General features: G+C 41.8%; 1 protein-coding gene and 1 long non-coding RNA gene across 3 annotated transcripts in view; one reads left to right on the top strand and one right to left on the bottom strand.

Moving 5' to 3' along the window:
- The first annotated feature begins 5,281 nt into the window (after positions 1-5,281).
- RAP2A (RAP2A, member of RAS oncogene family) lies at positions 5,282-36,160 on the top strand. The gene is made up of 2 exons (XM_064408417.1): positions 5,282-5,625; positions 32,134-36,160. Exons 1-2 carry the CDS (start codon positions 5,312-5,314, stop codon positions 32,369-32,371), a joined length of 552 nt encoding a protein of 183 aa, XP_064264487.1. The 5' UTR covers positions 5,282-5,311; the 3' UTR covers positions 32,372-36,160.
- An 11,451-nt stretch (positions 36,161-47,611) lies between these two features.
- The window catches only part of LOC135293819 (uncharacterized), a 13,986-nt gene continuing 798 nt past the window's right edge, over positions 47,612-60,799 (bottom strand). Inside the window, exons 2-3 of one of the 2 annotated variants that reach the window (XR_010355913.1) lie at positions 55,712-55,950; positions 47,612-48,911 (exon numbers count right to left, since the gene is read on the bottom strand). This is a non-coding gene — a long non-coding RNA (uncharacterized LOC135293819). The remainder of the gene's footprint in view (positions 48,912-55,711; positions 55,951-60,799) is intronic. The other variant, XR_010355914.1, reaches the window with a different exon arrangement.

Genomic DNA, 60,799 nt, shown 5'->3' with positions numbered 1-60,799 from the left:
TCTGCTGGAATGTAATCTCATTTGTTTTCCCTCACAACACAAAACAGTCTCTTGGGAATCAATAGGTGGGGGGTTAAAGTGTTTTAAGTTGAGGATGTTAACTCAACACTGTGAGTTAACAGAGTTAACTCTGTTCTTCTTTCATGGCTGAGCCCCTGGCAGCTAGGAATTATAAAGCAATTTGTATTTAAAGTCTGGGTTCACTTTCTACAAATTCCATGAGCTGAAATGGCCCAGCACAGGTGTCAGAGGGAGAAAGGCAGTGTGGGGTTGGGCAGATTTGGGGAGCTAACAGATCCAGCTTCCAGGGTCTGCTTTCACCCTTATGGATCACAGGAAGTACAAGAGACCACTTCAGATTTTGACTCTCTGACTCTAAATGTGCTTAAGTGAAGGCTATAAGCAATAAAACTGAGCAGAAAAGAGTTGCCTAAAGAACATTTCCAATCATCTGGTTTAAAATCTCCCCATTCAGCATGCTTGGCTGCTGGGAATCCAAGTGCTAAAGTCTCAGTTTTGCCAAGAATTTCCTAGAGCTTACCTCAGCTTTGTGAATTGTCTTCCCAAAACCAGGTACCAGAACTAAAGCATAACAATACTGATGTCCATCACACTTGCTACACTGGAAGATCAGCCTGATTTACCAGCTTAGGGTGCTGAGCTCAGGATGGCACATGGGAATGAATCCCTGCACATAGGGAAATGTTAGCTCCAGCCAACACAGACAAGTAATGATGACTGCAATTCATCACTGCAGATTTTGACTCTGTCTTACAGGGAGGTCTGTGGAGAGCTGCTATCTCATCTTGGCACCCCTGACTTCAGTGAGGCTACACACAGAGACAAAAGTCATACACTCAGAGCTCACACAAGGCGTCACCACTACAAAACTAAAGCACGCTCACCTTCCAAAACAAGGGCTTAGATTTGCTTAAGAACAAAACAAAACACCCCAAGCAGAGAAGTTAATGAAACCTTGCTTCCATAACATGCTCTTCCAGTATGGTAAATTGAATCCCAAATCCTAGTCCCTCCAGCAGGCTGGAGATGGTGCTGGCTGTCACTGATGGGCAGCTCTTGGGCAACCCCAGCTGCCACCAGACATGACAGGAGGTCCAGCCTCCTTCACCTTTACAGGTACTGGTAGTTCCTGCTCTCACCTAGAGAGCATGAACAAAGGTGTCAAACATTTATAATTTTGCACTTACTAAAAGAATGGGACAACTTTACTGCCAGTGTGAAAGGGAAATTACCAGTCTGATAACCTGGTAAGGTGTTAAAATGCTAAGGACAGGGTAAGCCAAGTCAGCCACCTTTTACTGCAACTAGTTGCATCCTCAATTTGCTAACAACTTTATGGACACTACTAACAAGACAATTTATCTAGGAAGAAATATTAAAGATGAAGCAAAATCTTAATCCTCAACACTTCCTAAATACAGCAATGAGACACAATTAGGAGAAATCCATGTGACGATGGAACTGCATTGACAGCCTGAGTGCAAAGACATGATTGTAAGCAAGGACAGGAAATTGTGTTCTACTAATAAGCATTTAAAAGAACACTTGACCATGGGAAACAAATGTGCACCAGAACAGTCTGCAGCACAGACACAGACAGCTTTATCACACATTTTCTTGCACTTCAGTGCCAGAAGACCATCACCAGCTCTCAGAGGAAGGGAACTACGGATTCCCCCATCTTTCATGCTGCTACATTGTACACTTTGCAACTGATACTGTTAAGAGTGAAGAATTGGCAAACCCTGGCTTTAAAATGGAAATAGATATTAGAGCCATTTTCCTCTTTTAAATACATACCCTAATGCATAATCAGAGGCTACAATACTAGCAAAAAAATTACAAACCAGTGTGTTGGTTGCTGCACAAGATAAAAATTCAATATTTATTGAGAAACTCCAGGCTACCATAAAACAGGGCGGTAAGCCGCAGGCCACTGAAGCTTGAAATAAGACAGCTCGATACAAGACATAAAAAGACTTGAGAAGTGAGCAATAAAACTGAAGTTTCTAAATCCTAGGAAGCCGGCAAAAGCCCAGCTGTACAGCACAGGGGGACTAGATGACTCTCGAGTCTCCTGTGAGAAGCTACAAAGGAAGTCACGCTGGGAAATCATGCTGTGGGCTGAGATATTTGCTTGGCAAGCCTTGCCCAATTCAATCTTTTATGGCAGGAAGTTTCTCTTTCCCTGCAATTTACTACCTTATTTTTTTTTCTCCTGTTCTTCAGTAAAGAAGAACAGAAGTATAAGCAACATGCAATAAAAACAGACTGGCAGTACCTAAATGACCCCATGTTCTCCAACTCACTATAAATAACTACACATAACTGATACTGTATTTGTTTTCAGGGCTGAGCCTCCAGCACTTGTTAGGTGAATTTTCAGTGTTGTTGCTCTTGTCAGATGAATTACAATCAAAAATGAAGTTCAGAAAAACAGCACTGGGCAATGACAAGATGTTCAGCCTCAAAACAGCTATGGGGAGATCCCCAGGAACAGTCACAGCATCCAGCACCTCGTCCTGTTGACCATCCTACATTTCTTTTACATCCTCCATACTCTACATCCACTATCCTTCTGTATTTCCAGTTTCTACATTTATTAAGTAAACATTTTGCTGCCCATCAAATCTAAGAGACTGAACACCTGGTGTAAATGTCCTTGGTGGGAGCATTCCTATCACCTCTTTCTCAACTGTGGCCTTCCCACCCTCCCCATCAGGAAGCAGCAGTTGACAGCTTTTTTTCTGCTGAACACCAGGAGGTTGCTCTGGTCTCAGGATAAGTCAGGGAGGCCCAAAACTCCTCCCTCCAACACTGATCACTTAAATCTGTTTTGTATAGTTACATATAATCTTCCTATTCTGATGCACAACACATTGTAAAGCCTGTTAGATAAGTCCATTTTCACTGTTCTTCATTGAAGACAAAGCCCTCACTGCACTGAGACAGGGCCTAGTTTTCTACCTAGGTTATAATCAGCGTAGATCCGTGTTCTTCCATCAGTGCTGCTCATTAGGTTAAACGCCTATTTGCTTGAGCCTGATTCCACCCTGCCTTACTGGTTACTCATAACCCTCCCCTGCATTTGCTTTTCCTAGGTTAATCAAACAAATATTCCCAGTGCACTCTTGTAGATAAGCTTTGTTTTCATCTCCAGTAACCCTCCCGGAAGTACTTCTGCACAAACTCCTCTTTCCTGGATGTGACTTATCAGAACTGGACACAGTAATGTCTCACCAGTCACCCAGAAGCTTGGCTGTGTGCACACCACTGTCACAGTTTTTTCACAACCACATTAAATTGGCAGCCTGCTTTCATTGTTGACTAATAAATCCAGGTATTTTCCCATTATTCTGCTGGAGGGTTCCTGAATTCACACTACAAATAGTTATTAATCTGTACATTAGTTACAGTTAATTACTCTGTTACTGTTAATTTGTTACAGTTATTTAATCTGTACAATAGTTATTAATCTGTACAGTGTCTTGTATTTTGTGATATGACACATTCTTGTAGGCTCATTTCTAATACTTGAAGGTTTCAAGTCACCAATAGAAATTAGGTCATTCATTGAAACTATTACTCAGTTCTGACCAGGCTCTGCATTATTTACAAATGCATTCTGACAGTCCTGTAAAAAGTTGTCTACTTCTTTGGTACTGATATATTTAAATCACTCAAATACATGTGGTTTCCGGTTTACTTTGGCAGCTTTGGACATGGGAACTGCAAGAAGCTGGCAGATAATCTTCTTTCTCCTCAATGCACCAAAGCTATCGACATCCTACTAAGAAAAATTTGTTTTGAAGCTTTGCAATTAAAACAAAAAAGAATTAAAAACACACAGAAGAAAAGCCAAACAGAATACCCAAGCAAAACACTGCAAAGCTTAAAATACTGCAGTTGGCAAGCATTTAACTGAAAGACCTGGACAGGGACCAACGTGCTCCAAAAAGCCCTTAATACGTCTGCCACTGTTAGGCTTGGAAACATGAAAACAAGCCAAAAGGGAAGCAGAACCGGCCTTGCCTGGAAAGCAGGCCGACACCTTGGGCCTTACTTCACATGAAGCTATGACAATGCAGCGGGAAGAACAGCGCAACAAGAAACACAGCACCAGGACAGGGCTCATTTCCGACAGCCAGAAAGCATTTTCAGAAAGCATCTGAACAGCAGACTAAGGGCTCTGGCTGACCTTCGACCCTCTAATGAAAACAAAGTCTTTACTCCCTGTATCAAACAATTCTAGCCAATTATGACTGAGGGAAAAAAAATAAAAAAGAAGCGTTAAGGAGTCTGTCTTGTAGCAGACAAGCAAGCATACAGGACAGAATCTTTCCGGAGTGATACCAGATCCTGGGAGGATCTGTGAATTCCATCCCATCAATCATCTTCATTTTCTGTACTGTTTTGACCTTTCCCAAACTGCACCACCACTTTTTCTGGCCCCTTCCCTGTATCAGAAGGGGGCGAGAAGGCAGGCACCACTGCCGGCAAACACCTCCGGCCGCCCCCTTGCAGGCACGGCCCAGACCGCAGTGCGTTCAAAGGCATCCAAAGCGCTCCGGATCACTGCCATGGATGTGACGAATCCCGCTGGCTTCTACACGCAGCAGCGGGGCTCCCACGGCCGGAAAGCAGCCAGGTCCGGAGCGGCCCGAACTTACCGCGCCGGAGCCGCCTCCCGCCGCCCGGGAAGCGGAACCGCGGGAGCCCGGCCGCGCTCCCATTGGCTCGTCCCGCCCCTTCCCGCTCGGAGCCGGCCCGGGCGGCGGGGCCGGGGGACGCTGTGTCCCCGGAGCGACGGCACGGCAGGGGACGCGGGGAGGGGAGGGGACGCGGGCGACAGCAGCCGCAAGAGCAGCCGCAAGAGCAGCCACGGTAGCGCCGCCGCCGCCCGCCGGCATCACGCGCGGCCGCCGCGCCCGGGGGCAGGAAGGGGGGCGCGCCACGTGACGGGGCGGTGCCCGCCCGCCTCTTCCTCCTCCTCCTCCTCCTCCCCGCTCTTTCTTCCCCCGTCCCGCCCCGTTGGCTGTTGCCGTGGCGACACGGGAAGGAGGAGGCGGGGCCGCCGCCCCACCCCGGCCGCGCCGCAGCCCGTGAGCGCGGCCCCGCCGCCGGCAGCGCCGCCCAGGAGCCGCCGCGGCGGCCCCGAGCATCCGCCGGGCGGGGAGCGGAGCGGAGGCGGCTGCGGCGGCGGGCACAGGGCGGGGCGGCCGATGGCGGGGGGGTGAGGAGGGGCCGTCGGCAGGTGCGGGTCGGGCGGGCGGTCCGCGCTGGCGGGAGGATGCGCGAGTACAAGGTGGTGGTGCTGGGCTCGGGCGGGGTGGGGAAGTCGGCGCTCACGGTGCAGTTCGTGACCGGCACCTTCATCGAGAAGTACGACCCCACCATCGAGGACTTCTACCGCAAGGAGATCGAGGTGGACGCCTCCCCCTCCGTCCTGGAGATCCTGGACACGGCGGGCACTGAGCAGTTCGCCTCCATGCGGGACCTCTACATCAAGAACGGGCAGGGCTTCATCCTCGTCTACAGCCTGGTCAACCAGCAGAGCTTCCAGGACATCCGACCCATGCGCGACCAGATCATCCGCGTCAAGAGGTGACTTGCCCGGCGGCCGCTCCTCCGGCGGCCGCGCCCGACGCCCACCTGCGGCCCGGCCCGCCCCGCCGGGGCCTGCGGGCCTCCCGCCCCCCTCCGTGCCCTCCTCCCCCGCCCCGGTGCCCGGATCTCCGGCCCGGGGCTGCCCACGCCCGCTCAGGTGCCTGCCCCGCGGCTCCCTTCCCTCGCCCGCCTGCCCCGGGCGGCAGGGCTTTGCCCCCAGCCCGCCGCCCCCTCCGGGCCGCGCCCGCAGCCCCGGGCTCCCCGTGGGCGGGCGCCGGCCGGGGGCGGCGGAGCGGGGGCAGGGGCCGGGGGCTCCGGTGGCTTCCGCCGCTCGCCTCCCCCCAGTTGCGTGTGCGGGGAGTTTGGGGTGCTCCCGTATGGAATACGGTGGAGAATCTGGCCGGAGGCTGGAACCGTGGGGGCGGAAAAGCAGTTGCCCCGGTGGTGCATCGGGTCAGCCAGCCCTCGAGTGCACTTTCTTGGTGGACGTGCTGTGGCCGATGCGCAGGGGAAGCACCTGGATGCTTTCGTGCGGCAGGCGAGAGATCTGCCTGTTCATATAGATACCTGCATAGGTATTTCCATGAACTTCCCACTCTTAAAAGTGCAGGACGCCAGCCTCTTTTCTCGGTGGAAGTGACGGCTGTGAGTGTTAGGCCTCATGTGTGCTGGTGTTTCTCTTAAATTTCCCACGGTCTCGTTGCCAGCCGCTCTGTTAGGAGCGAGCCCACGGTGGTGAAACACCGGTGCCTACTGCCAGTGTGTTTTTATAATCGCTGCGTTGTTTAGATGTGCATCAATCAGTCAGATGTCGGCAGCTGAAACGCAGCCAGTCGCGCTAAAATAAGGGTAGATGCACCATTTGAAATCATAGCAACCGTTTGAACCAGAGCGTAGATGAGAAAATGCCGCTGGCCAGACCATCGCAGACAGAGGTCTGTTACTGCCCGTGGAGAGAAGCTGTAATTATATCGCAGAACTGGTTGTAGCTTTGGCTTGGACGTCTGAAAGGGAAACCCTTGTAAATAACTTAGTTGGACCACATCTGTTGGATTTGCATCTTAATGTAGAGTACAGCATAATAGGTGATGATAATAGTAATGGCTAATCATACGGTCGGGTATGGTCTGTTCACAGAAACTGCCATTCCAGACCAAGGCCTGGGGAAGATGTATTTTGAAATTGGGGAGGAGGGTGAGTAGGGGAAAGGGGAGGGAGGAGGCAAAGCGCTGCTATTTTTAAAGACTTGCAACTTTTTCATAGTGGGTGTTTCTTAATGTGTGTCCTGACTCTCTCAGTGGAGATTTCCAAAGACCAATGTAATGGAGTTATTTTCAATTTATTATAAAAAGTGCATTTTCAATATCCTTCCATTCTTATCATTTGCACATACCTTGCAGAAGAAGGTTTTTTCTTTAAGTAGTTCAGGTAGGCTTCATTAATTAATAAATGCTTTTGGTTTTCTTGTACATAATCGTCACTATAAATTCATTTTGCTTCTGAATTTATATCTGTGGCTTTTGCAGCTTGCTTTGTACCTTGTGCTGGAGCGTCTGCATTCAGACCCCAGCTGACCAGCTGTAGATAGGTGAAGCAGAATAGAAGGCAACTTGTACTTCCATAGTTACATTGACTCAGCACTGCTGAGAGTGGGTCTGAATGCTGCTCTCATTTTTCATCTGCTAGCTCTTTTACTGCAAGACTCCAGCTTTTAGCTTTTGGTTAGATATTTTGTGAGACATATGAGCAACATTGTAATCCTAAATTTCATTTATGCAAAGTAATCTAAATGCAGCTGAAATCCTGAAAATTTTAGCAAGCCCAGATAATTTTAATTGAGTTGTAGTTAAAAGGAATATGATGCATTAAAGGGATGTAGCTTCAGCAAGGGTACCAGATTTTTACTTGTTAACTCGCCTGATTTACATATGTGGGTTGTGGTGGGGGTGTTATGTTTTGGAACTCAGGTTTGCAGGCAGTGTAAGACCTAATGTGCTGTAGACTTAAGCTTGCATCTTTCTTACCAGTTGAACCTGAAAAATGCATATTTACAGATACAATATGCAGCTGTACAAGGACTTCTAAATTATAATTTACAGTTGCAGAAAGGCATTTAATCCATGCTGAGAAACAAATAATCATAGTACTATTTTCTTGGGGGTTTGGATGACAACTGTATGCTTGTATTGATACAAAACCGTGTTCTGAAAAATCTCTGAGCTTTAGTTGTACCGAAAACCAATTGGCCAGGTCTCTTAAGTGGTAGGTATCTGTGCATTTTACATGTTGTCCTTGCTATTTTGTTTTATTTTCGGATGAAAGAATCCCTGTGTTATACCATAATTAGAGAGTAATTTTAATTACACTCCCAAGAAGTAGAAAAGCCAGTTGAAATTCCCTCTTTGGGCTAAGAGATGCACACCTGAGTCTTCTGCTTCCCTGGTCTAACCACCACATACCGGGCCAGCTAAGCTCAGAGAGTCCTGCACCCCACCTGATGAATCTGAGTGACCTTAGAGGCATGAGTGACATGTTCATGAATGAAAGAGAGGAAACGAGTGGACCTCCGCTTAGCTCTGAAGCTTAGTGGTTAGAAGAGATTGAGATCACTCTTGCCACTCTAGTTTCTGTTCTCTTTAAATGGCTATTTAATATTAGCACATAAATAGGCTTAGTCTGAAATCCAGCTCTGCCAGCTTGCGGAGAACTCCCCTAATGGCAAAACTGTGAAGCTGAGCTTCCTTGTGTAGTGTGTGTAGGCCTTGCATCCCTTTCAGTCATGAAGCACGGCTTTATCAAGAGTGGAGGATGTCTCCATGACTTTTAAACAGATAATTAAATTTTTTTCCTGGGAACATTTTTAAATGTAAACAGTATTCCTCTTTTCAAGGTAAAAAAAAATAAAAATTGTTTAGATCTTTCTAAGAGAGAGTCCAGGTGCTTTACCTTGAGAAGGGAGCCCTGCCAGTTCGGGGTGGATAGGTGCACCCCCAGCAGCTCTGCCTAGACAGAGGATGAGGAGGAGGAAGAGGTTTCAGAAGTGCTCACTGTACTCTGGGCCAGAGTTTCCTGCAGCGCAGAGTGCTGCCAGCGTCAGATGAAGGATCACGGTGGTACAAAATCACAGCCGCTGCTCTTCCTCCAGATGCTTCATCTGAAATGCCTTGATCCAGTCCCAGTTTGGGCACTTAGAACTGGTTTCTGGACCCTGCTTTTGCCAAATAGGTCCATTAAGCCTCGTTTCTTGATTCTTGTGTATGCTGAAGGTTTGTACTGCTAGGAAGGTGGAGTGTACATAAGGTAGCTTTGAAGACTACTTACTTTCTGTATTCAAGAAGGATAAAAAGAACCAGCTGCTGCTTTACTGCCTCCTGGTGAGGTAGTACACAAAATATGTCACCTGTGCATTGGTAGGTGCTGCAGCTCTGGGGCCTTCTTCCTTAGATTTACAGGCTTGGCAGCAAAGAACTGACTTGTTTATGCTGCAGACAGAACTCGCCATCGTTTCAGAATGAGCTGTTTTCTGGAGAAACCTTCTATTTGTGAGAGCAGGGCTAAATTGGATGAGTGGGCCCATGCCAACAAAGGTCTGCAGTGAAGGAAGAACAGAAGCTGTCAAAAGAACAGATTGGAAGTGGTATACCCCAGTTAGATGTCAAGATTTAGAAGTAATTAGCGAGAATGAAGATTAGGTAGTGCAAATTTTATTTTTATTTTTGTGGAAAAAGGAGTTGGGTATCTTCTAACACTTTTGTGTTTGTCTGTTGTGTGATTAGAAAGCTCTCTAAAGAGAATCTGTTGGTATTTGCCAAATACTGAATTTTAATTTTTAATATGACTGCCAGTGTTCTTCTATTATGAAGGTATGTTTAAAACTCACTGGGTGAGTTTTAAAGTTCTAGGTGCTTGGTTAGCCTTCAATAGTGTAATTTCTCAATCTGTTCTACAGGTGTTTTTATGGTGTTTTTTTCAGGTGAACCCCATGAAATAGGAAAGTTTTGCTATTTCTATTCAAGCAGAAAACTAGAGCCTAGAAGTAAAAGCAAACTAGAAGTAAAAGCAAACTCAAAGTTAATTCAAGTTCTTCACTTGTAATTTTTCTAGATGTCTGACCTGTGCTTTAGGTACAGGGCTGTTGCGTTCACATTTTAGAGACTAACAGAGCCTACTTACAGTATTTCTCAGAAGTGCTATTTTACTCCAAGTAGTGAAAAAAACTCCATTAATCTAGTGCTTTTTCTCTAGAAGAAAAAGACCAGAACATTTATTTTATTTAGATTGGCTGAGAATGTAGACTAAATTATATAAGTGTCTTGCAATGAAATATCACAGAAATCTATCTTTGAGATGACAGTATTCTTTGTAGTCTCTGTGGTTTATGATCAGGATGAAAATCTGCCTCCCAGTCTAGGAATTCTGTGTAGTATTAAAACATACAAGAAATGTAATCATTGAAATTTATTAATTGTGAAATCAGCATCTTCAGTCAATGATAATTGATGTATTTAGTGACTTAATGGTGATTAAGTCTAGAAAACTATATTTGAAATTACAAATTGCTCAAAAGTTTACTTGAAAATATTGCTTTCCAAATACTTTGAAATTGAAGTATGGTTTTTATTCAAAGAACATAAGACCTCTTTAAACAAGGTCAAATTTTCAGTTTTCTGAAGTTCTGTGTATGTTGCATCCTTATTTTCAGAAAATATTTTTCCTACTTTTGAGAAGTAGTTAGAGGATTCTTCATAAACACTAGTATAACACCTGCAACCACAAACATGGCTTCAACCTTTCAGGAAGAAACACTGCAGTGTTTGGTAGAGCTGAAGTATGGAAAATCCTGTTTCTTCTGAAGCGTGCTGTATGCAAAGCTTGACAAATGTCTATGCATTTTCATAGGTGCTAGCTGTGTAGAGGTGGCAGAAATAAGCACACACTGAAATCCTTAAGTCTTTTTTAGGAAGAGTTCTTTTTTGTGCAATCATCTTAATGTAATGGATTGCTTTGAGTACTCATTTTCAGGTAAAAAAAGGCAGAGTGGGTAAAAAGCATGGCCCCCATTCTCCCCTTGGCCAAGCTGCCAGCCACTCTTGTGCACCCATGAGATGAAATTTGGGACTTCATTGGAAGAACAGATTAACAGATTCTAAATCTCAGCAAACATTTGCACATATTCAAGTACGATAGAAGAACTCTACTGCTCTCCATTTTTCTTTTTTCTTAGTTGAGGGACACCTATGGATAGCTGCTTATCAGGTGGCAACCTCACAGATTTATAGGAACAAAATGTAAATGCTTTAAGCATCTGTAGAGATATAAAGGAGAAGTAAACAGAAGTAGTCAGTCATACTTAATTGACTCTGTATATAATATCAGAACTTTCAGCTGTCTGGCCATCTCTTGTGTTTTATTGGGAAACTCATACATAGACTGTACTCTAGAAAGTGTCTGTAATAGAAAGAGCATAACTCAGATTTGTGCTCTCATGTTTTTAAAGTAACTTTAGAGACCAAAAGAAGCATTGTACAGAGCTTAGATTAATTTTTTTGTGTGTGTGAATCTACCTTTGTTTTAATTTGAAATTAATGAACTAATTCTGTCAGATAAAATTATAGGTTCCTGCAAGTCTTATATAGACAGTCCTCTAAAAAATGTTTCTGACAATGTACAATTTTAAGCTATAAAAGACTATTTTAAAGTTGTTTGGCTTAGTCTTAAAATCACGTATTTCAAGGTTCTCATGCATCTTCAGAACATGTAACCTTTAATGTTTTTCTGTAGTAACTTTTGAATTTAATTACATATTTGCAGAGTTCTCTTGACTCTTCCCCCTCACACTTTCCCACTCTCACATTCTTGATAATCTGAAATACTCATATTACTTTGAATTTCTTTCATTGGAAAATGTGAAAATTGGAGACAATGCTTATAACCAGAGTGTTCTAATGTGTTGGGTTTTTTTGGCTGTTTCCCTGTTCCTTACCACCTCCACGGCCTAGTCCAGATAATTTTATAGGTATTCCTTCCCAACTTTTAATTATTTTTCTCTGTAAGGTAAAATGACATGATAGTTTTCTTATCTGAACACTGAATATAAATATTTTTTATCCCTTCCTGCTTTTAGGTGTTCTTTGGACTTTTATTGAAAAAGCCAGGTAGGCAAGCTCCTTTTGTATGCGTGTTTAGTTTAGATTGTGCTAGTTTAGAGTATAGTGCTTTTTTTTTTTTTTAATGATGCATTCCTTAGCATCATCTTCTGGGTTTGGGTTTTAATTGCTGCTGTAGCTTATGTTGTTGTAGAGATGTGTGGATAATTTTTGGATAGCTACAATTATCGAATAGTAGAACAGTATGTGGCAAGACTTCTTGAATTTGTTTTTGGTTGTGCAATATTGCTTGATTGTGTCTGTGTTGTAAAAATGTCATTTAATGTGTTAAAGACCAAATATTATCATGGCTTTAATTGCTTTCATAATTTAGTTCAGCAATATAGCATTAGTGCTTGGGGTTGAATGTTTTCTATCTTGCACTTCATTAGACTGTTTTGACAAAGAGTTTTTGAATATTTGGAAAATTTTATTTTAAAAAAATTATTTCTCATTAGAATTTCTAGTTTTGCATTTGAATTTCTGTTTTGCTGAGAGGCCAGTAATTCTTTAAATACTGTTTTTTATAGCCAACACAGTTGTCAGTAAGTTTAATATTTTCTTTCAAAATAATTCTTCAGTTGGATAGTGTGTGGATAGAAATAAGTTTTATTCTTTGGTCAAACGTGAAGCATTCTGGGTAACATTATGTTTAGTTAAAGCTCCTATGTTATCAGGCATACTTTTTAGGCCAGAATTTCAAAAATAGACATTCTTTGGCTGTTGAAAGTTTTTAAATTAAAATGTGAAATGTCTGAGTGGGTGGATTGCCCAAAAAAATCATCAAATCCTTCCATTAAATTTCTTTTCTGGTTTTCTTAATAATTGAATGTCAGATTTTTATTTCTTGTACCTAAGAAAAAACCTGGGGTTACTGGTTATTTAATTTCTGGAGCATTAGAAGTGTTGCTCAAACAGTTTTTTTTCCTCCTTGTAAATTGTGTAGGTGGTATGTGATGATAACATTTTGAGAGAGAATAGGGAAGCAATCAGGACTGCAGTGCTAAATTATCCTGGCACGTAGTGACTTGTATAAAGATTTATGTATAAAGATTTTAAGGTAACAAGAACTATAGCTATCTGCTTCTATGGGCTCTCTTATTCATTAGCTTGCTTCTGCTCTTTTTTTGGGGGTTGGATTTGTTTTGTTCTGTTCTGGGTTTGTTTTCCAGAGGTTTCCAATAGAGGACTAGTATTCAGTTTTTGCTGCACTAAGGCAAACACTGTAGTCTAGGTGCAGCTTACAATGGTGAGTGCAACTTGAACACTTTCTTTGTCAATGGGTTGGATGCACTTTGGCAGCTGTGTTGTCTTAAATCCTAGTCTAGACAAGAGAATTAAAGGTGTGTTATGAGCATGTTATCCTTTCTCAACATGAATGTCATGGGGCTCGCTCAGTACAGTTGGGTGCTGTACTCTTCAAAAATGCAGTGGTGACAGTATTTTAATTTTTGTCTTGGTTAGCCCTAGACTGGGTGAAAGATCAGGTGAAGGACAAACAAAATGAATGTTTTTAGGATTGAGTCGTATGTTTTGAAATATGACTTGTGTCTTGTAGATGGAGCTTTAACAATTTTTAAATTATTATCTTCTGCAAAATTCATGGTAATGAGGAAGACATTAAAGCATTTTTAAAATATTAGGATGCAATGCTTAGGGTAGTGGTCTGTGGTAAAATAAAATACAGTTCTTACTTTAAAGAATGGTTTGGGGACTTCCATTATTGTTCTGGTTAACAGGTAGCCACCTTAACTAAAAGATTAATAGTGTTTGAGATTCCCATGCGAGTTTCAATTCAACTACAATTTAATTTAAACTGGAAATGAATTGGATAAGGCACTGAACTTAAGTGCTCTGAATGTTGTGAAGAAGAGCTTTGATCCTGGATTTCTGATTAATTGCAAGAAAGGATGCTTTCAAGAAACAGCCAAATAGGTCACCACTAGCCTATAAGCATGTCTGCTGAATTATGAGCAAGTTTTCATAGGAGAATGTTTGAATTGTTTGCCCTCTTACCCCTAATTTATTTTACAGTAAAGAGTGTAAGCCAGGACTGATCAACCTACTTTATCTGATTAGATCTGGTTGCAGTTTCCAGCACTGCTGTAACATCTTTTAAACTGCTGTGCAAAATCTTACTTGAAACGTTTTATAAAATAATTGAAATGCTTCTGTCTTTTCAAAAAGCTATGAACTTTATAAGACCAATATAGAAATGCATCAATTCTTTCCTCAGGAATTCCTTTACTTTTGAAATTTCCTTACTATGTTTTTAATTTAATTTATAAATTTTATAAACTCCTTGGTTTTGTTAAAACTAAACAATGAATATAAAATGTTGGGGTTTTATACCATTTTCCCCAGAATTTATAAATGAGTGGGGAAAAAAATCTGGTGGGGTTTTTTTTTCACCCACCTCTGTATTTAGTGCTGCAAAATGCTGAACAAGTGTATTTTTTGAACTATGACATCAGTCGTAATTTGTATACTGCTACTTGTAAATACATGTTTTTAGGAAGGTATGTTTTCAGTCTGTGGATGACTTTCCTCTGCCAAAAGAACTTGATGTGTTATGGGTTTTCCTAGTAGTTGTCTTCTATCACCAGGTTCAGAATTTGCCCTTCTGCTGAAATAATTCTGCTGAAGGCCTGTCACACAGTGGTGTCTTGTGGTTTAGTTGTGAGGTTTTTTTAGCTTCAAAAATTCAGGTTGGGGTTTCTTTAATAACTGGGAGGGCAGAAGATGATCATTGAACTATTTCTTCTGGAGGATTTTGTCAGATGCCTTTCATACACCTCTAACCCCACAAAGCAAAAAATCTAAACTGGTCTGAGTGTTTTCAGTCTCCAGTTAAATCCAGGTTCTCCATCTCAGTGCTTAAAGAAGGCATCTGCTCCGTTATAACAGTTTCAGATGCAGTTAGATTCTTGGTAGCTGACATGCATGTCACTCCCTACAATGCCTGGAATAGAGAAGAATGAGTCACCTTCTGCTGGGTTAAGGCTGCTGCAGTCCACTGTCAAAGTCCGAGTGACAATGTGAAGTGAGTTCTCCCATTCCTTTTTTCCATTTGGGTGTGGTGTTAGGTTTGGAGAGTGGGGAGTGGCAGTATTCAGTGTGGTACCACTTAAATCTGTTCAGTCTGCTTGGATTCTTTAACAGATGAGCTCCTCAGGATGCATGGAGGCTTTGGAGGTAGGAGAGCTTGGTTTCGTTATTGTACCAAATGTGCAGGATGCAAGCAGGCACTCCTGGCATCAGTCTTCTGAACATGCAGTGCTCTGGAACAGATGCCTTTTTAAAAATATTTTTCTCTGATGCCAACCTTCTCTTTTTATGCATTTCATTTATAAATAAATGAGACCTAGGCCTTTCAGGAAAAAAACACTAAGCTATTTTGGGTCATTTCCTTAGGAATCTGCTTTGTTCTAAGGTGTATAATACTGTTGCAGCAAACCACTCAAACTACCAAGTTATATATACAGAATCTTTTCTCCTGAGAAACAGGCTTGGCCACGAGTCAAAACACTTAAAAAGAATGGGAGAGAAGTAGAAGTCAGTATGTCATCATGAAGCAACAGCTGACCTTTCCTGAAATATTATGGTCACCTGGACTAGGGGAGTCTTCTGGTGATCATTAACTATATGGGATATCAATTTTGCATTTTTGCAGTGATTTCTTAATCTAAAGAGAATAAGCAGTCCTGAGAAATGACTGGGTACCAGTCCTGGTACCTTTCTTTATCTTGTACATCCGATCCTTTTCTGTGGTTCCCTTGGGATTTGTGAATTTGCCTTGTGTCTGTACTTACCTGCATAGTGGTACATCTTCAACAAAACGATTGAAGAGTGTTTTCTGAACCTGTCTTGCAGATGAGTGGTTAGAACAGTCTTCTGGGAAAGGCAGATGTGAAACTCCTGTGACTAAAGGAGGTGTGTAGTGCAGGTCTGTCACCTCATTGATCAGGGTTGTAATCGCTGTACTATGTTAAATGTGAGAAACAGCATTGACACCACTGGCTTCTATTCCCAGGGCTTTCTGTGGAACTGATCTCTGTTGTGGATTTCTTGAATATCTCACTGTTGTTGTGTTAGTAGCCTCAGTAAGCAATGTTTAGTGAATTAGGCCTCTTGAGGGGCTTGGCTGCTTGTGTAAGCCTGCAGAGACCTTAGGTGTGTGACCCTGTTTTGGTTCCAGTATGTGGCTCAGCTGGGCTTGCACAGCTCTAGGCCTTCAGACAGATACCTTGTTTTGACAAAAACTTTGGGTGGGAGCAGCTTTTCAAGAAATTTACTGGGCAGGGAGACATTTTGTGAAGCAGTCTCCTGGTCATGGGCCTCTAAGCACTTCTGGAGACCCAGTATATTTCTCTACCTCAGTTTTGCTTTCAGACCCAGAAATATTTGCCATCAGAATGAGTAAATCTCTCTACCTCCATTTTCACATCAGTTTCATTCTGTATGTTTTGGGCAGTGAGTTTCTGAATGCCTTTGTATGACTTTTTTAGTATAGAATATGGAGTAGGCCACAGCCTTGATCAAATCATCCACAGCACAGGCTTAACAAGTCTTGTACTTCAGATCCCTTCGTTCTCTAGAAGGAGTTCTATGCACAGCTTATATTGCTGTTTATAAAATTTTATTTGGAGTAGAATCTGCTTAGAAGTCTAACCTTATACAAATCGTTGTCTGAGGGATGACAGCCTCTTTCCTAGAAAGAAACTGGAGAAGATATCAGGATAGCCTGTCAAGAGTCCATAGAGTTTTAGTGTTCACTATCAAACAGGAAGAAACTTGATTAGTTTGCCTTCATTAGCTATCTCTTCTGTCTCTTAGTTTGGTTGTCTGCAGCCTCACTTAATGTCAGAAGCTGCAGATGCTCAGCAGTCTCCTTTCATGCCATCTCTTTCTCCAGTAGCTGGTATAGGTTAGCCATGTGAGAGAATCAATAGCCTTGTGCTCCTTGGTCCTTGATGTTCTAGAAAATTTAAGCATGATGACACATTGTAGAATTTCACTCAATCCAAATATTCCCAAAATTGATTAAAACTGGAGAGATGCCAGGCTGCCTGCTGTGTGTGGCTGTGTTTTGATGGGAGTGGGGTTCAAGAGTCCTCTGCTGCCTTTAAAGATAACATAATGGATCAGCTGGTAATTTTGCCTGGACTGAATGAATGGGTAGCTATCTAATAGTCTTACCTTTAGTCTGGTACCATACAGGATGTAGTTGTCCCATCTGGGATTTTGGAAGCCCTGTTACTTAACAAAGTATCACTGTCTAATTATGTAGTTGTTGCAAATTTCTGAGTCCCTTTTACTATCTAGCAGTTTGTAGTCAAACTTCTTGTAACTCCTTTATTTCTCATACTCTCTTGTAACCAGATCTCTTAGCAACCAAAATCAGAATATTGCTACCTGTCAGATGAGTCTGTTAACAACCCTTGGCACGGAATACTGTTCATATTACCACTCCAAATTCCAGTTTTTACATTGTGGGAATGGTCCTGCTGCCACCAGGCCTTTTGCCCCAGATTCCGCCCTAACCATGTAATTGGAAGACTTTCTCCTCATCTGTGTGAAGGTGGTTTTCAGGAACCACAATGAGCAAGTGCAGTCCTTGGACAGTCTCCTGATGGACTGGAGCTACTATTCGTTTCATCTTTTTGATGTTACACTGTTGGTTACGCCTGTATTTGCCAAGAGCTCAACTGCTGGGCTGCAGTGATGGTTTGTAGACAGGACGTGTGAACATTTAATGGGAAGCAGGGCCCTTTCTCAAGGGAAGGAGGTGACAGGCACTTGCAGATGAAATGAACCCTCCATCACAAGACTAAACTGTATCAGACCTGCTCAAAGGGCCTGTATCTCTCAAAATTGTATCACAAGACACTGAAGATAAACATCTTGGTAGCTTGATGGTGGAAAGGTGGTTTATCCAGACTGCTTTGTCTTAGGTACTTTAATAACTCTTTGAACAAATCAATGCAATTCAGGTTTTACCTACCAAAGTTTACAATGTAACTCTCTTATGGAAAGGAAAACAAAATATGCAGAAAGCTACGATTGGAGTACTTGAACTTAAAATGTCCAAATTGCTCTGGAACATAAGGAAGAGGGAAGGTGGGTGCTATGAATTGCAGGGCTTGCTAATGTGTCCCTAGGCTTGACAGGGACACATTGGAGAAAAAGAAACCACCCTGTGTTTACAAAGTTTTCACCTCTGGATAGATTTGCTGCATTGTAGGCTTTACAGAGGAAAGAAGTATGATTTTTGAAAAAAGAAAATATTTTATTTCCATGGCTTCTCAAAACTTCATCATTCAATATAATTGCTGCAATTTATTGCAGAATATTACCTTTTCTATTTTTTCTCATGAACTGTATTTGGTAAAAAATAAAAAAGAGAAAAACATAATTTTTTTTTAATTAGTCTATTCAAGAAAGAAAACAAATAACCTAAAGGTGTGAAATCACATAACTTGAGGAATGTTGAATTCTTCTCCAGTTGGTTTTTAGTCAGAAATAGTGACTGCCATTGTGGTAGCTTCGTCTGCCAGAGAGGGACAATGGTGAGCTCAGCCTTGGATGAAAGCTGAGAAGTCACACTTTGAAAGTCCATCATTACTCTAAAATTAAGCAATTGTATTGCCTTCCTAGCTGGGATAATTAGTCTAGTAATTGAAGTTTACATTCTTCTCCAAGAAATTATCAAAACGCTTGCTTTGAAAGACTTTGTCAGCAAGAAATGTGGTTAGATTAAAAGGACTGGGAACAGACTAGGCTTCACACCTCTGCACACACCTTCAGATTAATTGGAATGGCCTTTCTGAATAGGACAACTTAATGTGGAAAAAATAATTAATGAACTGTTTTCAGGAAATTCTAGTTACCAATTAGTGATTCAATGAAGAAGGTGTAATGGACTCGGGGATGTGTGCGCAGTACCTTTAAACATAACCTCTTTCTTAAAAGAAAATCTTCTTTTTCAAATATTTCAATATTTTCAAATATTTTCTTACTGTTACTTTACAGGGCTAAGTATACAAATTACCATCCTTTCTCTACCTAAAATGTGACAAATAGACATGTAAATATTGGGGTAATATTTTCTTTCTTAGAATAAGATTAAGTACTTGCTGTTTTTTTTTAATTAAGTTTGCTCAGAAGGAGAGATGTTTAAAATGTGTGTACAACATTCACATACAAATATATGCATATATGCGCACAAGAGATTTTCAGTCTTTTAGCCATATGGGATCAGGACTCAGGATAAAAGGAAAAAAATGAATGAATTCTATCAGGTTCTGCAGTCATCTTCTGTTTTAAAAAAATTAAAATAGGCTTTGTCTACACGTGAAAATTCTTTCACCAAATTGCTTCTGAACAAATTTGTGTAAACTAATGTAAAGCCACATTGTTTGTCTCATACCTAATTTGGGTGATATGAAAATTGGTATCCATGCAGGAATTTACAGCATTTAAGGAAGTTTCTTACGTTTGCCTGGCTTATTTGTGTTTCCCTCTGAAAAAAAAGCTATGTCAGTAAGAAACACGGGCACTGATTTAATTCTGTTTCCCTCTCTCACACACCTGTGCACGGGTTGCTTTTTCTGTCAGCAAGGGAGGCCCGTGCTCTCCGTCGCTGGGTGACACCGGCCAGCGGCCGGCACACGGCCACGGGCAGAATGCCAGCACGGAGCCGCTCCGCTGCCCAAGGGATGCTGCCAGCCGGAGCCCTGGGCTCTGACCCCGGTGCTGCTGATACAGCTTTGGCACGGCCAAGGTGCCCACATCCCCAGAGATGCAGCAGCGTGGTGCTGGTGGAGTCCCAGGGGCCAGCCTTGCTGCTGGGGTTAACAGGTACAAGATAAAACAGTCTGCAGGCTTGACTGGCTGCCACAGAGTGTCTTCGTGGACAATAAAATGCCTGTCAGACAGGTTAGTAAAATTCTTCTGGGAAAGAGAAGCTTTTTATAACCTAGAGTAGACCCAAGGAAATTAACATTTATACAGTAGTTAAAATATAAATAGCTCGACATCTGAGATGATGAGTATATCTGAGTTCCTCGTTCTAGATGGCTTCATTTTGATAATTAATCAAGTATTAGATTTGAGTTATTCATACACACATCTATGTATGTGAGAAAAAGTAAAATGTTTAGATTTTACTGTTTTACCAGGTACCCCCCTGTATTTAATGTCATCTTATAAACAAGTTCTTACTAAGAAATATCTGGATATTCAAATGGATTATATTCACAACACTGATTGAGAATGAAGTGGTCTGTTGTTTTTCTTTAATTGGTACCCATCTTATTGTAGAAAGAATGAAAATATTTCCTAAGAAAATTATTTCTGAAGTTTATGCTCAAGATAGAAGGAAGGTTATCAAGAAATTGTTCTTTATATTTATCTTTATTCCACTTAGAGGTAGTATGTTGGGAGGCAATATTTTGTATTTGAAGATGAACCAGAATTTATTTTAATAAGCACAAACAACTATCAAACTATCAAAAAATCCTGACAATTCTGAAGCTCTTATTTTGGTCTGTTCATCTTTAGATGTGGAAACAGTTTCACTTAACAAGACAATATACACTTTTTGAATACAATTTCTGGAGATAGAAAGTTGAGATATTGAAGATGGAGCTGACTTGTTAAACCTGTGGAGAATAAAACCTTCTCGGGGCTCTATTTATTTATAGTAGGCATATGATAATTAGATAAATTGTTCTGTAAGGTAAAGGCCACCAGCTTTCTGAAGTCATGGCAGAATGGTTTTGCGTACCAAGTTGAAAATAAAATGTTCTGATAGAAACTTGGCAGGAGTGAAGAGGCTTTCAGAGCATCTGCTCATGATACTAGTCAAGGCCTTGGACTTTTACTTTTTGGTAGAGGAGGGTTTGACTATGGTCAAAAGGAACTGAAAAAAGAATGCTATTTCTGCAGTAAAAGAGAAAATGCATTTATACTGTTTTGTCCTGAATTGGTTCACTGGATCAGTGTGGTCAGTTGCTTAAGAGTTTCTGTAAAGTAGGCCATCTTCTGAAAAATATCCAGAGTTCCACTCTAATTGTACCATTGTGAGGAAGATCTGTCTCAGCAGAGCATTTTTTGCAAAGTATTTTTGTGTGCATTGTGGGATGTTTTTATTAGCTTGAAGGACATTAAGCTGTATTCTTCTTTAGTTTCTAGGGCAACGCAAGTCTCTGCTTTGAACTAGACACACAAATTCTTTTCAGGCTATTCAGTATCATAAAAACTCCGGTATCTACCTGCCTTAGCTTCTACTTAGGGACTGATCAAAGAGCAGAAGTTCAGGCCAGGTTGTTTGCCAATTTGACCTGTTATTTTTGTTTTACTTTTTCTTTAGTTTTAGTGACCTGCAGCTAGGTTCATTGCAAACAGTCAAATTCTTTGAAAAGCAAATAAATAAAAGCCTCTATGGAACTGCAGTTTCTATCGGTATGTAATGCTTGATTCTGCAGACTAGATCGTGGCAATCAAATTATCAGAGGTCAGTTTTGTGACCAAGGTTTGCATTTCAGGGGTCAGATCTGGGTAATGCCAAAAGTCAGGAGCACAGACTTTTTGGAGTAAAAGGTTCTTACCTTGAAATGGAAGAGAAACTGTTTCTTTCCCTGCGGTTCTGACTGGACAGGACAACATGATTCTTCCTGAACTCTAATCCTTTGGAAGTGGGTGATGTTACTAAGAAGGTTTTGAATTAATTGTTAAGTCTATTCTTGAAGAATGTTAAAGTGTAATTTTAATGAGCTAGAGAAAATCCTATTAAAATAGTTTAAACAAGTTTTGCAGTGGAATTTTTATTAGTGATTATAAATTGGTTAAAATAATATAAGAGTGTGTTGGCTTTGAAAAGTGAACTAATACTTAGAGAACTATAGTCTTCTGGCCCTTTTAAAATGCATATGCATTTCACTATTTTTTGCTATTTTTACTTTATGTATCCACCAAAAAGTTTTCAATTTTGTAGCTTAAATAAACAAGGATAAAGGGTTTGAAGTTGTCATTAACTTATGCTTGAGCTTTAGCTAATTCTGCAAAATCTGGTTAGTTCATTTTGCCTTCAAAATTCTAAGATACGTGTCTATCTCAAGGCCTGTAACTATGATTATCACTTCCTCTACATAAATGAATGGCTATAAATATTTATATAACTTTGTCATTTGTTTCTCGGCCATTTTCTATGTAAACAAGCACTGTGCAACTCAGTTGTCCACTTGTCTCATCTTCCTCCATTACCTGCCAGTAGGTTTTGAATTTGGCAGCACAGTTAAACTAAATTCAACATTAGGACAAACTCCCAAAGAGATCGTGGAAGACCTGTCCTTGGAAGTTTTCAAAACTGAACTGTGCATGGCCCTGAGGAAGCTGGTTGAGATTTCCTGGCTGTCCTTGCTCTGAGCAGGGGGTTGGACTGGAGACTTCCCAAGGTCCCTTCCTGCCCAGATCAACATCTGGAACAAATTAGAAATGTAAATAATGATTTCGTTCTGTCAGAATTGTTGGTGGGAAAGACATACTGTCGCTGCTGTAGTTATGGAAGAAACTGGCACATGCTTAATCCTATTTATGGACTGGAGAATGGTGAGGGGAAAAGTTGTAGGCAGAAGGAAAAACTGGAACTTTAGATAGCAGCATTGATAGACTCTATAAGAAACTAGACTCACCATTGTACTCATAAATTGCTTTACAGATTCTGTGCTTTATACAAAGTCTGGATGCTGTTACAGCTTTTCCAGGAGGATTGTTAACGGTATTTTATTGCAAAGATATTTTTTAGCTGAGCTACTGGCATAAACTTTGATATATCTGAATTGGTACAAATCTCTTTGGTCATTTTTTTTCTCCTCTCTCACCTTTGTCAGTGCTTGCTTGTACAGGAAGTTTACAGTGAATTTTAAAATATTACAGTAGTTTATCTAAACATTTGCACATCAAGATATGCTTCTGAGAGAAATTTCTTGTGACAAAGCGTGTGTTGATATATAGTAACACATTTTAGGGTCACTGTTGTTTGAACACATCAGTGTAATAATTTTAAACTATAAAACAACTGGAATCCATAGATTTGTATGATGTGCAAGAAGCTTGCATTGCTTTTAATAGATAGCTGCATTTTTCCTTGCCTTTGTAAAGGCACCTATTCAGTCCCACATCACCAGAATAGGCAGGTTTTATGACCTGGTAGAGTTTTGTACAGAGGAGCAAGAAAGAGGAGAAATCTCTCTGTCAGCGTATGTTTAAAGGTATTGTGAGCCTTTGCAGTTTCTGCTCAAGTTGGTGGTGTTGAAGTGAGGTAACAACCATGACTTTGACCCCAAAGCTGGTGTTCTTGCTTCAAGGCACACCTAATCCACCAGCTTTAGTCTTGCTACTGACAGGTTTGATGTTGGCACGGAATCTGCCCTAACGTTCCTAATACTTGTAAAGAAATCCCAAAGTTTTGTGGTGTTACATAGCTTACTGCTGAGAATATCTGGGATGCAGGGTGCTTTTTCAGTTGAAGAGCAAGCAAAACTGCTACTGCATGCTTCAAGATGTTCAGATTACCTCCATCACTAAGGATGGAGACCTCAGAAGTGTTTATGTGCCATAGGCAATAGAGGTTAAAGCTGACAGCTCTTCTTCAGATGGAGAGCAGAGGTACAGAGTTCAAGGGACTTGCTAGAAATTGCACAGGTGGTCTATAACAGGGTGTGAAACTGAACCCACATCTCTTAAATCACATATCAGCATTCCTCTTGCTTGATGCTTAATGTTTTTGCTCTAAGACATTGAGGATAAAATTTAATTGTAAGTGGCTATGTCTGAAAAAAGTTGTCATTTAAAAGAAATTTTTTTTGATACTTCAGCATACAAATAAAAGATAGATGGTAACCTCTTTAATTTTAGAATCTTCTATATATTACACATTTGGTAGGTACTGAAAGCCTTTACATATCCAGTCATGCTCATTGTATTGGAATAAACATTAGTATATTAGCATGGATATGGCTTAAAAATATTCAAGTAAGAAAACTAATGAGGTTATTAAGAATAATTTTCAATTATGGATGCAAAGCTTAAATATTGAAATGCGAGACCTAATTTTCAGGATGTTGAGTTATTCCTACAGCAGTAGCAGTAATTTTTTTAAAAATTAGGTGCTCAGCTTTAATGTCTGGAAATTTTTTGAGCAAGAACTTTTTGTATTTAAGCAACCATAGCATGCCATATAATCTGTTAGTAATTTTCTTGACAAGCAGACTTCTTTCAATATGAACTGAGTAGAGAGAGAACACCTAGATGAAATTGGTGCAGCTGTGAGAATCTCAGATTGGTAGGACATTCTGATTTTTGTGTTGCTTTTAGAAACAAGGCAGCTAGTCACAATGGAAACAGTCAGGTAAAACGTTTGCCTTTTATTTACTTGTGGTTATTGCTTCTTAAGCTAAACCAAGGAACAGAAAATTCCCATTTGAAAATTCCAATGTTTCTGAGTTGCTAAATGTGCCAAGGATTTCAACAAGATGATGCTGATGCTCAGTGGTTTAAGATGAGAATTTTGATTGGCATAGAGAGGGAACTCGAGGATTAAAATCTTGTTTGGATATGCTCCCAGCAAACCTGCCGCTAAGAAGGTAGATTTTATATATCCCTTAGAGTCTTTTCATTCTTGATAATAGACTTCAGTGTTAGCTATGAATTTTAATGATATATACTAGGGAGAAGTGTCCTTTTTAAGGTGAAAAATAACTTCTTGTTTGTGAAGACTTCAGAGCATCTGAAATGGCAGTAGATGAGAACTGAAGCTACTTGTGTCATTGGCTCCTTGTCATCTCCAGCACTCAGAAAACTGTTTTCCTTCACCTGTGCCAGAGCCTTATGTTGAGGGGAACAGACAGTGTCATGGGATGTAGTTTAAACATTCATGGAGTTCTGCAAGCTTAATTAGAAAATGTCTCCCTAACATCTTAATGATCAGGGATTTTTTTTTTTTAAGCCTTACTTTAGTGACTAGTGAACCCTTAAGACATGTTGATAGACCTTTGAATTTTCAGATGCTCTTGACATTTTATCTTAAAAAGCTGGAGGAAGAGCCAAAAGTAGGCTCTATGTGTAGTGACTTGCAGAAGTGGACTGAAAACATGGAAGGAGTTTGTTATTCTAGTTCTCCTATGGAATCTTAGTTGCAGAAAATCCTCTGTTGATAAGAATTTTTCTCTGAAGTGAATGGAAATGACCTGTAAAGATATTTGGTGTCCTTCACACAGAGATGATGTGATCGTTCTCATACCATTCTCCCGTTACATCCTGTTGCAGCAGGGGTGTGTAAGTTTGCTGCATGGCCTTTGAGTATGTGTGTTGGGTTGTACAATCCATGGTTCTAGTCCCTTGGAAGGTCTCAGCTGTAAGCTGCCTAGGAATAATATGTGCAAGTGCTTTGGTTGGAAAGTGCTTATTGTGAGAGCTGGGAAGCAGATATTTATAGTGCTTCTGTATACTGTGGTTGGTTGTTGTTTCTTGGGCTTTTGCTTGGAACTATTTCCTCTAATTTCTTACAAGCACAGCACCAATGATGAGCCAAACTGGCAAGTGAAGCCAGCTCTAACACCCACAGAACTGAACTGACTTTAAAGTATTTTATTTAAGCTGACGGCATTATTTCCAGAAAGTTTTGTGTACAAGAACAAAGTTTCTGAAGCCTCCTCAAAAGTGATATGGTGTGGTGTTATTTATTATTCTAATATTATCCTCCCAAGTTGTTTTGCAATTATTATTTAATTTGCTGTCCTATGAGTAAATACAATTATCATGACTTTATATACCTCAATCTGTCCATCTGAAGAGTTTGTTTTCCCAAAGGCTATGTAAGGAATTCATGTCAAAGCCTAGAATAAAATGTTAGATCCCAGTCCTGCAATTAGGCCATACGCTGTTCTTTATAGCAAACTGATTCATGACTCAGCCACCTAATTGCAGTAGGACTTCCAATAAACTCTTTAACATCTACTCATTTATAAAAATTATTTTAAGACTGTTTTTTTAGTTGGGAGTTATTGCTTAAGAAATTAAATCACTACACAATATAACTTACAAAACTGAATATTAAATGCAATTAATTAGTAAACCGGAATGACTTGTTTGCAGCAGAATCGTGGGAGTTTTACAGCTGTTCTGTGTGGTTTTGCCTGAGAAGCTGTAATAATTTCCATTCGAGGGAAAAGTGCTCAAACTTTGCAGAAACCTACCTTTGTTCAGATTTGAGTATCTCTCTGGCACATTTATACATGTATACAGGTATTGATACGTCTTTATTGGTGTCTATTTGCAGGAGTCCATGGAAACATAATTCTGCACAGTGATCCCCTAATAGCTGCAGTTTTTAAAGCTACCAAAGCACAAATAATAGGGGTTTGGTAAAAGCGAGGTGTCTCCTCTGTCTGTCTTAAGGTAGTAATAGCTTCAGAAGTGTGCGTGTATATATAAATTTTTTTTTCCTGTTGCTTTGGTTCAAGAATTGGTAGCTTCAAGAAAGGGTTAAGATGGTTTTCTCCTTGAAAATTCTGTGGTATTGCTTCCTCTCATCCTGGTGTTTGAGAGGCTCAGAACCAGGCTGGGGAACACCCGGTGCCTTTTCTTATCCTTCATAGCTGATGTGAGTTTTGGCTATCAAGGATTTTGCATTCAATATCCAAGTAATTATGTGAAAGGTATTAGAAAAATTCTCGATATTTACACTTGGAATATGTTCTTCCTCTAGAGGAGGAAACTGCTTGTTCAAGTTGGACAGATTTTACTGAAGGCCATCAAAGTTTGCAAGTTACATTACAAAAGGATGTTTAGTTACATTTAGTGTGAGTTTGTAAATAACCTAATAGATTTAACTGTAATTTCTGATACTTTATTTTATATTACCCATAACTCTTTTGCTGTGTGTTTTGGCAAGATTCACACTACAAATTCTTCTAAGTCTAAAATGAAGAACAATTTTTAATTGACTTTTTTATATTATTTGCATAGTTTTCAACACTAATATATTTATCCCTTAAATTAATTTCCTTTTCTTAAATACTATCAAAAGTGACAGAAATGCATTTAAAAAAAAAGAGAGATGTCCTGTATGTAGAAAGCAATAAAGGAGATTTAGTACTGGAGACTCCTTTTGATTATTCCATCTAGATACCTTTTGTATTTCAGTGGTCCCAGTTTTTATCATATAAAGCTGTAATCATGCCTCTTTCCAAAAACTTCAACAGGACTTAAAAAATGGTCTTTAAGAATACATGGTATTATCTTGGTTTGTTTTTATTACATAGAATGATTTGTTTCAAAATACTTGGGTCTGATATGAAGCTCAGGGAAAAAACCTTAGAAAAGAGACACCACTTCCAGAATGTCAAATTAGAAAACAGGAACCTGCTTGTACATTTTTCACTACTGATTGCTGCAACTCACACACGCACACAGAGCATAGGGGTACTGGGCAATATCTACCACTCTTTAAAGGAATCAGATCAGTTTATTAGCCTTGGTGTATATTTGGGGGTTTTGTTTTTAAATTCTTGCTGTTTCAATCTTCATTTTTTTAATATTTTCACTGCACATCATCTTTGTTTTTATCTTTATCCAATGACAGTTCTAACCAGAATCTGAGAAGTACCTTGTAAAAGAAGTCAGGTACTGCCCATGTTTTTGGGGGTGTGATTGGAGGTGGAAAAGCTGTGAGGAAAAAGTCTCTGAAGATCATTCTCATACCATTCACCTTGATGCTTTCTAAATGTTCTAAGCTGTTAATCAAAGTGTTCATAGTAATGTAAAGAGAAATGTGGATTATGTGTGTGCTGTGTGAGATAAGATAAAATATAGAAATATTTATTGCTGTGTGACATATAAGGCTGTGTGGTCAGTGGTGTATAACTGGGCCACATAAAACATTTGATGCTTGTGTATTTATTGATTTCATGTGGCTGTGGTGTCCATCCTCAGGAAAACTGAGAGATGTACTGTGGGCTATTGGTCCCAGGTGTTTATTAAAGATGGGTAACAGGGTGGGTTTTAGCACTGAATTTATCTAGAACTGGGAAATACACTCTGATTGTCTTTTATGGGGCAATGACTGTACCTTGCCACTAGTGGAAACCCTAGATATGGTGGCATTTGACTCTGTACTGATGTCTCTCATAGGGCTATAAATGTCTGCAGTCCTGCTACCTCTTCAGGAGTCTCCACTGCTCAGTATTTGTCATATTGGAGCTGAAGATAATGAGACCATTTAAGCAGGGTGAAGTGCCTTGTTCTTTAATCGTGTTCTGCAAACACATGTAATTGGTCTTGCAAAAATTTGTTCCTGAAGAGGTCTTAAAAAGTCAAGCCTTCCCCGGCTACATTTGAGAGTGTTTCTTACAGGCTCTGCTATATTTGCCCCAGAATACATACTGTGCTGCTTTGATACTGACAAAAGTAGCAGCACTTCTTATTTTCAGGTGGCCCTCATGCTTTTCATTAGGAATGATCAGTGCTGCTCAAAGCTTTCCAGCCATACTGAGAAAATTGGATTTTCGTGCTCCAGAAATGAGCAGAACTGTGCCACTTTCCCCTTGCTAAGGGAACAGGCAGGGGCAGGTGGGCTGCAGCAAAAGGCAAAACTTCTGCCCAGCTCCTGCTGCAGGCTGAGCTGTTCTCACAGATCCTGTGATGGGAGCAGCAGCCTAGATTCAGGGCTTCAGTATAGGTGGTGGGGTTTTAGCCTCTTTTGCTCTGCTAAAAGTATTTGTGAGTTAGATCCTACTGGAGGAAGGATTTGTGAATTCCTGTGTTTGATTTTTGTAGCTGTGTGGAAGGATTATGAGTTGCTGCTTGGACATTGCAAGGTGGCTCTTTTTTTTGTTTATTTGTTTTTTCCTTTGTAAAGAACCTATTTTTCTCTTGGGCCACTGAAATTCAACAGGGTGAAAAGCCTGTGAAGAGATTATCTTCTTCCCTTCAAATTTCATTAGAATCATATTATTCCCCCAGATCTGAGAAACTGCCCTTCCCTTGGTGGGCCTGTGCTGCCACACTGCACCTGAGTGGTGGGGGTCCAACATCTGGCTGCTCAAACTCTGAGTATCAAGTGGAATGTCCAGATGCAGGCAGAAATTGCCTCCAGTGAGATCAGCAGCTGTAGTAGGGAAAGTATTGAGCCAGGGATCTCCCCGTACTGATCAGAAAAACAATTGCTCAGGATACTGAGGCAGGAAATTCTGGCAGTGTTGAAAGGTAAAGGGTGCAGAGCTAGCGTGAACTTCAGAGCTTGTAGAGTTTGATTTAGACAAGAGCTAGATTTTCCATAACGTGTTACCGGAATTTAAAGCTGGAAAGTGCAAAGCCCTGAGGACTCTGAATGAAGACACACCGTTCATCATCCTCTTGGTACTTGGGGAATATGATACACAGAAGTCTGATCTGACTCCCTCTACTCAGCTTAGGTCTGGCAGGACTGATACTGAGCTGGAGCACTTAAGTCCAGCTCATACCAGAGCCAGTCTTCTGCTCAGTATCTGTGGACTGTATTTCCATTATTTGCTGTATTCTAGGTAGTAGACACTGACTCTTCTATGTAGAAAGAAAAATGGTATTTATTACAGACAGATCTAAGTATATATAAAAATCTAAAATATGTGTCACACAGAATATGTATATATATATAAAATGTGTTTTCTCTGTAAAAGTAACTACTCAAAATCTAGGTAGTACAGGGATGTATTCTGCAAGAACAGCTTTATTTTTGCTAAGAAGACATAATGAGAGCTTTGCAGAAACACTTTCTTACACATTTCAGTATTGTAAAGTCATTGGTTGTTTGGTTGAATGAATTATAAGGTGAATAAGGCTATTGACTGTAGGATCTCATTTTAGGTAGTGAAGGTAGGTAGTGAATTGGGTAAATGCACCAGGAAAAACAATACAGAAATTTGCTTCTATCAGTTCCACCTAATAGTTCCTTGATGGTCCTGTGCAAATAAATTAAACTAGGCTTTTCACATCTTTTCTGTCAGCTCATCAGTTCTTTCTCTTCTTCAGTACAAAACATCAGGGTTTCCACTGCTCCATTTCCCAGGTGCTGAGTACTCATAGCATACAGACACTCAGATGTTTAGCTGCCCAGTTTTTCTAGGGTTCCTAAACCTTTTAAGCAATTGAATTTTTCAGTGGAACTGACTGTAAGTCTGCATCAAGTGTGTATATGTTTCCTTATATGTTTCTCAACAATTGGAGTGATGTCACAAAACTCAGAGAGGTGATCTTGTGTTTTAAATCTGGTTCATCTGGCTTTCTCAAGCACCTGCTTTGGATTTCTCAGTTTTACCAGAAGGCAAGCCAGTGGAGAGTGAGAGGAAGTTCGGAGCCTTCAGAAATCAAGAAATTCAGTGAAAGGGGTACCTGATGCTATTTGCACTAAAGGATTTTTTAATGCTGTATAGCAAATACAATAGGGCACATGCATCTGAACAATAAAGATAAGACAGCAATTCAGTGTTTCTTTTTATCTGTTGAATGCCATCCATCTTATGTAATTAAAGACTATGCTATCTTGTGTTTAAATGCAGGAGGACAGATTTCAAGATGCTTGTGTGTATTTTGGTACTTTATTAATGGCAGCTTAGTTCTTGCAAGAGTTCCAACGATATCATTGTGCTAAACACTTATTCACGGAGTAAGAGATGGATTCTGTCTCTTCAGATGGTAAATGAAAGCAGGAAAAATGGTAGAAGTGAGGGGAATTCTCTGCAGTTATTGATGACAGCCTGGACTATGGATCAAATTACATTCTCTTAGTAAGCAAAGAGGCATAACAAAGTTTAGAATTTCAGCTACATCTTATGACATAGTTGGACAATTTTTTTATACTAGTCTGGTGATGTAAGAGTTGCTGATGTGGTTTGAGACATTATTGGCCTTTTGTCCTTTTGGACTCTGGGAGAGCCCGCCGTCCCTGCAGCAGGAGCACACAGGGTACCTGTTCCCATGCAGAGTGGGGACAGACAGGGAAACAGGCTGTTCCCCTCAACCAGATGAGGCAGATGCACCAGCACTGCTCTGCTGCCTTGCCTGGCAGGCAGGGGGGATGGGTGGGAGGGATGAAGAAGGTGGCTTAAGGAGGGTGACATCTTCAGCTGCTGCAGGTGTCAGCTGCGTCTTTTGTCTGCCCACAGTTCAGTCTTACTCCAGCAATTTGACTCAAAGCAATACTACTAAGAAAATACGAAGGAGAAAATCAGGTTTAGTTAAGAAGGTACTATCTTGCTTCTCTTAGGTCTGGTTTGAATGCTGAAAAGTCATGAGTGGTTTTTCTCTCAGTCCTAGTTGCTTTCATGAGAAAACCTGTGTTAAGAGTATTTTGGAAATAGGCCCAGTGTTTTCTTCTCTCTTTTCTTTTCTGTGGCAAATATGTAAATTCAAAACCTGATGAAACACTTAGTTTCATGTCTGAAGAAAGGTTTATGAATGTGAGGATGGAAAAAAAAAAGGCAGGCATTTCAATTTTGTAAAAAAATTTGGCAAGGATCTTTTCACAAGGAGGTGCAAAGTGAAGAATTCCTTCATAGCAACATAATCTGTTGTGCTGTCCAAGTTGATTATGAAGCAGAACTGTGATAGTATTGCCTGGAACTTAATTGTGACTTTTTTGTCTCTTCAACTTGTTTAACTGGCATAATGAAGTGAATGCTGCAAGGGAGAGATATACATTTTGTATTATCTAATATGTGTTTTTATGTAACAGTACTTATGTGTGTATGCAGTACTTGAAGTGGACTACATTTCCTGAAATTTGGAATTAATTTACTGGCCCTCTGGTTTTGTCTCATTTATTTCTATTCAGAGAGTTCCATGTATATTGACCAAAGGTAAATGTTCTCTTGAAAGGGAGAGTGTTGCATCGTTATCCCAAGCAGGAGATACAAAATACCTGTTCAGGGAGAAGGAGGGTGTAATGTTGAAGGGAGGATTTGGTGTCCATCCTGTTGTTACACATGGAGATTGCAAACAGACAAAATAGTATTATATTCCTCTTTTTTGTAGTGTGAAAGTATTCCTGGCATGTTTCCTGGAGGGAAGGAAAATTCAGAGGAGGAAGATTTTTGTAGAACTCTGAAAGCTCTGAGGGGAACAAGATATGCAACAAAATGCTAGAATGTGAAATACACATTTTTTAAATGTAAAATTTTAAGATCATTCAAATGTCTCTTTCCTGTAGGGCTTGTACTGTTTGCAAATAGATTTTTTTTCTTCTTTTTTTTTTAACTTTAAGAATGTTGCCATTTTTAAAAAAGTAATTATTGTTGTTGTTTTTATTTTTCAACTGTAGGTATGAGAAGGTGCCAGTAATTCTGGTTGGTAACAAAGTGGACCTGGAAAGTGAGAGAGAAGTATCATTGAGTGAAGGCAGAGCCTTAGCTGAAGAATGGGGCTGCCCCTTTATGGAGACCTCTGCTAAAAGTAAAACAATGGTGGATGAGCTCTTTGCGGAAATTGTTAGACAAATGAACTATGCAGCACAGCCAGACAAAGATGATCCATGCTGTTCTGCATGTAATATACAATAGCATTAAAAATGACCTAACCTGGACTTAATTTGAAGAAATTTTGTAAGGTGGTAAAACTGTCTACTTCACTTCCTGGTTTGTGGGTCACTTGAAATACATCTGTAGTGAAGTAGCAACATTAACTCAGAGCTGAGCATTGAAAGTCAATCACTGACTCTGAATATAATTGGGTTAAATGACCACATCTCACCCGTTTTTTCCCTTTGAGCACCTGCAATTTTATGGCACAGTCAGTTGATCTACAGGGTCGTTCCAGTCAAACCTACGTGTGTTGTCATGTCAGACAGCAACAACAGCAACTATTTCCGAAGAGGACAGAATCCTTTTGGAAACGGAGACAAAAGCAGTGGAGAGGATATCTCTGAAGACCTTCCACAACAAGCATAAGCATGAAAAGGAGAGCCAAGTCTTTTGGTGTCTGATTACCACGCTTCAGAATGGACACTATCACATGTGGCTGAGTTTGTTCAGTCAGTTATGTTGATTTCACCGGGACTTCTGACAGTGTTGGAGGAAAAGGCTACCAGAGACCCATACAGTTTGGATTCTTTTCAAAATCAATGCTATTATTTCTACACTTTATCCCACATCTTGAAATAGAAAACATTGTATCAGTGTGTGAAACGAGAGGCAAGATCTGGAAACAAGTGACGGGTGAAGAAACAGTCTGGCATTGGAATGTTTTAAATCTTTCATTTTGCTGCTCGAAAATGGAGGATCGCTTCAGGTTTTGGTCTACAAAAAGCCAAACAAACCCTCTGTTTACAAAGCAGGAAGCATCTTTATTTTCACTTTACTGAACCAGGAGGAAGCAACTGTGATGAAAAAAAAAATTGCTGAGCCTTACTAACAAGGAACACTTTAATAGATTAACTAGTACCATCTTGTAAGGAAAATTAAGCCATGTTTCATCCATATGTTCCCTTCTGCAGAAACCTCGTGGGACAGTATGAACATCCTGCATTTTTAAGTTTGTTAAAGACAACAGTTTTTCTTGCCTTTAAGGGCTACATTCTCTGGTGTGATCCCAAACTAACATTTGAAAATCCAGTTTGCTATTTGATAGCTTTAATGTTGAAAACTTAAATTGAATAACCATGTGAAATCATTTGGTTCAGAGGTGAAATAGTTACGGTTGTAATTCCTTAGGTGAGTGTGGAAATGGCTCTTTAATTGCCTGACACACTATTGAAAGGTTGCCCCAATTATTGGAGTGTTTAATGGTGGGAGCAAATATTTTATTTGGAAAGGATGCTCGAGCTCTGACTTGCTAGTTTCATAGCAGTGAAGTATTTATCATTTGCATGACTAATGGCACAGAAATACCTATTTCAAAGTCTTACAATCAAAGTATAGAAAAGTTTTCAATCGCAATGTTTAGATTTTAAATGCTGGAGAGATTGTCTTGAGCTGGATCTTTTATAGGTAAAATTGGCCATAAAAATACAGTCACTGAGCCTGTGGTCTAAATAACACCATGCGTTTATTAGTTTTTAAATCTTGTGCAGTAACAGTGTAGTTCCTTGTGTTTAAATGAGTGAAAATAGGGGTGCTGGGCTGTGTGTGTGTGTGTGTTGAGTGTGTATGTGTGTGTGTATATGGCCCTTAGAAATGCTGTAATTGGAGTTAGGTTCGAGAGTTTTGCCTCCATCTGCAGAACTTCCTAAAAGCGCTCTCATCTGCCACAAAGGACACTGGAGTAGAAAACACTTTGCAGATTTCCATACATAAATATCCTTAACATTTGAATTATAGTTCACTGGATGATAACTAAAGAAAATCATATTCACGGAAGAGAACTGGCCAACTCTGCCCTTAATCTTTCAAGACCTTTCCACAACCGGTGTGACAAAGGGCATTAGATGTCACAGAGCATTAAGCCTTACTAGAACGTAAATGTAGCCCATTTCCCACCTACTTTGCAGAGCTTTTGTTACTGTACTTTGTTCTCTTAGGGAGATAGGCACACCGTTTATTTCTGGCATCTGAATGCCCATTTTGGGTGCTCTGAATCGCCCTCCTAGAGGCACCTACCTCTTTCCATTGACTGTATAGCAAACTTAGGCTTTTAACTTTAGTCCTCCAAGTCACAGAACTCACATGCCTAAACTAGATGGTATGAATGTTCTCTTACCACCCCCTTGCCTGCCCGTTGTGTCAGCTGCCATGCTTAAACAAGATGTGAGATGTTGGATTAATGATATTTCAGGGTTTCAAGTATCTAGATTGGGAAATTGTTAATCAAGCAGCACAATCCATCCACAAAACAGCTTGTCAGTGTGAGATCCACTGCATAAGCCCTCAAAAAAGAAAACCCACAAACAAAAGCCAAATTTCAAACTGAATTGGAAGTGCATGTTATGCGAGATTATTTACAGAGATGTTAAAAATCTTACCTGACAGATTGTTCATCAGCCAAGAAAATGGCATGAAGTAGAGTATGAACAGCCTAACATGAAGTTCATGATATAAAGCAGATGGGCTTTAAATATAGGGAAAATTGCACAGTAAATTTGTAACAGAAATATTAAAGAAAATATCTCCCAGTTTTGTTTCTTCATTACACTCTTACATTTTCAAAAGCATAGGCCATATGTAAGCTACCATGCAACTTGGCTGGGGGAGCAAAGTGTAAGTGTTGTTTTTTATTGTATAGTTCTGAGGAAGTAGTTATGCACTATTTGTATTTCCACTAATGTGAAGATAGTGGAGCTTGAATCAATGACAGTTGCACTCGACAGATTTTTCAAGTTATAGGGTTAGCAGAAAAGGCAGCAGGTGAGCCACACAGCGGCTGTCTGGCCACCCTGCAGGAATCACTGGTCTTGGGTCACTGTTTCATTTGTACCCTGATAGGATTACCAATTATAGTATTTGAAAGTTTCTTGTAACATGCCTTAAAATATTATGATTTGTTCCAAAGACCCACTTTTCCTTTGGCTGTTCTTGTAGAGCTTTGTACTTTTCTACAAAGGCAGCATTTCTCCAGTTTTGTTGTTTTTTTTAAAAAAAGTTGCAACTTTTATTCTTTTAAGCTATGATAGTGAGAGCAACTGTTTCCTCTTTCCCTTAAAAATACACACAAAAGTGATTCAAAGCAAACAAACCAGAATCAGATCAAGAGTGTTAAATACAACTTGCATTGGATTTTGTTTCATTTTTTTCTGTTGTGCCCATCCCCCTGCCCACCCTTTCAGAGCATCAAGAAAAGAAATTTGGTGACATTTTCTGTTCTGATTCTAGCCTCTCCCTAACCCCAGTGCTACAGTTGCCATTACTTTTCTGTGGGAAAACTACTGGTATTTGCTTTCCTGTATAGAATGTTACCTAAAGATGTCAGCCATTTGGTTGGGGGGTTTTGTGCATGTTTGTTTTTAATTTTTTTTTAATTTTTTTTTTACCAGTGTGCCATCAAAGCACTGGTTAGGCTTTAATTGTGAAACTCCGCAACAAAAGCAAATGTTTGACAACTGCAGGAGGCTTTTATCTGCATTGTTGTGCATCTGTTAATTCTTGATCAGGGTTTGAAGACTGAAGTGGGTTCTGGAGTCAGACTTAACGCTGTTGATTTGGAGTTTCCTAGGGGTGAATTAATGTATTTCACAGTTAATTGTTGAGCTCTAATACAACTGGCAACTTAAAATGGGGCAACAGTTTGTTTTGTAACAATGTCAGTTGTTTAAACCTTGATGTTTCAAATAAAACAAGAATTGTACATAGAACTCAATGCAAACTCAGCAGTTGTATTTGGAGTTAAATTATTTTAACAAATAAATTTATTTAATGAAATCTTCCTTGTATTTTCTGTATTGTCCATTTTGATTTGATTAAAAACTTCATCCAGAGCTGATGAGGGTGCCCAGTAATTGGAAACAACATTGTCAACTATATTCAGTTCAGGAAAGTATTTCCTGCCAAAATGCTCCTCTGGTACAAATTAATTAGCAATAAGTAAAAATCAGTTATAATTTATTTTTGACGAATGGATGGATGTTGTGATCGAAGTTATGAGCTTGATAAAGAACAATAGCAATGGAAGGGGGGTTTTCTCTTCACTTTTCTTAGTGGGGTACACACTGGCAATCAGTAATACTCAGTATTTGATAAGATACAGCTCTTGCTATGGCAAGAGAAAATAGTGCTTTTTTAAATATATAATGAAATGTTCAATATATCAAAAAACCAAAAACTTGTTCAATATATGATATAGTTAATATGCAGAACTACTTTTATAGCACTGAGACTGCAAAGGGTTAAAGAAAGATTGTTTGTTATATCAGCTGTTCAATTGATGAGTGTTTTGAAGGCTTTCAGCACCACAAAAAAGGAGTTAGTGTTAAAAGAACTTCAAATACAATTAGTGTTGCAGAGATTTATAAATGAACAGTTGAGCTAATGCTAACAGGATTATTCTAGCTAATTGGCACTGATCAGCAGTTACATTTTAGTCATGCCAGTATCACTAAAATACCCTATTTTCAGTAATGATGGGTGCTTGGTAGTCTCTTGTTTTCATGTCATGCATGCCCTAAGGAGCAAAAAACCTGAGGCTGGCACATCTTAAATGCTTTTAGTTCTATGGATCATATAGAAGGCTGACACATGCTGCTAATTGCATGTTTTTGATTTGCCCATTCATTCTGTAAATCGGTTCCAAGGGAACTTTTGCTGATGGGTTCTTCCAGTCCCATTAACTTAGTAATATCCTTCTGTTTTGTCCAAGAAGATACCTAGAGAGAGACAACACAAATTCACTGGGCTGTTCTGAACAGCTGAAAAATTGCCAATTTATGATATGCTCTTTTCAAATAACTGAACAGCTAGAAAACTTTAAACTTTTCACTCCTAGCAAATGCTTTCTCTGTCCCTCCGCACACTTCTCCCCCATTTTTTTTTCTTTCTAGCTACTGCAGAAAGTTTTTTACGCTGTAAAATATTTTGGTTGGCTATAATATCTTGTTATCAGTGTTCCACAGGTATCAGTCTAACTGGAACACCAACTTTTGGTCAATATTTTTGTTGCTTGCCCAGGGAATCACTGGACTACATCTTCTATCCCAAGTTACCTCCAGTAGCATTGTGTCCTTGCTGTTCACCTTGTGATTTATTCTCCATCAAATGACATCTATTTTTCTGAGAGCAGGAAGACTTATTTTGAAATTGCTGGAAACTGCGTATTGCTCTGTCTGGCCCATAGTGTAGTCATCTCTTCCTTTGGCAGCCACCATCTTGGTCATTCTCATTTAAGAAAGAAATTTCTATCTTCCAATGACTCTTTGAATGCACTAGTGACCTACTCAGTTGTCTTAAACATAATTCCTGTTTTGCCATAAAACCTGTAGAAAGAACTTTTCTTGCGTTTTTTTTTGTTTGGTTTTTTTTTTTTTGCTAATTGCAGTCAGATATTTAGGTTTCTTTTCTTCATAGGGAGGTCAGTTAATACGTCTGGATTTTGACTCTAGTTGTTTAGGGTTTCAGTTGTCTGATGACCAACATCTTTTCCTTCTCACATTGGAAGTAAAAAGTACTAAGAGTCATAGGCTCATAGAATGATTCAAACAGAAAGGGATGTTTAAAGTTCATCTAGCTCCAATCCCTGTGCTGTGGGCAGGGATGCCTTCCACTAGAACAGATTGCTCAAAGCCTGGCCTTGAACACTTCCAGAGATAGGGCATCCTGTGCAGCCTGTTCCAGTGCCTCACTGCTCGCACAGTGAAAAAATTTCTTCCTTGGAATCTAAACCTGCCCTCTTTCAGTTTGAAGCCATTCCCCCTTGTCCTGTCACTACAGGCTCTTGTCAAAGGTTCCTCTCCAGCTCTCCTGCAAGCTCCTTTTAGACACAGGAAGACTGCCAGAAGGCTCCCTGGAGCCTTCTCTTCTCCAAGCTGTGGGTTGCATTTACAGGCTGGATTGCAAGTGGGTGGAAGAAAACGGCGCGTTGATGTGAGCCAGGCACTGTGCGATGCTGGAGCTGCTAACGGCACATCTTCATTCCTCTCTGCTGGAACAGTTTTTCTGTGTACTTTCAAGCACATGCTTTGTGGTCTGACTGGAATATGAAATAGTCTGTGGGGCACTGAGAATTTATTTCAACTTCTTCACGGTGCAGTGACCACGTATGTAGACAACCAGACAGCCACGTAGGAGTCTCACTGAAGAATGGAACAGTGAGCTGGCAGAAGTGGAGGAGAATGGGGGTAGATTTAGGTTATAGAGGTAAGTTTATAAACCTCAAAGACTGCTAAAGAAAAATATGTAGGTACCCTGAGTGTTATGTTGAATGGTAGAAATATGAGTATTAAGATTAAGGATGTTCTTGCACAAAAGTGCTTGTTAGGTAGGTCAGAGAACTGGATCTGAAGTGTAGCCTTCTACAAGACATTTCATTGAAATAAGTATAAAGCTGCTTCTTGAGATGTTGTATGGAAAGATTCTGATTTTTTTCTTGCTTTACAATCCTTGTACAGTTTAATAACCAAAAGACATTAACTTCAAATATCATCCCCAAATACTTGAGACATGGCACCTTAGCTTTCTAGTTGTACAACACAGCTTAGGAAAACAAAACATGCTTTCATCCTACAGCCAAGAATATACTCTAGATCACAGCTCTTCTGGTTATTACATAGGCTTCTTTTTGCTATTCACCCTTTGTTCATGCAGATGGAATAATCAAACTGAATAGAGGTTGCCTGGCACTTTCCAGAATGACACAAGGTGATTTTTTTAAAACATTTTTTTCTGCTTTCCAAACTAATTAGTAGAGCTCCAGTTTTTTCAGGATGATCTCTCTGTCCCAGATTTGGGGGTAGTTGTTTGTTCTCTATTTTTTAATGGTTCAGTTTCTAAGGATAAAACAATTGAAGATGCACCATTCTGCATATGCTAAATTCTTGAAACTATTCTGTCAAAATCTGGCATCATTCTGGTTTGAACCACTGGGAAATGGCCCAAAACACCACAATAGTTGTGGATGGGTCTAAACTTGGCCAAATTATAAGCCTCTGAAAAAATGGTTTGCCTAATAGGAGGGAGAAATGTCTGCATCCAGACTCTTCAAGTGGATTGGATATGCTTTTGCTCTTTGTATTTCATATATAGTAACTGCTGGGTGCAAGGCACAGTCCTTGTCTGTACACACTGGCTCAGAGCTGAGAAACAGAGTGGGAAAGAGTGGGATGAGACTTCAGCAGGGAGGATTTCCAACTGTAGATCTTAATGTTTCTTGTTTAAGGAATAGAAATCAGCTTTGCTGGCAGTAAAGTCATCTAGGAGCAGATTCAGAGGCAGACTTCATTAACACCAGTAGTGGAGGACTGGTCTGAACACAGGAACCTCATAACCTGCCTGATGGCATGCCACTGACACAGAAACACGAGAAAAACTTCCCAAAAGTGCTAGTGTGTTTTTGCCTAGAAGTCCTTGCCTAAGTAAGACAAAAATAATTTAACCTTTGTAATATTTGCAGTGTGGGATTTTAAATACAGGAACACAAACAATTGATTAACGCAAAGATAAGATTCCACACACCAGAATAAATGATACATAAGTGTCCTATTGGTAGAGAGTAAATGGATGAGGACACTCAATGCTATGTGAATTGAGATGCTTCTCAAATTCTCCATGAAGCCTCAAGACTTGTAACAGATGGTGCTCAAAGTGGGCTGGATTCATTCTAGGCTTTTGTGTTTCTCTAATTGCTTTTTAGGTAAAGTTTATTTTTTCCTGTGTGGTTCTCTTGAAATTTTTTTGGGGGCAACACTTAAATGCAGTATTGATGTAACATTTATCTTTGTGTTTTGAGATGGAGGGAGAACACCAAAGACTCTTCTAGTTCTGCCTAATTTTTTCAGGAAAAGATAAACTGTGAAGATTCAAGGATTCATAAGAGTTGGCACCTCTTTATTAGGGGAACTCAATCAACCTTTCTTGATGAAGTAGCTATTTGTGGTTATTTCTAGGGACATGCTTATTCAAGCAGTCAGAGATCATGAAGAGTGGGTGGGCACTTACAGCATGTTGTCTACTCGTTCCCCTTTTCAACCAGGGATGCTGTGCTTGGTAGTTTACTGAGATAATTCCTAATCTCTGCATTTAAAGTTAACCCATCACGTGGATATCCTTAATCCAGCAAGACAACATCCACCTGCAAATAAGCTCTCTGTAATGTCTGTGGGGAGGGGACTATCATTTCTGTATCAGATCTAAAGCAAAATGCTCGTTTTCCTTGCCATTTTTCATGGCTATAGGAAATCTGAGGAGCAATAAACTTTGTTTTCTTCCCATTAGGGGAGGTACCCCCAGTTTCAGAGCTCTTTGGTTTATCCAGAAGCATACACTGGTAAAAAACCTTTTATTTGTCAGTATGAAGGAAGGATCGTGACAGGGAAGTTACACTGTTCTTAAAGGCTCTTCACTCCAGGGAAGTCACCTCTGCCGTTGGGTGAACATCATGTTCTCATGTTCACATTTTTTCTGTGTGGAAAACAATTTGGTTCATGTAAGACAAGAGAGATTCTTCCTCCTTTATTCCTCTTTTTTTTGTCTTTTTTTTTTTTTTTCCTAATCTTGTATAGGTTTTGCACAAAGCAACCACTGTGTGCCCTCAAATCAATAGTTCATGGCAGAAGCTGCGTCTCCCCTGCTCTCTGGAGACATTCTGACTCAGAAATGTACACAGCCTATGCATCACTGAAGCTATAAACCTAGATTGCTTGTTTATAAGTGGTAAAGTTTTCCGATAAATTATGAAAACTACACTTTCCAAAAGTTCACAGTGCTGCTCCTTGTTAAACATTTTTCATTTGTTCCAGATTTTGGCATGTTTGTCAAAAGTTTTAAAACACACCAATGAACAAAAAACACCAAACAGTAAAAACCAAGCAAACAAGATAAAAAAACAGTACAAACCAAATTCAGGTTTCCTCATCTTGCTATCTTCAACAACAACAAAAAAAGGTTTCAGCTACTATTTGTCACCTTTATGTGTCTAGAAACCTATAAATGCAAATTAAAAGGCGGGGAAAGGGAAGACTTGGGGAGGGGAAGAACTCTTACATCTCACTGAGCTTGGATGGCAATACCAAAATAATCCATGAAGTTCCCTGATCAAGTATAAAAAGGAGATAGTGGCAGCAGGTGGTCACTTGGGGCTCAGTGGCAGCAATGATAAGAAAAGTTCTACCCATACAAGTGTCCCTGTAAGGGAGTGCTTGAATGAGCAGTGTCTGCCACATCATGTGAGCAGCCTGCTCCTGCACTGGTGCTGTGAGTGCTGAGAAAGCTGGATTAGCATTGCAGCAGCTGCTACATTCACCTTCTTTAGCAAAGCTTCTCTGCAGACCACAGCTGGGACTTATTGCATTTAGAGACATGCAGCTTCTTTAACTGATCATGTAACTGCTCCTAAACCTGCATTTTCCTTGAAAAACCACCTTCAGGTGCTGTCCATCGCAGAGGAAGGGAAGGGGGGGGGGGGGGCCATCTTTCTCTTCCATGTGTTAGTCAGGAACTGCAGGACCAGATCATGCAGAACACTTGTTCTGCCTTCAGGAGCCACCACGGAGGATGTTTCCAGATAAGCTGGGCTAATCAGGCCAGCATGATTTCAGAGGCTGCTGCTCTGCCACCCTGTGAGAGGGGTATGGCCTATGCTTCCCCCTGACCAGCTGTGTGTCAGGATGGATACTCTGCTACTGGATTTCTACATCCAAAGTCTTAACCAGTTTTCTGCCACATCACCCAATATGGGCAGTAATTGACTGACCCAGAGATCATTTGGTAGCTCTTTCTGCTCTGTGTGAGAAATAATCTTTGAGATCAGCCCTCTTAGACTAATTAAGCAGAGATCCCCTCTAATCCCCTTAGAGCAGGCTTCCCATTGCCTTGGCTTTGTGTGGACAGACTCCAGAAAAGCTCTGGCTGCTGCCTGATGGCTGAGGCAAACACTGCTGTCCGAGACAAACATTCTGCCAAAGGTGTATCAGGGGGCAATTCAGCATCCTTGCTGTCAGCATGTTTGGATCCATGAATTTCTCTGAGTGGCACCAAGAGCAAAGCAGCTCAATGCCCCAGATGCTTGTGTGGGTTTCCAGCACTGTGAAATGCCCTCTGTGCTGCACTGTGGGTGCATTGCTACCCCAGTTTCTCCAGGATGTGCTTCCTGCACATCCCCTGACAACATCCTTAACCCATGTGCTGCAGACACACCAGGCACAGGGTGGCTGGCCCTGGTCCTTGGTGTGCCTGCCCTGCCTCTGAGGCACAGCTGAAGTGTTTGGGGCTGCAAACATTATTTCACAGTCCCAGGGGATCCCACCCAGAGGGACTCACCAAGTGGGATGCAGAACTCAGTTCTCTACTCAGAGATTTTCAGGGTGTGCAGAGAGGATCTGGCCACCTGCAAGTCACTGAAGGTGCAGGAGGTGATAGGAGTCCTTGTGTCAGGGCACATAGGATGTTTTCTCTTTCACTGCCAACACACCTGAGGTTTTTCAAAGGATGGGGTCTTTCTTACCTGACCATTTACCTGTCCAATTCTCAGTAAGCACAATTTACTCTCACTGGCAAAACACTCAATAATGTCTCTTCACACTAATACTGACCAAAGCAACAAACTGAGAGCACAGAAGTTTTTCCTGTAGTTAACTAAATAGTCATGGAAACTGGTAAATTGAAGGCTCCTACAAAAAAGCTAAATAAAAATCAAATTAAACTTGGCAAGTCTTCTCATCTAGGGATTACAGTACAATAGCATTTGAAATATAACCAGTGATATTGAATTAAAGCGAAGTTTCCAGCTAAGACTTATTTTTCCAACTTCTGTTTTCTGCACAACTATTTAAAAATACTTTGGAAAAGATGAGCAGTCACATTTTCCTCAGCTGAGTGGCTCAAGGATGACTTAGATTCAGGAACCTAGAGTCAGAGGATCTCAAATGATCTGTCCTTCCCAGATTTTTCCTGTTGAAGCAAGGAGACACCTTTGCACATGTGCCATCTTAAAATCTGGGAATAAGGAATCCTTTCCTCTGCTGATACTTAAAAGATCCTTTACTAGTAATTTATCCAAATGTGCACATAAGCTTTATCAACAGTCTTTTGTTTTAATGGTCTAACAATCTCTTGTCATGAAATAACAGGGTTTTTTGCCTTCCTTTGTGGAGTTTATAGTCTATATTTATATCACGCTCTGAGGCAATGAGGTTTATACTCTAGAGTGAAATGTGTGCATTATATCCTCATTTCATGCTTGTGGAAAGAATGTTGTAGAAACAGATATTCATCCAAAGGAGTGTTCCATGGCACAACAGATCCCAAAATTCCCCTCACTGAGGGTTATTCTGCTAGTAAAAATAACTGCCAAAAAAAATTAGATCCTGAAACTAAATAAACTTAGAAGACCATTGGTTTTGAAACCATTCTGCATCAGCATATATCAAATGTAAAGCAACAAGGAAGGAAATTAAGTTGGCACTATTTCTGTTTGTTAAAAAAACTTGGAGCTTCAATCTTTCCTTTTCCTGTGTTTAAAAATCCTGATGCAGTAAGAAGTGGCTCTGTAGATCTTGATGTACTTAGAAAAGTAGTCTGGGTAAACATAAACTCTACTCTAGTCCTTTTAGTGCCAGAGAGTATGTGGCCAAAGAGACAAAAAGCATTTCAAGCGCTTGAATGGGGAATCTCCTGGAAAGTGACAGCCTGAATAGAGCTGGCCTTTGTGATGTCGGGGAAACATGAGGTCAGGCTTAGTAAATTGGCAGGGATTATTTAAAAGAGCTGTTACAAATGTAGAAGGGTACATTTTTGTGCATTAGCATGTTTCTGCTCACAATTTAAATGGTCAGAGGGAATAAAAGATGCTTTTTGGGGGTTCTCTGTGCATTCTGGCTGGGTGGATTCAAAAGAGGGAAGCAAGGACGGAGCTACTCTCTTGCACACATCTTGGTTGTAGATGCTGAATTCTTTTCCTGCTCTTTAAGTTGTGGGGGAGAAGAAAAAGCCAGAGCAATGCTTTATGAACCTGATATCACAGACTAACTATGCAGAAGCAAGATCACCAGTCTGTTTGGCAGTGTGTGGTGAATAATGAGCCTTCTGGGGACTCTCCAGCCCCTACCAAGGCAGGCAGATCTTCCCACAGCCAGTGTTTAAGCAACCACTGTGGTGCACTCCAGCTTATGAGTGCATGGGATACCCTGAATGGACTGAGGAAAGAGTGATTCCACAGACAGACTCCTGTTGTCATGCAAATCCCAAGAGAAATCAGGAGAGAAGTTTGTACTAATAGTAACCGCTTTTACTGATTGAGAAATTTGCAGGGGGAGAGGGAGCAATATAAAAACAGCGGCAGGAGATAAGTCAGTATGCAAAAGTCCCCCACATAAACAATGCTAATCCAATGACATCCATTAAAAAAAAGAGAGCTAAGTAGCCATTCTTTTCCAAAGAGGAAAGCAAAAGTGATAGCAGAAATGCCTCTTCTCACTATCAAAATTGCCTGTGTCTGAGAGCCGCTCTGAAGGGCCCTTGTGAGGTGATTTGAACTGGCAGTCTCTGCTGGCACATACCTACTGAGAAATGCTTTCTTAGAGCTGCTAAAAACAATTTTTAAACCCTCCTCATATTTTCAGGCCAAAGCTAGCTGATATCCCCCAGTAAATTAATTTGCCTAAAATGGCCTCCAAGGGAGGAAAACAAAAGGAAATTCAATCTTGTTTCAGACTCGCACACCTTAGAGTTGGGCAAGCAGAAGAAATGCAGACACCAAAGGGTCTTTCCACATGAACCTGTCAGAGAGTTCAGCACTGTCGAGTCAGGGCTGGTGTTGATGCCTCAGGTTTTAGCTTTTATATTCTTCAGATTCTGTACTGCTTTAGTGTGTGGGTCTGGGCTTCATATTAGGGAATAGTAAGCTCTCTTCATAGAGTAGACAGACAAAGAAATTCCTTCTCTAACTGGGGACCAAGGAGAAATTATCCAAATTTCAGGACCAAGAGCATAAATAACAGTGCACTGAAGAGAGAAACACAAGAAAGATGGGGCTTCATGGGCTAAACCTGTAATTGGACAATTAACTCCATTATTCTTATGGACCAAAAACTTATACAAGTGTGAGACCCCATGACTGGTCATCTATTTGGTGACCATTTTTGGGTTCGCCTGGGCTGTAGCCCTGGCTGGGCTCTTGTGCTGCCCAAGGTGGATCCATTGAGGCCTCCTAATAAATACCTGCTTTATTCTTCAGCTCCACCTAGTCTCTGTTCCAGGTCAGCCTTCACAAGGCATCAGTGTGAGGTGGCTGACACTCCTGAGGAAGGGTTTGGCCCTGGCCTGAGTGGACAAGATGGAGAGACAAGGCAAAGGAAACACCCAAGGGATTGCAAGGTCCAGCTGGGGGGTTTGGGCTGGCACCACAGCAGAGCCTGTGCCCCTGTGGGGGCTGCTGGCCACCTCTGCTGGCAACAGATCCATCATGGCCAGAGCCCTGGGCTCAGGGCCTCCTCCCCAGGGCTGGCTGTTTTCTGAGCTGCACACAGACACTTGTCCCTGCTAATGGAAAAGTGCTGACAACCATTCCTCTGCTCTGCTGTCCACACCAGCGCTCAGGTCCTTGTGGAACACGCACTAGAACACTTCCTTGGGATGAGAGCCTCGGCTGCCAAGGGTACTTTTGTTTGTAACCTCTCAAATGAAAGCTGTGGTCAGGGATGCTCTTGTACCTGCATCACAGGCTGCACGCTCATTTTGCAAAGCGTGCCTGTGTGTCATTGCCTTCTCCATCTTCACCACTGAAGAGAGATCTTTGCTCTTTGAGGGAGAAAATGGATACAAGCTCCTCCGAGGCCACGTGCAAAACCTACACTCACTGCCTCCCATGCAGGCAATAATTATTAGGAACTGCAAACTGCAAAGCATGGCCCCCCTGCCTGACGTCCCTCAAATGCAGTCAGTGAGGGCAGCCTTACATGGGTGGCAGCAGTGGGGTTTTATACTTCACTGCACTCTTTTTCTCCTCATATTGTTGGGCTAAAAGCAGTTTTAGTCAAAGCCCTCACAACCTCTGTCACTATCCCTTTAGTAGACAGGTGATGAGTTTCAGTGACAACATGCTTTCCATCCTTCACCCATCAACTTTCGAATAAGCTCTTCCAGCCCAGGAGATGGTCGTTTAATGTTTGCTGTGAGCACTGCCGGTGCTAATTGAGATTCTCAGCACTCATGCCATGTTGATGGGATGCAAGGTCACGGGGTGTATCTATTCCCTGATTGAGCGTGGCTTTTGGAAGAAACTTCCTCTCACTAGTGCTTGACATGAATTTGAAATTCACTTCCAGTGCCTGTTCTGCAGGCATTTGAAATTCACTGTTTTGCAAACTCTCCTGCAAATGTTGGTTTCTGGGTAGCAAATGTGATTAAAGCTTTTGCAGGCTGTCCTCCTCTCTGCAAGCCATGGGAAGGGTAGTTATCGAGCCTCTGCCTCCTGGAGCTACCCTGGACATTCTTGAACTCAGAACAAGTGATTGCCACATCTTCAGGGTTGGCTGTTGACCGTTTGCCCAGCCGCAATCATAGGAACTAGTACTGCTGGAGCCTAAAGGGAGGTACACTCAAGTGTTCCATGAAATTTCACCCTATTCACACCACAGAAACATCTTCCCACAACTCCCTTCTCTGCTCAGAGCTGGGTGCTCTGTTGGGGTCCTCTTCAATCTGAACAATTCTGCAACTTGGTCAGCAAAAACCACCTGGCAGAAGAGCTCGCTGGCACTGTCAAATCTGTCATTCCTACTCGCCTAGTAAAAGCCCTGAAATGGCAAGACTGGGCAAAAATGCTTCTGAATATTAACTGAAACAGGCAGGAGACAAAGAAGGAAGAAGAAAGTATTCATTTTAATTCAACAAGAGGTGAGGAATTGGGTATGCTCTCCTTCCAAACTGGCAGCAATGATTAATAGAGCTGTTAACAACCTGTAACAGCAGTGTGGGTGCAGAACTGGCTGGTAGCAAAATATACAGCTACTTTCATAAATACCAGGGAAGACTGGGAGGTTATGGTGCTAACTGGGAAAACTAGATGCATAGCACAGCAGTGCTTTCCAGGTACCTGTAGAAAGGGATGATTTGAAGGTTTTCATTACATACAGACCATAGGTCCTAGAGTAACTCCAGTCACCTCGATCCAGGCATTGTTGCACTTCATTGTGTTCAATAACCTGGACTCAAAATAGACACCAAATCTGAAAACTGACAAAAATGCGGAGCTTTTTTATAAAATTATTGTACTCCCACTTGAAAGATTGTAGAGCGTTATTAGCCTGCCATTTCACATCATACATCAGCAGCAGCAAAGTGAGCCAGAGACAAGAATGAAAAGGATTAGCAATACACAAAACTTCTGCAGTCAGCAGTGGGAAAAAGAGAACTGCTCAAGACAGAGATGAGTCTAATATGATGAGACTCAGAGGTGAAGATGTGACAACTGGTGAGTAGCACACTGCATGCAGATCCAGCTCAGTCCATGCACCAGTTGTCTCATACAACTCCACAAGTGAAAACATCTGAAGACAGCACAAATGCAAGGCAGTGGAGTTTATTGCATGATGAAGGAATTGATAGTGCTGAAAGTGATACAACACTTAAATGCATAGTGATGGAAGGGAATAAAAGCACAGCAGCAGCCATAATGCTCCAGAGCTACCCAAACCAATGTCTTGAATTTTCAGTAGCCACTGCTGGACACGGGGGAAAAGACAAAGTGCCTCAAATGTTCTGCCTTGGAAGGGATGGTACAGTGGAGACAGTGAAATGTTTTTATATGTTTGTGCCAGGAGTAGCATTTGCTCTTTCTGGTGACATCCTCACTCAGTGGCACTGACGGTGCAAGAATGGTACAAACATGATGAACACAACCTGAAGAAGAGCAAAGACCTTTCCAGGGGCACCATCCATGCTGGATCTGGATCCTTTAAGAAAAAGCAAAAGGCAGTAAAGCTGAAAAGCCTGGCTCATTCTGGAAACACTGTTGATACTTTTCATTTAATCCTGCCATTATTAATGACTGAAATACTCTGGCAGCTGGTGGGTATCTGGCAACCTGCATGTCTGAGTCAGATCTCCATGGAGCACCTGCTCCAAGCTGGCTCCAGCACTGAAGCACTCTCCTTGTTGGAAACCTCCATGGAAGAGCCAGCCAGAGGACAGACTGCAGGTCTACTGGCTAAGAGAGAAGTTTCTTGCAAGCAGGTTGGCACAGTGCTGGCCATGTGTGATGTGCCTGTCCTCACACAGCCCTCACAGCCCAGCAGCACCTTCAGCAATGCTCAGGTGGGGATCCATAGGCAGTGGCAGCTGAGACAGAGGGTAGAGGTTTCCTGGGGCCCTGACACAAATGCCTCAGTCATGTGGAAGTCCTGTATGTTGGTGCATTGTGAAGTGCCTGGGACCCTTATACTGAGATCCAGCAGCTTCATCGCTGAGTGTTTCTCCTGCCATGTTTCCCTGGCTTCAGAGTCAGAGAACGGGGCAGCAAAGCACACACCTATTAAAAAAAAAAAAAAAATCACAGAAAAATAATGTCAGACACTTACATTACAGAGATCTTCAGAGTCTGAGGATCTGCAGGCCTGGCTTGTTCAACAAAAAGCATATTTTACACTATAAGAAACCACCTTCATAACCACCAGCTTTATAACATTAATCTCATACGGGTAGAAGGGATGGGGAATGGGATGTTCAGCATTATGAAAATCGGGATTTTTTGGAGTGTATGTCCTGCATCTTGTCCTATTAAAGCTGATGGGATGCTGGTGACCATCTCCTGTGCACAGCAACAAGTCTTAGAGCAATAAAAAGTATAATAATGTATTCTTAAAACTCATCCAAAAGTATTCAAGTATTTGCACACATGGACCTTAAAATCTCCCTGTCAGGCAATTCTGTAAGCTGATCTCTGACAAGAGCAACAAAATACATCTAATTCTGAAATGCAGCTTCTTGGTTAAGAGATGCTATGTGGGGCTGGGACTTATCTTAATACATGCCATATGCAAAAGGCAACGCTGACCTTGCGTGCCAAAAGAGGCTCATTTGAGCCTCGCATTACAGTGCTGTGCTTACAGGCAAATAAAGATAATTTCTCTGGATTGTTACTATTTGCTTTACCAGCTGTCTCTCAAAGCGCTGGAGCAGATAATCTGAATGGCCTGGCAGCCGCTCTGTGCAAAATCACTGCTGCCCGGTTGGCTGCGGTTAACAGCGAGCGAAGATGAGCGCTGCTGGATGAAGGTGAGCTCACCGCCATCTCCAGCGGCCCTGGCACGCCTGCCTGGGGCTGCACAAGGGAGAAGAGCCTCTGGTGGGAATGCAAACTGGTGTAAGGAGCACGTGCCTCTTCAGGGAAAGGGGCTGGCAGCACCTGGCCTGCTCCCAGTGGTCCCACCAGTGCCAAATGGTGGGCAAATACAGGCAGGTGCAGGCCTCTGCAGGCTGGGGGATCTGTGTTCCTGAATATGAGAATTCCCAACGTGAGTGATTTAGGCACTACCACCCTAAGCAGCGCTGCAGGAGGACCCTGGCTAGGATGGCAGCTGATGCCAGCTGTCTGCTCCAGGCAAGAATGTCCCAGAGAAGCCCTTCAGCCTAAATGGTGACCCAGAGGCTGACGCTGTCTCAGTTTTCCTGGTGTGGCTGAGTCCTTCAGAGTGTTGTGCTGGCAGAGGATGAGCAGGCGGCCAAGGAAGGCACCCTGACCCAGCTTCAGCAGAGCCCTGAGAAAATCGTGAATGTGCTGCCTGTAAGCTGTTCTTCCCCTGCAGCACTCAGTAGCATTTGGAGCTCCTGGGAGAGGACTGGACATACCCAGCACCATATGGCCTCATAGCAGACAGAGCTGAGGGCAGCCTGGTGGTGCCTTCGTGAAGCAGCAGCACTTTTTAAACTTGAGTTCCCACCATGCTACACTCAAGGCTGTATGAGCTGGTGCATTAAAAATAGCACCATGTACAGAACCAGGCAGAACAGCAGGGTTAGCCACACACACTGCTTTTGCTGCTGTGAGAACAGGACTGTCATCTTCAATGCACTAATAGAAAAGGTGGGTCTGGCACAACCACCCAGACCTCCTCCCTTTGGACCTATTCTGTCTCCTTCCATTCCCATCCCCAAAATACTTTTAAAAGATGCTAAGTACATTTTCAAGAAGAGACAATTAATACTGAAAGAAAAAAATCACACTATTCCTTCTGCTATTCAGGCACAACAGGGTGACCCAACTACTGTTCCAGTAGCTAAAGCAAAACCTAATTATTTCCCTCTAACTCTAGCTCCAGCTTCATATCTTAGAGTTAGCATAGGCAAAATGAGCTGTTTGTCAGGAGAGGACTTTGTACCACTGGAAAAATATACCTGGCAGTCTCCCCAAAATCCTCCTAATTTTTAATACAGCTTTCATGTTTGTTTTCACTTTCCCCTTTGTTAAACATTTTAGGCAACTCAAATGAAGCCCTTGCCATCAAACCAGCCTTTTAGCAGTAATGACATAAATTACATTGTTCTCCTGAGCTTGCAGCACCCAGCTATTAAATCTAACCATGGGAGTTTGGAAAATCTTTTCATGCGTGAGGCAGCTGTTTCCTTTCTCCCCTGCTTCCACCCTCCACCCCCTTTTTTGCCTTGCATGAGCACGATGTGCACTCTGAGGGACGCACTGTACCCAAACCCCTTCGCCCAAGGTGCTCTGCACAGAGCCACAGGGCTCCCTGAAATGCTCCCTGAAATGCTCCCTGAAATATTCCCTGAAATGCTCCCTGAAATGCTCCCTGCCCACAGGGGGTGCAGACCTGCTCTTGGTCCCAACCTCTCACAATTCTCCAGAAGCAAAATCTGGTGCTCAGAGTGGTTTCATGGTACAGAGCTGGCAGAAGCACCATGAGTTAGAAGGTCACCTGCATCACCCAGGGGCAAATCCTGGCTCCTGCTGTTGGAACGCTCCAACTCAGTGCAGCACGACTTGGGGATTTATCATCCAGGGCTTAGAATGTGCTTCCAAGAGTCTGTGCTCAGTTAAACAGTCCTGACAGCTTCTTTGTTTGCATTGGGGTTCTTCTGGAAGCATTCTGACTCATGTTTTCTCAGTGCACTTATCTGCCCAGGCTGGGGTACCATGGAAAAACCATCACCTTGCAGAAGCTGTAACTGTGCACATCCCACTTCAAGGGGAACTTATTTTAATCTTCAAATTGCCCTGCCATCAGTGGGCATTTTCATGCCGTGCAGAGTTATTCTATGGCAATACTCTAATGCAGGCTAAAAAATGGTTAATTTGCAATCAGTGCTGCTTAACATACACATCAAATGGTAACATGCCAGTCAGGTACTGCCCCTCAGGATAGTTGTCTCTCGTGGGAATGCATGACATGTGGCCCTGGTTGGCACCCCATGCAGCAGAATGAGCTGGCTGCTGCACAGGCCACTCCTGGTTATCCTTGTCCCCATGTGGTCTCAGGACAACCTGCCAGATGGATCGGTGTGCCTGGGGACACTGACTTGTTCCCCATTGCCATCCTTTCCCAGTTGTGCCGCTGCATCACTGCCAGGTGGTCAAGAAATGGATGGGAAGCCCTGTGGTCCCAGACAGCATCTCCCAGGGGGCATCAGCTGCAGACTCACTGAAGGAATTGAGGAGCCCTGTGATTGGTTTAGACCTCTCTGCAAGGGAAAAAAATGAAACTCAAACCCAAACCTATTTTTCTTCAAGCTTTGGCATGAGCAGAGAGGCTTTTCTCCTGATGAACTTTCTTTTTCTGTGCAACAGCAACCAAAATAAAAAGAGCAGCACTTAAATGGGGTTTGTTAGTAGACAAACAAGGTTAAACATGTTAAGCAGTGGAAATAAAAGTCTCGGTGCTCCTATCTTGGAGCAAATAGACGCCTGAATGTTCCTGTGAGGCGTATTTGCTGGTACTGCAGTGCAGAAAGACAGGCAACAAGGAAAACACATCTATGCTGAGAAGGGAGGGAAATGCTTTTCCTCCTGAGTTTCAGAAAGCTTGTTTTGAAACAGCGATTAGAGGTGTCAGAAATGGCAAAGAAAATGCACCCCTCTTGCAGTTCCACTGGGCAAAAGGAGGAACAGCACTAAGCCATTCTGCCCTGACCGACAGAGGAGGGGATGGGCACACATAGATTCCATCCCCAGTCCAACACAGGCTCCCTCCCCAGGCATGAGTAATAGAAAGAAAGAAGTGACTGCTTCCCCTGCCCTGTGTGTGCCACCCAACAGCTGTGCTGACCCACATCTGTGGCACAACCTGTGGGGCAGGAGAGGAGCAGTCACTGCTCTCCCTCCAGCTCTAGCACAAGAGGCATGAGGTGGGGATTGGAGTATCTTCTCCAGCCCAAGGATGGATGGAGAAAGTGTGTAATGGGAGGATAACCATTAGCATTTTCTGGGTCTGTGACTGACCTTGCAGAAAAGCCTCCAACTGGTTTACTAAGTGCCTGGGTTTACAGCTGTAGGGATTTAGGAAACCTTTGGAGAAGATGAAGGTTTTATCGGTCATCAAAAACAGGATTTAGGTTCATTTGGTGGACTCCTAAATTTGTTCCTCTCACCTTCCAGTGTATACCTAAATCTGAGTGTCTGAGTCACTCTTGAAGTGCAGTGGGGTGTAGGTATCTGATTTGCCTTCAGTTTTAGATGTGCATCCTCGGGTGAAGTCCCACCCCAGGTGATCATTATTTGCCCTTGATGGGCAACCACACAGGCAGCCCTGTAAGGGACTGTGTGAGTGCTCCAGCTCCCTTTCAGTGTGAGCTCCCCAGGGATTTTAGCAGCATGAAGGGCTGCCACAGTGGCATGGAGAGTCTCCATACAGCTCTGATGGGGCCCTGGTGTCATGGTGACAGCCCCAGCTAGTGGGGGGTGCAGTCATACCGGGGGGTATGATGGCTATTCAAACAGGTCAGTCTATGTCTGCAAAAGCCTTTTGGCCCGAAGGCTTGTTTTCACATCATCACACCAATGGGTTTGCTACTGCTCTCCTTGGATCACTTCTTTCCTGCCAGGTTATGCCTGGCTGACCCAGGAGGTGCAACCCTCCATGTGATCCCAACAAAAGCCAGTGGCACTGCTATCTCAACACTTCCAGCCCCAGCCAGGGGCCAGGGCAGATGAGTCAAGATGCTGTGTCTTGTATATCTACACCGACCTTGACAACCTTAAAAGATAAAAGCTACAGACACTTACAGAGGCAGGTAGACATAAAGGTTTGTTCACAAGGTGAAGTAAACAATCTCCAAGTTCAGCAAATAACTGCTGAATAAGTAAACTCCAGTAAAAGCTAAGTGCAAGTGAATTAATGCAGTTAATCTACTTTTCAGCTTGATTAACTTTCCACCAAATAATCAGCAAATTCTTATAAGTTTTTGATAATAATGTTGAAAAGTACTCAGGGGTCCAGGACAAAGAAAACTCATGTGACATCCCTCATGGCAGCACAGCACGAACACAACATTCATCACATTCTTGCTGCAATAATAGCCATTTCCAGGAATGGAACTTCTCTTGGCAAAGGGACTTCACCTGCATGCCTAATCTACCACTCTGGTGGGATAAATGCTGACAAGCCTAAAAATAGAAGAGTTTTCAAAAAAAAAATTAGGAGGAAGAAGTTATGTGAGACTCAGTAAAGCCATTTGCTTGATTTTATTACCGAGACAGAGAAAAGCAATTTAAAAGCAGAGATATCCATGGACAAAGGAATGAGAAAAGGAAGGATGGAAGGAAAATCCAACTGTTGAAAAAAGCTTTCATACAGCCTAAAGTGCAGAGGGGGAGGAACTGGGCCTGACACAGGTAACAATGTGCACAAGATCAGAAACACACAAATGCAGTGTTTGTACAATTTTTATGGAGCTGGTCAGGGTGAGTGAAGGGAAGAAAATGTGGATATTGTATAGACAATGGTGGAGCAAAAACAATGACCATGACAGGTAAGGTTAAAGATAATAGATGGATAGATAGACAAACAGATAAACAGAAGGAACAGTGAGCAATCTATGAGCTGTTAAGGAAACAGAGAAACCAATTCAAACAGAAACAAGGGATGTTACCAGCTAATTTTGGAAGAGATGATTGGGGAACTAGGGACTGTGAAACAGACTTGGTGTGCTCTGCCACACACTCTGAGCAGCAGCTTTTGAAGTGGGAGAATGCTTTGCAGTTTCAGCAGAAATAGACACTCTTGAGAATTGTATCATTGAAAAGACCTGAAGTTCAGAGTTGCTATCTGGAAAATAGTTCTGCCAATAGTTACAAGCCCCAGGTATTCTTGAATGCAGCAGTTCACTTGTGGTTGAACCAAGTAAGGGTGACATTATCTCAACCTAATTTGTCATCCATTGGACTGGTTATAGAAAATCTCATTGCAGAACATGACCTTGGTCCAAAAGGGCATGAGCAGATTTGGTTGAAGTTAACAGATAACAAAATTAAATTATAATGATAGGCTAATGAGAAAAATTTCTCAAAGATGAACAAAATGTTGCGTGCTTGGGCAGGAGGCATTGCAGTTGACTGCGGGCAGGGTAGGGTGGCCACAGTGACAGTAGCCCCAGCTCTGTGGGAAGCCCTGCCTGGTCTTGGCTGCTCCAGCACCATCCATATGGGCTTGGGACAGGCAGCTGGGAACCCATCAGAGCATTTTGTTCTGGTCTTTGCACCTCTTTGCAAGCAAACCAACAAAACTTCTTCAGAGCCACTCAATTCCTCCTGTTGATTTACCTTCCCAAATGAAATTATCTGTGAGATCCTGACATTTAGTTTCCTGCTCAGGTTAAAAGGAGTAACAATTTATTCAGGTCTCAAAACATAAGAGACTAGCTTGGCGCTGCAATTCAATAAGAATAATTATCTAGACTGCAGGGTCAGAGCCAGGATGACTAATGGAAATGTTCAGAGAAATGGAAATTACTCTGCTGCAGATGGAAGCTAAACTCTGAGTTTAATATATTCCAGCTAAAAAGACCAGATAATCTCCATCCCCAGAGCTGAGGGAACTGGCCCATGAAATTGGCAGTCTGATAGTAAGGATTTCTGATCTATCAAATCAGAGACAGATACCATAACACAGGATTCCAGTTAGTGTGAGAAATGGGAAGGAGGGTATGATCCAAGCTGTTTACACACTCATTAATCCGACCTCATTGGTTTACAACCCTATAAAACAAATTTTGAGCGAACAAATAATTGAAGACATGGCAGAAGGTGAAGCTAAAATGCAGCATAGGCCAACCAAAGGTCAGTGAGGTGGCAAGCTTACTGACTCAGGATGTACAGACCTGAGGGATAGCTGCAGCTTACTTGTTGGAAATCCAGGAGAGAACCTGTTGCTCGTTCTTGGACTCCTAAGCCTTGGTGGCAAGGCAGGAGGGTGGTGGCAGCACACACCCTGCTGCAGGGAGGCAGCCTGGCATGTCTGGACACTGGTAACTGAGTAACTGAGGCCACTTTGGTCACCTTTACTGTCTTGCACGTATGTCACGTTGTCAAAACAAGCAGTGCTCTTACACCAGTAACTCTGGAAAAGCAGTACAAAAAAAAAAAAGAAGCAATTTGATAAGTCCATAGGTATCTTGAGCTAGTGGGTGAATGCCCAGTCATTGCTTCAAACTCTGCAAAAACACCCATCTAAAAGGTAATTTCTGTTTTCAAAGAGCAAATGCACTTGGAACCTGGAGCTGCATTTGCAGCAAGCAGGCAACTGTAGAGTCTCGAGCTCTCAGAGGAAGGGCTGGGCCCTGCCCTACAGTCAGGGACCTTTCTTTATTTGTGGTGCTCAGCAACTCAATTTTTAACAGCTTTGTTGATATACCCAGTCCTCATGTTTGCCAGCATGAAAATTCGATGGATTTTGTATGCAAGCCTAGCATAAATTTTAGCAACTCTTTCCTTCTTTTCACTTTAAAGAGTGATTTTTCCTTTTTATTTTAGAGGCTGCTGGCAGACAGCCTATAAGACAGTTTTTAACATGGAAATTTTGCTTAACTTAGATTTGTAGCTGTGGTGGGTTGACCTTGGCTGGATGCCAGGTCCCCACCAAGCTGCTCTATCACTCCTTTTCCCAGCTGGACAGGGGAAAGAAAATAAGATGGAAAATGACTCACAGGTTGCCTTTACTGAGTAAAGGCAGTTTACTAAAGCAAAAGAGAAAGTTTGCATGCACACAAGGAAAGAAAAAAACCATGGCTTTACTCTCTACTTCCCATCAGTGAGTAGTGCCCAGCCACTTCCTGGGAAGCAGGGCTTCAGCACCCTTAGCCCTGGCTCCGGAAGGCAAACATTGCAAATAAATTAACGCCTCCCTTCCCCCCTTCCTCCTTCTCTCCTGAGCTTTTATATCTGAGTTGACATCACATGGTGTGGAATAACCCTTTGGTTAATTTGGGTCAGTGGTGTCCCCTCCAAGGATCCAGCCCCAGCCTACTGTTGGCGTTAGCACCGTCGCTGATGGGCTTGGCCTTGGCCAGCAGTGGGTCCATCCTGGAGCTGGGCATTGGCTCTGCTGGACATGGGGGAAGCTTCTGGAAGCTTCTCACAAAAGACACCTCTCTTTGCCCCCTGCTACCCAGATCTAGCTATGCAAACTCAGTACAGGAGTTTTTATAAATGATTTTCCCATGAGAACTGTCACTGCAAGGCCATACAGACATCGATGGTGGGACATGGCAGACAGCAGGGACAGGATGGAGGCAGGAGGTGAAATACTGGCAACCTGCACTGTCCCTGCAGCGTGTCCGCTGCCCAGACTCTCAGACCACAAATCCCACCAATGCCTCACAGAGTGACAGGAGGAATTTTCAGGGTATTTTCTTGCTGTTGCCCAAGTCAGTCCCAATCTGAACAAAAGGTTTACCAAGTCTTATAACTATTCACAAGAAAGCCTTGGCTGAAAATGGTATTTACAGACTGACATAGTTGTAGAGAGAATATAGGTATGTGCCAGCACTGCTGTGGGGCTGATCTGCCCAAGTGTCCCACATCAAATTGTACATTAGTGCTGGAACTTTGGCCCCTGTTCAACAAAGTGCAGATCAAAATGAGCTGTGCAATCTTCTGCTGCTACATTAGTCAGTTATCCCTGAGCTCCATGACTCAGTCCTGGCCCTGCCATAATGCCCCCATGGACAGCAGTACTGTGGCCAGTTAGTATGTAGGGAATTAAGGGTTTAGTCCTGCATTAATTCTACTAATAAAGACAAGTCAGAATAAGAGCAAGGGAAAAAGAAGTAGGAAAAAGCTAGAAAATATTGATGTGGTTGTTTTACTAATCCCTCTTTGTTCTGCACTGGTCCATGAACTCTGAACTCAGAAAAAAACAACACGATGCAGACATGTGCAGGTCCATAAACAGAAGATCTGGACAACACTACTCAGAAGGAGGTTCTCAGAGGAATTGCTTTCCTGTATCTCCCTTGCTCTAGACACAGCTTTTCTCAGACTTGCTGCCCCAATTCTTCAACATTTTTTGTGGTTTTGCTACTTTAATTTAACAGCAGAGCCCCTGATACCCTGAAACTCAAGGAGCTCGAAGGAGTACAGAGGAGCTTTCCTGAATTGCTTGTCAAAGCTGATTGTCAAGGTGCCTGTGTTATAAGAACAGTTCTATTAACTTCTGACCTGTAGAAATTGACTCCCAGCTCCATGCCTGGCCAGCTCCAGCATCCCAGAGAGCAGCAAGGCCAGCATTTACTTCCCTTGCAGCTACAAGATCAAGCTGTGGCCTGATCTGGGACTTGAATGCTCCACAGCTGCCTGCTGTGCCTGGAGCTGCAGGAGGAGGTGCTCTGGCTGCCACAGGAATGACCAGGGTGTGCCATGGAAGAAAGGAGCAAGTTCCTAGGGAGGACTCAAGGAACCAAAACCAAGTGCAGGTCTTTCTGGTTGGGTATTTTATGCCCAGAAGCATTCTGATAAATCCAGAATATCTTCTTAAACCATACGGGGGAGAGGGGAGTTGTTTGGGTTGTTTGTTTGTTTTTAAATGTGGGAAGAAAAGAAAACCCTAAACATTTGGAGCACATTGAGATCTTTTGTCCTAACTTTTTTTTTCTATAGGGATGTGTATAGAAACAGGAATTTTCTGATATGTGGTTCTAAATAAATGTTGCAAAATCTTTTTGTGATGAAAAATATCTCAGTTCTAAATTAATTTTTTTCTGACCCAGAGTGATTCTTTTTTCCACTACGAACATGATCCATGGGAAAACTTCAATCTGGAACACAATGTCAAAAAAATCTTGAATCTGTAGCAATCTGGAAGTTTGGAAACCCACCAGAGGAGTTTGGAGATTTCTATTCCTTGTGAGCAGGCTGGGAGAAGAGGGCTGCTCTGCTTCACAGCAGATTCCCACAGTGAATGAGATAGAAAACCAGACCCCGGAATAGGTTTTGGGGGAGCTGTGCCCACCATCACCTCCTCATATCAGGATCCAGGGCATCATATTTCCTCTGGCATAATAATCACAAATTAGCCATAGTTAAGAGCTTTCCCTAACATGCTGGATGCTCTCACCAAGATTTCTGAATTGATTGAGGAGTGAGTGGGGCTGAGCAGGTGCTCTCAGTATTGGGTCTCCTGTGCAAGCTCATTAGAGCATCCTCCACGATGTAGTTTTACTTATACTTTTACACAGGAAAATCAGTAACTTTCTTAATTCAACAGATATGTGCACACAGAAAAAGACCTAACCAACAGCTAACCTACTCACAGCACCAGCAGACAGTGACTGTACATTTGAAGGTGAGTTATAACCCATTTGGCTGTAGTGCTACCAAAATCTAACTACGTACATATTTATTTTAGCTTCATATGTATTTTTCATGTAAATACAGTCTTAAAGACTATTTATATGAGTGTATACACACACACACACAACATATATTTATCTACACGTAGGTACAAGGCATGGTACCTGTAGTTTTAAACAAAGTCACACCCTTAGAAAGGGCTCTATCAGGAATGGTCAGGGTGAGTCATAGACATCTAAGCATGTGAATGCACTGGTGTTTTACCTGACCTCATTAGATACCTATTCTGGATACGATTTTACAAAGGACAGTGAAAACCTAAAGACAGCATCTCCCTTACAGTGTTAAACAGAAATGCAGGCAGAATAAAACCAGGGCAAGAGGAAGAGCATGGAAAACCAGATGAAACTCAATGGGTGAAAATAGCTGAAAAATAGCCCAAAATTTGGCATTTCACATAGGTGTATGATGTCTGCTTAGCAGACTCTGACTTCCCTAGAGTGATGACCAGCCCCCTCCAAACAGTGTCCTCAACACTCAGCTAACCAAGGGGGCAATGTCATCTCTTGAATGTGCAGTCCTGATGGAAACCACCTACAAACCACCTTTACCTTGCTAGCTAGCTCTCCTCCCTTGGGTGATGGTTTGGCAGCAGTGCCACACAGTGAGCTGACTCGCAGGTGCGGCTCCGTGATTCCCCCAGCCAGGCACCCAAGGCACAGCTGTGCAGATGTTTGATGTGCCCAGGGGTGAGCCAGGCTCTCAGCCTCTGTGGCGATGTTAAAATACTTTTCTGTCATCTGAAAGTGCCTCTCCTCCTGTGAATGGGCAGCAGCACATGCTGTGCATTCAGAGACCAGCACACAGCTTTTGGGCACTTTTCTTCCATTGCTGGATGACATCTGAGCAGCAGGAAAACAATTTAGTGACTAGGCAAGAGGCTCACAGGAGGAGGAGGAGGAGGAGGAAGAGGTCATTAAAATCCTGCGATTTTTTGAAGCTCTTATGAGTCTGATGCAAGATTCTCCCACAGATTTGCCACCTCTTTGACCTTAAAGCATGTACTTTAAAAAATGTACTTAGTACTGGAAGCACCGAGAGTGCACCAGTGTATGGCATGTTTTTGCAACATTTCCTGCAGAAGCCTCCAGGATGGATTTTTCAGATAAATTCAAAGAAAATTATTTCTTGGATTTTAACCCCTTATTCTCTTTGCATTTGCTGAACAGCTCAGGGAGCTCTTTTGGCCATGCCACGTTTTGAGGCTCCCTTGCTGTTTTAGGTCCGCCAGACAGATGACAGCAAAAAATGCCAAGCACTTTGGAGTGAGGCAGCATGGGGCTATTTTAGGTTGCATGATCCTGTTTCAGACCAGTGGCAGTTTGTTTCACCCTCCACAGGGATTCCATTAGTGGGGTGGAAGTCTAGATCCATAAATTATCATAAGTTTTCAGATATTGTCATTTCTTTTTTGTTCTCAAGCCTGCAAACACACACAATCACATTTAGCTGAGTGCAGACAAATCCCTCTGGCTTCAGTGAAAATAATGACAATGCCAGCTAGTTGACAGTCATGATAGGCAGTGCATCAGAGTGGGTTTAGCCTCTCTTTGTGAGGA

This window comes from Passer domesticus, chromosome 2, assembly GCF_036417665.1.
Source record: "Passer domesticus isolate bPasDom1 chromosome 2, bPasDom1.hap1, whole genome shotgun sequence".
Taxonomy (NCBI): Eukaryota; Metazoa; Chordata; class Aves; order Passeriformes; family Passeridae; genus Passer; species Passer domesticus.
Note: the sequence above shows the minus strand (reverse complement) of the source record. Positions and strands in the feature narration are given on the sequence as shown.

Excerpts from the sequence above, each read along its gene's own strand:
- RAP2A (XM_064408417.1), top strand. The coding sequence starts at position 5,312 with ATGCGCGAGTACAAGGTGGTGGTGCTGGGCTCGGGCGGGGTGGGGAAG. Across the intron at positions 5,626-32,133 it reads CAGATCATCCGCGTCAAGAG|GTATGAGAAGGTGCCAGTAA; the intron begins GTGACTTGCCCG and ends TTTCAACTGTAG.